This window comes from Phodopus roborovskii, unplaced genomic scaffold, assembly GCF_943737965.1.
Source record: "Phodopus roborovskii unplaced genomic scaffold, PHOROB, whole genome shotgun sequence".
NCBI lineage: Eukaryota > Metazoa > Chordata > Mammalia > Rodentia > Cricetidae > Phodopus > Phodopus roborovskii.
This window is the reverse complement of record NW_026126636.1, coordinates 14,393,941-14,452,130: the sequence shown is the minus strand read 5'-3', so window position 1 is coordinate 14,452,130 and position 58,190 is coordinate 14,393,941. Positions and strand designations below refer to the sequence as shown.

Below are 58,190 nucleotides of genomic sequence, written 5' to 3'. Positions count from 1 at the left end.
TCACCTGAGCTCTGGGGGACTTGTCCCTTCCCCCTTCTGTGAGGGACTTTATATGAATCTCTTAGAATACACCTTGTGTCCTAGTTCCTCTGGTGGTGTGAATTATAGGCTGGTGATCCTTTGCTCTGTGTCTAAAATCCATATATGAGCAAGTATGTACCATATTCCTTTTTTTGTGAATGGTTTCTTCAAGTTCCATCCACTTTCCTGCGAATTTCAAGATTTCATTGTTTTTTTCCCACATAGTATTCCATTGTGTGGATGGGTTACATCTTCTTTATCTATTTTCAGTTGAGGGGCTTCCAGGTTCTTGCTATTACACATAATGCTGCTATGAACATAGTTGAGCACATGTCTTTGTTGCATGGATGTGGATCATTTGGGTATATGCCTAAGAGGGGGATTGCCGGGTCCTGTGGTAAACTAATTCCCATTTTCCTGAGGAACCACCATACTGATCTCCAAAATGGCTGTATGAGTTTGCACTCCCACCAGCAGTGGAGGAGCGTTCCCCTTTCTCCACATCCTCTCCAGCATAAGTTGTCATTGGTGTTTCTAATTTTAGCCATTCTGGCAGGAGTAAGATGCTATCTCAAAGTTTTTTTTTGATTTGCATTTCCCTGATAGCTAAGGATGTTGAGCACTTTCTTAAGTGTCTTTCAGCCTTTTTGATTTCCTCTATTGAGAATTCTTTCTTCAGTTCTGTACCCCATTTTTAAATAGGGTTATTTGGTGTTTTGTTGACTAGTTTCTTGAGTTCTTTGTATATTTTGGAGATCAGCCCTCTGTCAGATGTAGGATTGGTGAAGATCTTTTTCCAGTCTGTGGGCTGCCATTTGGTCTTGTCAACTGCGTCCTTTGCCTTACAGAAACTTCTAAGTTTAAGGAGGCCCCATTTATTAATTGTTAATCTTTGTGTCTGTGCTACTGGAGTTATGTTCAGGAAATAATCTCTTGTACCAATTAGTTCAAGGGTACCTCCCACTTTCTCTTCTAAGAGGTTCAGTGTGGCTGGATTTATGTCCAGGTCTTTGATCCACTTGGACTTGAGTTTTGTTCGTGCCACAGTAATTCTTATAAAGGAAAACTAATTGAGGCTGGCGTACAGTTTCAGAGGTTTAGTTTATTATCGTCGTGGAGGGATACAGCAGTGTGCAAGCAGACATGGTGCTGCAGAAAGATCTGAGTGTTTTACATCTCGATCCCTAGCTAGCAGGAGGAGGGTATGTACTGGTCTGAACACAGAAGAGACCTCAGAGCCTGCCCCCACAGTGACTAAGTTTCCCACACTGGCCTTGAATTCACTCTGAAGCACAGTCTGATCCCGTTAGAACTTGTCCTCCTGGCTAATCTTTCCAAATGCTGGAGTTAGAGACAAGAGCCACTGTTTTTGGCCATTTTGTGTTTTTCTTACTCATGCTAACCCTCTGTTACTTATTTAGCTTATTTAACTTGACATTTTTTATTGTTTCTCTGTGTAGCCTGGCTGTCCTTGCTCTGTAGATCAGGCTGGCCTCAAACTCAGAGATCCTCCTGCCTCTGCTTCCCAAGTGCTGGGTTTAAAGGCATGTGCCACCACTGCTTGGAAAGATTGATGTTATTTTTATGGGTATATGTGGTATGTCTGTGTAAGCATGTGCACATGTGTGCAAATGTTTACGGAGGCCAGTAAAGGGCACTGGACCCCCTGGAGCTGGAGCTACAGGCAATTGTGAGATGCCTGATGTGGGTGCTGGAAACTGAACTTTATTGTGGTTAAATAAGGATCAGGATAAACAAATAGGCCGAATAGATATTTATTCAGGGAGAAATAACTTACAACCTAGACAGATGAACACCAGGAAATTCAACCCGATCCTCTCCTGTCCAAGTCATGTCAGCAAGAGAGCTTTTCCTGGCTACCCCCCCCCCCACTTCCTTCCACAGGTCACTTCTGCCCATCGCTCCACCCCCCAATGGGCGTGGTCAGTGCCACAGAAGGACTATCTCACTACAGAACTTGAGTTCTCTGGAAGAACAGCAGTGCTCTTAACCACTGACCCGTCGTCTCTCCCACCCTCTCTTTTATGAGAGCTCTGGGAATTTAACTCTCATGCTTGGCAAGCATACAATCTACTGAGGTATCTCTCCAGTCCTGAGGGCAAATAATTTAACTTTAAAATTAGCATTTTTAATAACTACCCGTAGTGAATATTAAATGTGTATGTGAGATGAATTTGTGATGTTAAAAGTTATTGGGTGAGGCAGCATATATAAACATTGTTCTTTTTTAATACACACACACACACACACACACACACATATATATATATATATATGTATAAGTCTTATTTCCTTGTCATTTAGAAAACCAATCAGCCTGCTTGGTCAAATCTAAAATTTTAATTTAGTTTATTTATTCCACAACACAATTTATTATTATAAAAGATAAAAAGGAAAACATTCAAAGTTCATCTAAAAGTTCACAATACAAGAATGGGAACAGAAATTTAAACAAATTCCAAGCAAAACAATCATGATGATACTTCATATTAAAAATGAAAAATTTCCTAACTAATTAGAATACGTGATGCCCTCAAAATATTTCTGCAATGCTTCTGTGCCCTGTGTGTACCAAACACAAAAATTCTTAGACATGCTTACGAGTAGACAGCAATTTTCCACAGGAGCTTTCATATTCGAGGATCAGTAGGGGTTAACTGGACGACGCCTGAAAATGCCTGGATTCAACACAGGACAGATAGTGAGGACTTGGTCTTGATCATCTGGATACGAATTTGATGGAGCAAAGAATGGGCGAAATGGATCCATGTCAGGAATTTTGAAGAATGTAAAGATGTGGGAGTCATCGCTAAGGTCCCAGAAGGAAACGTTCTTCGTTACTAGGTCAAGGAAAATCCCCACCCTGTGCAACCGAGGGTTCACGATGAGCTTGGTCAAGGGTTCAGTGCAAGCCTCATAGACCTCTCCATTTCTCACACCCACAGTCCAGAATCCATGCCCTTCCGTCAGATTAATTGGCTTTTCTCGGTTAACCGATTCTTTGCAAATGCCTATATCCCATTCTTTGCTGGTTCCCACCACTACCTCCCAGTAATGGCGTCCGGAAGTGAACCGTGAAGAGCCCAGGACGCACGTGGAGATTTGGAATCTATCTGCACATTCTTTGCGGTCCTGCTGCTTAGACCCACAGTAGACACTCCTCAGGTCTTCAGAGATGATGAGGCGGTTATGGGCTGAGTCCAGATCCAAGGTCAAATTCACTGCATAGAGAGAATCCAGGAGTTTAGCAAACACAAGCAACATGGACCCTGTCTTTCATATTTATTGTTGAGGCTCATATACCTCACTTTTATTTAAGTCTACTCTTAAAAAAATCACATCTTGTGGAAAATTTTCAAGACCTTCCTAATTAGGTGACATTTTATATGTAGAATGAAAGCAGTTGTCACAAAATGTTTCTCTAAATCACAGCAGGAAATTTCTACACTGTTGAGTACTGGACTCGTATAATATTCAATTTGTTTAATTTAATTTTATTTAATTTTTTTTCATGATAGGACTTGTTTGTGTAGCTTTGGAGACTGTTCTGGAACTCACTCTGTAGACCAAGCTGGCCTCAATCACAGAGATCCTCCTGCCTCTGCCTCCCGAGTGCTGGGATCAAAGGTGTGCACCACTACTGTTCGGCTTGTTAAATTAATACTTGAAGGGTAGAAGACACAATACTTATTGTAGAATAGGAGAATATTAATCTTTTCTTTGCAGTCACCTATTTAACCGAATTCTTTAAATTTTGTTTTACATTATTTATGTGTAAAATTATGTATGTGGAGGTCAGAGGACAACTCGAAGGAGTTGGTTCTCTCCTACCAGGTTATCAGGCTTGAAACAAGAGCTTCTATCTGCTGAGTCACCTCACCAGGCCTTGTATTAGTTGCATTCTAGACATGTGTTTTTCTTAGAGCTACATTAAAAAAAAAATAATAAAGATGGCTGGGCAGATAGGTCCGTTGATAAAGTCCCTACCTTGCAAGCCCGAGGACTTGAATTCAAGTCCCAGAACTTGTATAAAAATGCCAGGTGTGGTAGTTGGTGCTAGATAGGTGGAGACAGCTAGATTTTGGGACTTGCTGGCCAGTTAACCAGCTTTGATCCAGCCCATGGGAGGCCTGCCCCTTTCTGAAAGGAAGGAAGGGGAGGGGTAGATGGGAAGGGGAGCAAGGGAGGAAGGGGGGAGGGGAAACTGCATGCAGTCTGTATGTAAAATAAATGAAAAAATAAGACAAAAACAAAACAAAACAAAACAAAACAACAACAACAAAAAAACCACAAACACAAAACAAAACAAAAACTGGTAACACCAATAATGAAGAGCTAACTTATGATGTGCATCCAGGTATTATTTCTTGTAGCACTAGAGGAGAAAGCACATGGTGTAGCCATTGGGTCTAGACCTGTAACTCTGTAACTAGACCTAAATCTACTAGAACTATTATCAGATGGCTTTCGACACTCACCTGGGGGCCCTGCGTGCCAGGATGATCTATCCATCAGTGGTTGCCTACAGTTCTCTGCAGATCAGATTCACCTGCAGACTCTCCAACACTTCCCATTCTGGGTCTCCATGTTAGACAGGGGCCTTATTTTCTGACACAGGCTTTTGCCAATCTGGGTTGTGTCAGAATTGACAACCTCAGGAAAATGTACTGTTCCAGAATCAAAATCTGCCTCGAATCAGATGGTCAGGTAGCTTATATGTTATCAGATTTGAAAAGTTATCTTCCAGGCTAGTGTCAAAATAAACTCAAGTTGACCAGGCAGGCTGTGGTGGCATATACCTTTAATCCCAGCACTTGGGAGGCAGAAGAGGAGGAGGTGGATGTCTGTGAGTTCAAGGCCGGCCTGGACTATAGAGAGAGGTCCAAAATAGCCATTGATGTTACACAGAGAAACCCCTGAATCAAAAAACAAAAAAATCCAGAAGCATGGGCTGGGAAGATGGCTCAGTGGTAAAGAGCAGCTGTTGCTTTCAGAGGGCCCAGATTCAGTTTCAAGCACTCAGATGTCAGCTCACAACCACCTGTAACTCCAGTTTCAGGGCATTCAGTGTTCTCTTCCTGTGTCCATGAACACTGCATGAATGTGTTGAACAGACATACATATATGCAGGCAAGCACTCAAATGTATATATTTGTATATACATACACATGTAGACACACACACACACATATAAAAGTCTTAGGAGCATAGTATTTAATCTTAGCACTTGGGAGGCAGAGGCAGACATTCCCCCCCCCCCCACTTAGTTCTAATCTCTACTCAGAGAAATGAGAGCCTGCTGTGTTTTGGGAAGAAAAAGATTTGAAGTTCCTGGCTTTAGCTAATGTTCAAAATTTAACGGGGAGATGTTGGAAAGTTGATTCTCCCAGAGTGCGGTATGGGTCTGGAGTTGTTTGTTAAGACTTCTTACCTTGAAATATCTTTATCCTGGGATTCAATTTTAGACTACAGTTCATCTGTGGCTCGAGTCTTTTGATTTTGGTAATCAGGTGCTCTAACTGGACTGCAGGTAGGATATCTTCCTTCAAGGAGATGACTGTGCAGCTGGGGCACAGTATACCCTTCCCCTGGGGGTTTTTCTCTAGAAACTCAGTGCATCGGAGGCAGCAGATATACCCACATTTCAGGTACACAGGGCTTTCCAGATAATGAGCACAGAAACGACAGGAAATTTTGTCTTTAAAGAAACGAGCCATGGCCAACACCTGAAGGGAAAAACATACATGGGTCTGGAAGTTTCATGATTGAATAACCGTTAGATCTGGGACAGTTGTCATCTTTGCACGCGATGACACAGGGTCATCACAGTCATTAGAATTAGGTTACAGAGACAAAAACAAAACAAAAACCTTCACAGAAATAACAGACTTATAACTTTGAATTTAGGAGAACAGAAAATGGAAAAGACAGGATTCCTCCCTGAGCTTCTGGTTAAAAGGGTGTGAGAGCCCGTGTCTAGATGGTCCCGTGTGGCAGTCACTAGGCCACATGTGGCTATGGGGTACCTGAAAGGGAGTGTATCTGTCTTTATTTAATATTTAATGTTTATTTTTGTATGGGGAGATTGTGTGTGTGTGTGTGTGTGTGTGTGTGTCATGGTACACGTGTGAAGGCCAAATGACAACTTGTATGGTCAGCTTTCTCCCTCTACCGTGTGGGGCCTGGGGATTGAATTCAGGTTGTTAGACTTGGTGGCAAGCATCTTTACCCACCGACCCACCTCACTGGTCCAATGTTGATGGGAGATAGATGTCATTCTGTAAATATGTTTCTATTATTGGTTAATGAATAAAGCACTGTTGGCCAATAGGAAAGCAAGATAGGCGGGACTAGAAGACTAGGAGGAAAGAGGAAGTAGTAGACAGGAGATCAAGATGGAGGACCTACAGGGTCGTATGCTGGGCTCTCTCTCCAGTAAGATGAGACCACGTGGAAATACTTAGATTAAGAGAAATGGGTTAATATTTAAGACAGAGCTAGCCAGTAAGAAACTAGTAACTGGCCAACAGAATTATATTTAATACAGTGTCTCTGTGTGTTAATTGGGGCTGGCAAGGCAGTGGGACCAGACCCGCCGGTGAAAAACCTACTCCTAACACAGTGTAGCTTAACTGAATTGCAATGTGCCATGAGTATAAAAAACATACCCAGTTAGAAAGATATGAGAAAAAGAGCACAAACTATTTCATTCACATTTTAAGATTAATCACGTGTGTTATATATACATAGCAATATTTTTTTTACATATGTATAGTTGTATGTATCTACATGTGGATATGTTTACATGAGTACTGGTACTCATGGAGGCCAGAGGTGTTGGATCCCCTGGAGCTTGAGTTACAGACAGTTGTGAGCTGCCAAGTGGGTGCTAGAAATCGAACCTAGTGCCTCTGTGAGAGTAGCCAACTTACTCTCCAAGGTATCTCTCCAACTTCTTTATTTTTGATATCGAAATAGATTGAGATAAATTTTACTTTCTCTACTTTAATAATTAGAAAGTTTGTCATTACCCATGTGGGTCGTGTTCTGTTTCTATTGCACAGAGTGATAGCCTTGGCCTTGACCCAGGAACTTTCCAACTGTCCCACCCAGATATTGAATGAGCCAATGGGAATGATACATCTCCCACCTTGTACAGTTAGTTAGTCACCTGCTGGTCTGGCTCAAGAGAATGAAGACCACCACTTCTCCAGGCTGTGTGTTGAAGGTGCCTGTCTCACCTTCTGCTCGCGTGGGGAGCTCTGTGTCCCTACACTGTGTGGCCTCAGACGCCACCACACTTGCCGGGTGGTAAATCACCTCACTGAGAAGTTTTTCCTTTGCCCTTGGCAGAGAGCTGAGAACCGAGGAAGAAATTGCCTAGCTGGACTCACCTCTTCTCTGCTTGTCTCTCTCCCGGCCATCAGCCGAATTCTCGAGTGGTAGCCACCTCCGATGGCTATTTATAGGGGATGCTGCCTCCTAGCTTACTCTCCACTCCATCAGGTTTCAATCAATTTAAAATTTGGCTCAAGTGAGACTTTTTTTTTAATACAATGAGATGCATTTTACTCAAAAATAATGTTCAGTTATGTTCTCTCAGTATTGGATGACTGAGAATTGGAGGATGAGAATAAGAAACTGGGAGATGGAGGAAACTAAAGAGATGGGTGGAAGAGGCTTAGATTATATTTATTGATTTCCTCAATCACTTGCTGGTGAGTGCTGAGCACTAAAAAAAAAAAAAAAAAAAAAAAAAAAAAAAAAAACCAAAACCAAATACAGCTGGTGGTGGTGGTCCACGCCTTTAATCACTAGCACTTGTTAGGCAAAGGCAGGTGGATCTCTGTGAGTTCAAGGCAAGTCTGGTCTACATAGTGAGTTCCAGGACAGCCAGGGATATATACACAGAGAATTTCTGTCTGGAAAAAATCAAAACCAAACAAAGAAATGACCAAAACCACAACAACTCCCAAAATCCCCACCAAATACCATTACACCTATTTGGAATAATATTTTTACATTTATTTACTGATTTACTGTGTATGAATGTAGCTACTGCATGGATGTGGAGGCCAGAGGACAACTTTTGGGAATTGCTTCTCTCTTTCTTGCCCTGTGGGTCCTGGGATGGAACTCAGCCTGTCAGGGTTGATGGCAGTTTTGTCTGCATAGCTCAGTCTGGCTCCCAACTGAAAGCCTCCTGCACTAGACTTCCCAATGTTCAAGCCCAGCCTGCAGTACAATTTCTAAACATCCTTGGAATCTCTCAAGTGATAATATCTTTTCTTAGTGCTGGGAAAAAGCCCCAGACCTTGTGCATGTCAGGCAAATGTTCTATTGCTGTGCTACGCCTTTGATCACATTTTTTTTTTTTTTTAAAGACAGGGTTTCTGTAGCTTTGGAGCCTGTCCTGGAAATCGCTCTGCAGATCAGGCTGGCTCACATAGATCTGCTTGCCTCTGTCTCCTGAGTGCTGGGATCAAAGGCATGCATCACCAACACCCAGGTCACCTTTTGTTTTTAAATTGAAAATTGATTCCTCTCTCCAAGATTGGGGAGCTTTGCAGAACAGGGGGAGGAAAGATTGTAGAAGTCAGATGGGAGAACATGACTGACCAAATCAACTAAGCAGGATTCATACAGGGCTCACAGAGACTGACCACAGTTCCCACTACCTCCATTACTTCCAGCTTCCCCAGATCCATTCCCACTTCATTTACTCTTCAGAAAAGAGGAGGCCTCCAAGAGACTACCGCCAAATAGGGCAACATAAGATACAATAAGACAAGGAGAAAGACCTAATATCAAGGTTGGACAAGCCAATCCAATAAGAGGAAGAGAGTCTTAAGAGCAGGCAAAAAAAGTCAGAGACGCACTGGCCCCCACTGTCAAGAGTTCCACAAACACACCACGCTATTGGCAATAACATATACATAGAGGACGTGGTGGGGACCCATGCTGGCTGCTTCAGTCTCTGTGAGCCCAGGGAGGGAAGAGAAAGAAGAGGGAAGAAGAGGAGGGGGAGGAGAACATGAGGGATCAGGAAGATTGAGTGGGGAGATGAATAGAGGAGAGCAAGAAAAGAAACACACCACTAGAGGGAGCCATTACAGGTTTGAAGAGAAATCTGGCACTAGGGAAATGTCCAGCGATCCACAAGGATGACCCCAACTAAGAACCTAAGCAACCTAAGAACCCCTATAATGAGATCGAAGACTACCTTAAATCCCATCCTAGAGCCTTCACCCAGTAGCTGATGGAAGCAGAAGCAGAGATTCACAGCTAAGCACTGAGCTGAACTCCTGGAATCCAGTTGTAGAGAGGAAGGAGTGATGAACAAAGGGGTCAAGACCATATTTGGGAAACCCACAGAAACAGCTGCCCTGAGCAAATGGGACCTGTGGACCCCAGTCTGACAGTCGGAGAGCCAGCATAGGACTGAACCAGGCCTCCTGAATGTGTGTGTCAGTTAGAAGGCCTGAACATTCTATGGGGCCCCATGGCAAGGGAACCAGTAATTTATCCCTAGTGTAGGAATGGACTTTGGGAGCCCATTTCCCCATGGAGAGATACTCTCTCAGCCTAGACACATGGGGGAGCGTTAGGCCCTAGGCCCTGTCCCAAATGATGTGACAGACTTTGATGATCCCCTCACCCTCCCTGGGGAGTGGATGGGGGTGATGTGGGGGGATCAGTGAGGGGCATGGGAGGATGGGATGGAGAGGGAACTGGGATTGGTATGTAAACTAAGATTGTTTCTAATTGAAATAAAAGTCTATTAAAAACATGTAACAACAAATATGGTAAAGCAACGCTGACGCAGTAGAGACTAGGATAGCATCGTGGCAGCAAAGAATCTCATCTGTGTCACTTTTTCCTTTCTTTTTTTTAAAATTGACTCTGTTTTACATTCATTGGTGTAATGGCGTTGGTTGCCTGGATCTGGAGGTAAAGGCAGTTCTTGAGTTCTTGGCTGCCATGTAGGTGCTGAGAATTGACCTCAGGACCTCTGGAAGAATAGTGAATGCTCATAACTACTGATCCATCTTTCCAGCCCCTTGAGTCACTTTTTCCATATGTGAATGTGCTTATGTGTCTTCATTTTATTCAAGCTCAATTCATTCATCTGTAAAATAACAGCCATGGAATCACAGGATATTTTATTATGAATGGTCATTTTCAAATGAGTAGGATTTCCTTCAAGATAAGGAAAAAATGCTGTATTTGTTGGTTTTCAAAAAAATTTCCTCATAACTAAATATTCAGCTGTGAGTCTCATATACTGATGGGAGATGTCATTCTGTAGATATGTTTCTCATACCGGTTTAATGAATAAAGCACTGTTGGCCAATAAGAAAGCTAGATAGGCGGGACTAGGAGACGAGGAGAAAAGAGAAAGTAGTAAGGAGGAGTCAAGATGGAGAGATGGAGAGAACAGAACTGCCATTCCTCCACTCTCGGTAAGACCACGTGGAAATACATAGAAATGGGTTAATACTTAAGACAGAGCTAGCCGATAAGAAACTAGTACCTGGCCAACAGCTTTATATCAAATACAGAGTCTCTGTGCGTTATTTGGGGCTGGTGGAGTGGTGGCGGGGCAAGACCGGCGGCGGGCAGAAAAACCATACTCCTTACAATATACCATGTATAATTGTCAATTGGCCAACATAAACTTTACAATTGAAAATAGAGCTGTGTGCTCATCCTAGATTGTCATAAGGTACCAGGGCAATACATTATATGTTATCTTCATTTTATGTCTTGTTTCCACATATACTCATCCCAAATGCTGGCATGTTCACTAGGAAACCTATTAGACAATGAGAGCTTGCATCTCACACATCCAAGTGAATGTTCTTTGACTGTGTCTAAGGCAATCTGGTTACAGATAGGAATATTAATAGAGGTTTAGAAGATTCAATTATTGGATTTATCACGTGGGTTTTTACTTTTCATCTTTGAAAATAATCAAAACTAAGTCTAGTTTTCTATTAAACCTAGAGAAGTAAAGAGTGTGGTTGGAGCTATTTGTGTCTTAGTGGTTACTCAATCCATATCTTTGCCTGTATGTCCAGGATTGCTTCCTTACACAGCAGATTCTCTAAATACTGTCACAGTCTACCATGCCTGTGACAAGCATTGGTGAGTGTTTCAGAAAACAAGTCATGATCTAACTAAAAACAAATGGAGTAATCCCAGGACTGAGGAGGGGAACACTGGCTTCAGTTAGTAGAGTTGTCAGACATAAATGTCCTGGGACACACCTGGGAACATATGGAATAAACAACTTCTTGGAGAATAACAGACACTGAATGACATGTGGATGAATTCCTGGAAAGACTTGGTGTCAGCAAGACCTTGCAAGAGTGAAGAGTATAGAGAAAGGTACTCCCTTGATCTGCCCTTGAGTGCACCAATCCACACCTGACTACAAGATGAATGCAGAACTTAGATTCTCCCAAAGGAATCATGGAAAACTTTTCCTAATTCTGCCCAGCTACTCACCAACATCTAAAAACCTCCTGCACATCATCATTAATCACAAGAAGCTAAAAATGAAGCTTTGCTCTCAGGACAAATTAGTCTTTCCTCATTAAAGATATCCCAAAGTTTCCATGACTGACACCTCAGATGGCATCGTAATGAGCTCTCTGAGGGATGCCATGTCCAGAAATACTGTTGTTTTATGAGCACTGCAAACCTGGACTCTTCTGGGTCACCTCCACAGCATTGCATGGAGAATGAGCAACAGTTGAGTTCCTTGCATTCTTCCTCAGGCCAAGAGCTACACAGAGAAGGTCTACAATGGGTGATGCACTCCAAGAGATGCTTCAACAGGAACTGTGTTCAGGAGCTGGCCTTCATCCTGTGAGCATCCTCATCCTGTGAACCTCAAAGGTGTGATTCTCTCAACCCCAGACTTCTTAAAATTCTCTTCTTCCTTCTTCGCGTCAAATTCTCTTCTGAAGCCAACACATATCATTCTTCTTCTAGACTTCTGCAGCTGAATTCAAATGAGTCAATGTTTTGTTTTAATCTCAAGGAATGTCTCGTTCACAGATTGGCATTCAGCTGAACACAGCATTCGGTGTTACATATGTATGTGGGATAGTGGATTTTAGCTGATGCATGGAGGCTGACTGTTTCTATGGAAAACATATAACCAAGTGAGATGCAGACCCAGCGTTGGCTTGCAAAGGGTGTAATTGTGATTGTGTAATGATTTTAAATGTGGCTGAGGAAAGCTGGAGATAACTCTCTGGGACCTGACTGCTTAGATCAACAATTAAGATAGGCAAAATTGTGAATAAAGGAGACTCAATAGTAAATGGAGATTGTTTTCATAAGGAGGGTACTTATGAAACCCTAGGCCATCACTATGCTCAGAACAATAGTGGCTTTATCAGAAATAATTGGTATTTCGTCATGTGGAAGATTAGTATGAAAATTTTGCAAAAGCCAACAGGTTGCTTTCCTGATATTTAATTCAGATACCCAACTTTATTGGTAGCATGTAGTCATTCTTAACACATTACTAAATTATAATAAAATTACATTGGATAGTGATGATGGAGTTGTGTCTTCATGTCGGTCAGTTTCCTGTTCATATGCAAAGTCTATGGTGTGTTAAAATGTGTGTTTTTTTGTTTCTGACCAGTAAACTTAGAGTTGCAGCATCCATACAACTTTTATCTCGAGGCAGGAGAAATTCAATAAGCACCAAATTTTAACCCGACTTAAGGGTCCTCATCTTGCTTTCTAGGCATAGCTACCATAGTATGATATGGCAGTATTGCCCTGTTCAGGAGAAGAAGCCACTCAAAGTCACTTGTTAAGCTTGGAGAAGAGAACAAAGACTTGAGGACAGCACTGTCCCACATGACTGTCACTGCAGTGTCCAGTGAAGCCCTCTCCATGTCTGCTCGCGATGAAGCCCTGAAAACCATTGGGGAAATGGCTCTTCAGATCATCTTACTTTGTCAGGTTTGGGTAGGGACTGTGGCCAACATCATTTTGTTTGTCCACAATTTCTCTCCTGTCCTGACTGGCATCCAGATGAAACCCACACAGACGATTCTCAGCCACATGGCTGTGGCCAATGCCTTCATCCTCCTCATCACTGTGTCTCCAAACAATATGATGGATTTTGCTTCAAGGACTCCTCTGACTGACCTCAGATGTAAACTTGAGTACTTCCTTCGCCTGGTGGCTCAAAGCCTTAACATGTGCTCCACCTCTGTCCTGAGCTCCTATCAGTTTGTCACTCTTGTTCCTGGTAATAGGGGTAGAGTCATGCTTAGAGGAAGCGTCCCAAATTTGGTGAGTTATTCTTGTTACAGTTGTTGGTTGTTCAGTGTCTTAAATAATGTCTACATTCCCATTAAAGTCACTGGTCCACAGAATACAGGCAATGACACTGTATCTAAAAACAGGTTGGTCTGTTCCACCTCTGGCTTCAGTGTAGGCTTTGTACTAATGCGTCTTGCCCATGATGTTACATTCATCAGCATCATGGCCTGCACCAGCCTCTCCATGGTGTGTCTCTTACATAGGCATCGCCAGCAAATGCATCACATCCTCACTCGGATTCAGGACCACAGAGTCCATGCTGAGACCAGAGCAGCCCATACCATCCTGATGCTGGTGGTCACATTTGTTAGCTTTTACCTCCTACATGTTATCTGTATCATCTTTCACAGTTTGTTAATGGACTCTCGTCTCTGGCTGAGACATGTAAATGAAGTTTTGGCTGTAAGCTTCCCCAGTATCTCTCCCTTTCTGTTGCTCTTGAGAGATCCTAAGGATCCTTGTTCTGTGCTCTTCCACCATTGAAATCCAGAGTCTTTAGACATAGTAAACCCATGCCTGTGCTGTGCAATCAATCTTACTGTCTCCCTTACAAACAGCAGCACTCATGAAAAGTGAGCCCTGTTCCTAGGCTGTGAAGCACAGTAGAGCTTGAGCCTATTGCTGGTGGTGTTGATGAGCCAGTCCTGAGAATGTGTGCTGGGGATACTGGTCCTGCCCCTCATCTGCTTTATGGCAGGGGAGAGATGTCTTTCCCCAACCCCACTCTCCCTGTGACAGGTGGGAGTGCTGGCCTGGAGGTCCAGGAGTAGGAGAGTTTTCACTGCCTCTCACAAGCTGCAGCACTTGTGAGAGTGGACCCTGAGCCTCTCCTGGGTAACACAGTAGAGCTGGCCATAATCATGTAGGTGTGAGAGAGCTTATCCTAAGGGAATGAAAGCAGAAGAAGTAGTCCCACTCCTGACTCACTGCTGCAAGGCATACACATGCTGGGCAATTCTACAGGCTCAGCCTGGTCATGAGAATTGGGGACAGCTTACAGGCTGATGAACCCTGTAGCTACCCAGGCCCAGAAACAGGATTGTGAGTTGGTCTACCCCAACATCCACACCATCTATGAACTGCTGCAACAGGTGAAGATGCTGGTCCTACAGACCCAAGGCAGCAGGATTTCCATGACCCAGGACAAAACAGGATATTCAAGAGGAGTTACAGTGAGACCCCGGTGTTGAAAGTTCAGCAGACTCCAGAGGCCTGGAATCAGACTAAGGACTCTTTGCAAAGAACACTGGCAAGTAAAGAGATATGGACTAAAGCGTAGACTGTGACTCACTGTGTCAAACTACGGGTTCCATGGTTTCTCTTTTTCTCTTACATTTTATTTTATTTTTTGGGGGAGGTTGCAAGGGCAGAAGGTAAATATGAGAGGACAGAGAGATGAATGGTATGGAGATGCATGATATGCAAGTTAAAGAGAATAGATAAAAAGAATGTTAAAGGACAACCAAAGACAGTTTCACTCTTGCCATTAAATACTCTGTCACAAATATGTGTTGAACAACTTTTTCTATGAGTCCCACATGGTGCTCACTGCTTTTAATTTGAAAAGTAAGGTTATAATCATTTTGTTGATGAGACATGATTTCTTATCAAGATGTGATTGACTCAGTGACTGAGTTATACATGACCCTCCATTCTCTTGTGCAATATCTGTGCTCTCCTCCTGGCTGGTCAAAAACAGAGTAAACCCATGTGCCTTCAATCAGCTTAATGGATTATTAGGTCCGCTCCTCCTATCTGAACGCATTAGACTTTGGATAAGTATACAATCCCACTGTATTTACCGCCTGAACAAAATAGGATCTACTGTCATCACTAAAAGTTTTTTTCTTTACACTTTTATTGATTCTGTTTTTGGATTTTACGACATTCATTCTTATCCACACTTTGCCCCATGTCCTTGCATTCACCCCCTTCCCTTGCAAACTGCGGTCAAGGCACAACAAAATTTAAACAAAACAAAGAGACAGAACAAAAACAAAATGGGAAATATGAGAATCTTGTAGTGGAAGTCTGTTGAGACTAACAATTTACCCTTCAGTCTGTTCATCTTTATTTGCAAGTTTTGGCTGCCATGATTCTTTGGGGCCCTGGCTCCTCTGGTTTCTCCTACACCACTGGTAATGGGCTCTCACTGGGTCTCTCCTTTTGGATATCCTGGTGTTGTCCATTGTCAAACACATCCTGCATTCTATATTATCACTTTTCACCACCTAGTAAATGTGTATCTCATTACCATCACTGCATATAAAGATGACTCACTATATAAAGCTTTCCCAGATGTTCCCATTTTCCAGTTGTAACCACACCTCCAAGCCCAAACAGCCTGGTGTCCTCTGGATGCAGGAATCTGTTCTTCCTCTCTCCCAATCTGCCAACTGATCAAATTAAATAAATGGAGCTACACTGTGAATCTATTCCATATTGGTTTGAGGACATAGTGTGGAGCCCTTCAATTCCAACCAGGTTGCTGAACCTGATTAGTCTGCTGTCTTTCTCAAGATTGATTTCTTTGTTTTCCTCCTTTTTATTTATGTATTTATTTATTTACTTTGATAACCAAGTCCATTTAAATGAAAACAAACATTTATAGACAATATTTGGGAATTTGAGCATCGTTCTTTCCAAACTACCCCTGCTGGTAAGGGGCGCTGTCATGGGGGATTCTAAGAAGATGCAGAAATCCTGGCTGTAGTCTGCAAGGCTGCTTTGTCCAGCTGTTTTGAATGTCGGATCACCTGATACTCTTTTTCAGGTGGTCTGTCTTGATCAAACCACATTAGTGTGGAAGGAATCCACAGCTTTTCATTTTCTGTGGAAATGAAAATAGAAATCCTTTTCCCCAGTAACTTGTCCCTCAAGATTGATTTCTATTACAGCATCTGTGACTTGAGAAACACAATGAATGCCAGCAGTCTTTTTAAAATATAATTTTCATTTAAAATTGAAACAAGCTTGTTTTATGTAGCAATTCCAGTTCTGTCACCCTCCACTCCTCCCTGGTTCCCCCCACCATCTCCCAGGGAGGGTGAGGTCTTCCATGGGGAGTCTTCACAGTCTGTCATACCATTTGGAACAGGGCCCAGGCCCTCTCCAAGTGTCTAGGCTTAGACAGTATCCCTCTATGTGGAAAGGGTTCATAAAGTCCATTTGTATACGAGGGACAAATACTGATCCACGACCAGGGGCCTCTGACTTCCCCGTCCTCTCTACAAACACCACATTCAGTGAATCTTGCTCAGTGCTATGTGGATTTCCCAGCTTTCAGACTGGAGTGCTTGAGCTCCCCTTGTTCAGGTCAGCAGTTTCTATTAAAGGTTTTCTTGTTTCCTTGGGTTTTTTTCAAGACGTGGTTTCTCTGTATTGCTTTAGCCTGTCCTAGCACTAGCTCTGCAGAGAAAGTGTCCTTGACCTCACAGTGATTTGCCTGCCTCTGCCTCTCCTTGTCTGGTAGCCTGCCTATCTACCTGCCTGGCTACTGGACAATCAGTGTTTTATTAATCAACCAAAATATATGTTTTTGTTTCCTTCATTTATGTTTGATTCAACTTCCATAGCTAGTTTGGTGTCCAGAGCAGTATGATTTTTTACAATAGAGACTGGATTTTCTGGGGGGGGCGGACCCGCGGGCAACCCTCCTGTGGGAGATTGTCCTCCATAGTGACTGGGAATGTCTGGACCAACTTGAATTAGGGACCTTCAAGAGCCCCCACCCAAGGGAGATTCCTCATCCTAAGGAAGTGAATGAGGCTTTGGGGGAATTGCAACATAATCTTCGACTAGTTGATTTAAGAATAGTCCCAGAAAAGGTGCAACAAGAATTTCCCTATTAATACCTGTGTCATCAATTTTTATATTCTTGTATCCATCCTCAAAACATTACTTTAAGACTGGATAGACTGACCACCGGTAATGATTTTCAAAAATTATTGGGAGATATAAATTGGGTTCGATCTCGTTTGGCCCTAACCACTGGGCAGCTTAGACCATTATTTGATATTTTACAAGGAGATTCTGATCCCACTTCTCTGCGCACCTAATCGCCTGCTGCGCGAGAATGCATACAAACTTGAATTTATTAGTTTTTGGTTCGGCGTATTCCCCTACCACAGTGTTTTGGCAAACTGGTCCTATATTGTGGGTGCATGAACATGCATCCCTAGGAAAGACAGTTCGATCTTATTCCCAGGCAATGATTTGTATTATTCAAAAGGCATACAAAATGAGTCTTCAAGTTTTTGGTAAGATGCTGGATGTAATTGTTACTCCCTATGCTTAACAACAGATACAATGGCCCAACAATTGGGCACCCTTATTTTGTTCTACACCCTGCTGCTTTGATAGTCATTTTCCTTCCAGTAAGTTAGCCCATTTTTAAAAAACTCATCCTGTGTGTTTCCCCAAGTTTATTTCCCAAACTCCTTTGAAGGGGGCCCACAATGTATTTATAGAAGGCTGTTCAAATGGTGTAGAGAGCCACCGGTGCCATTCCCGAAGATGGCACTGGTTTCCTGTCCATAAGCCAGCAAGGCGTGGATGTGCGATCCACGTCCTGGGGTGACCGTTACGACCGTTGCAGGCTGCAACTGTCAGTAACGGACACAGCTCCTCTATATAAGCAGAGCCCTTTTTCCTCCTTGGGGTCTTCCCTCAACTTGCTGTAACGAGCCGAGCAATAAACATAGCTGCAGAAGAATCCTGTTGTTGAGCGTCGTTCTTGCAGGCAAGGCGATAGCGACATCAGCGGCACAAGGGGGACCCTTCAGTCAGCTGGAGAGGATTCAGAACTGTGGCAGACAGGTAACAAAATAAGGTAAGTTCTGATAGACATGCTATCAGGAAAGCATGTCAGAAGCAGAACGTGACTAAAAGTTGGGTGCGCCAAAAAGAAAAAGGCTAGCAAAGAGAAAGTGAAAGAGTCCCAAGAGACTGTTCAAAATAAATAAAAATAAAAAATAAAATAGAAAAGAAACAGAATAATAAAAACGCCACAGATGGAGAGAATCTGGATACTGGACGGTATTATATTGTCTTTGTATTGTTTGACTGCTGAGGAAACAACTGTCAAAGGAAATGTTGCTGGATTAATTCAATTTATATATTTTAAAAATGCTTTGACTCCAAAATTTAAGTTCAAGGACAAGTTACTGGGGAAAAGGATTTCTATTTTTGTTTCCACAGAAAATAAAAAGCTGTGGATTCCTTCCAAACTAATGTGGTTTGAGCAAGCCAGACCCCTCTGAAATAACTACTGCTTTTGCAATAGCGCAGGTGAAAGCTCTTAATCGCCACATGGTGAAACCATTTTGAAGAGTAATGCCACCTGGATTAGAGGTTGATGTCCTAGAGCCCGGAAGAGGGGTAACTCCACTATTCCCCAGCAACCCAGGTGGGCTCCTTATTTGTAGGGAGCCGTCCCTACATTCTCCATTACAAGATGGCACTGGCATCCGGCTGACAGTTGGCATAAATAAGCCTGTGCGCGCGTGCAAGGGGATTTCTCCCACGCCTCTCCCGTGGCGTCATTCGGCCTGATGAGCGAGCAACCAGTCAGGGAGTGACACGTCCTAAGCGAGGCTGAGTTTCTATATAAGGGTGTGGGTTTTTGCTCTCGGGGTCTTCGCTCTACAGTTGGTGTAAGCTTATGCTCTGCCTCTCAAGAAGCATTAAAGCTATTATCGCAGAAGGATCCTATCTGTGTGCCGCGTCGTTCTTGCTGGCGAGACGGTACTGCGGGACAACTGGTGCGGAAACCCGGGAACTCGACCAATCCATCGTCAGCACCATCGAAGACCCCCAACTTTCGAGTTGGGAGGATTCAGAACTGCGAGGAGGTAAGTTCAGTAAGGTATGACTGATCCTCATAACATCTTTGCTTTAGTATCGCTTTCATTCTCTTTCTGTTGATCCTCTTTTGTTACCATCGAGGCAGCTGCTAAGGAGATTTCTGTACTTAAGTCGGACGTAGATAAGTCGCGGGCGTCCGTTGCACAGCCATGGGCTCTTCGCATTCCACTGTTACAGCACTGCAATCAATCCTTACACAGCGGGATCTGAAGCTATCTCACCGACTCCTACAGCGATTTGTCAAGGATGTAGACAGTGTAGCTCCCTGGTTGGCGGTCTCGGGCTCTCTCTCATTGGCCTCATGGAGGAAGTTAGGAAGGAATCTTGAGCGTGCTCGGGCCAATGGAGAACTTGGGCCTAGCGCTATGGCCATCTGGACAATGATAGAAAATTGTTTAGAGGATGAGGATTGTAAGTCTGCTATTGCGGAGGGACAAGGGATTTTAACCGAGTTTCAGGATAGTCTATCAGAAGCTGAACAAAGTGAGAGGATGGGTGCGCGCAAAAAGGAAACTAAAAGTGAAAAAGGACCCTCTGGAAAAGATAGTCAGGAGGAGAAACCAAAGAAATCCCATAGGAGGTCTAAAAAGAAAGACCTAAAGAAAAGGGAGAGCTCAAGCGGCCTCTATCCTAAGTTATATCTGGAGGCCCCAGGTATTGAAGGCCCCTCTGAGTCCGAAGAGTCTGATGTCTTGGACACGGAAGAGGAGGCGGACTTGGAGGAAGAGGCCGCCAGATATGAAGGGGAAAGGTACCACCCCGATAATGATTTTGGCTTTCCTATTACTATTAAGAAAGGGGACGAGAAGCCTTCTGCTTTATTGCCTTCTGCTCCTCCACCTCCATATGAGCTTGATAACCGAGGGACCCGAGGATCCCGTAGAGAAGGCTTCTCCTTAATCCCGTCAGGGGTCAGAAGAAAGCTGGCTTCGTTACACCTCACATTTCCAGTTTTCGAGAATGCGGATGGAGGGAGAGTGGCCGCCCCAGTGGATTATAATCAAATAAAGGAATTGGCAGAGGCAGTCAGAAAATATGGAGTTACAGCAAATTTTACCATAGTTCAACTAGAAAGATTGGCCCTGTATCATTTGACTCCAGCAGATTGGGAGACGATTGCAAAAGCAGCTTTGGTCAGCATGGGCCAATATATGGAATGGAGGGCCCTCTGGCTTGAGGCGGCCCAAACACAGGCAAGAGCTCACGCTGCTGCAATAACTCCGGAGCAGCAAGCCTGGACTTTTGAATTACTCACTGGGCAGGGCCCTCATGTTAATCATCAAATGAATTATCATTGGGGAGCTTATGCACAAATTTCAGCTACAGCCATTAAGGCCTGGAAGTCGCTCTCCCGTAAAGGGGAGGGTAGTGGTCAGCTTACTAAGACCAAGCAGGGCCTCCAGGAACCTTTCTCAGACTTTGTAGCCAGGATGACAGAAGCAGCAGAACGCATTTTCGGGGATACTGAACAAGTCATGCCCCTGCTAGAACAATTGATTTTTGAACAAGCTACCCAAGAATGCCGCACCGCTATAGCACCTCGAAAAAATAAGGGGCTACAGGATTGGCTCAGGGTATGTAGGGAGATAGGGGGGGCCTCTGAGCAATACTGGTTTAGCGGCGGCAATTATCCAGGCGCAAAGGCAGAACAAAAAACCTCCCGGTAAGACATGTTTTGGATATGGAAAACCAGGGCACATAAAAAAGGACTGTAAAATGTCCAACGCCCCTAGGGCGAGCCTCTGCACCCGATGTGGCAAAGGCTACCATCGGGCGGAGCAATGCAGATCTGTTAGAGACATTAAAGGGAGACTCCTCCCTCCGACAGAGGCTCCGACCCTTGAGGTGTCAAAAAACGGGCAGATGGGCCCTTGGTCCCAGGGCCCTTGAAGATATGGGAACCGATTTGTCAAATCTCTAGAAGGGAACCAGGAGAGCGGCCAAGCAGACCCATCAGAATGGACCTGCGTGCCGCCTCCTCAATCTTACTAATGCCCCAAATGGGTATTCAGCCCGTGCCTTTAGAATCAATTATTCTGCCTTCAGGCACTATGGGATTGGTCCTTGGGCGAGGCTCCCTTATAGCACGGGGGCTCATAGTACATCCAGGAATTGTGGATGATGCCCACACCCCCGAGATACAGGCACTATGCTCAAGCCCTACTGGGGTTTTCTCCATCAGTCAGGGAGATAGGATTGCACAATTGCTGCTCCTACCTCATGATAACCAACATGGGCCCATTGATGGTGTCCCAAAACAAATGGGATCCTCAGGAACAGACTCTGCCTATTTGGTCATGTCTTTAAATAGTAGGCCAAAAACTACACTTTGGATAAATGAAAAGAAATTTGAAGGCATTTTGGACACGGGGGCTGATAAGAGCATTATCTCCACCTACTGGTGGCCGAAGACATGGCCAATGGTGGAATCGTCACACTCTTTACAGGGTCTTGGCTATAAGTCCTGCCCCACTATCAGTGCCGCCCCCCTTAGCTGGAGAACCCAGGAGGGTCAAAAAGGGCAATTTACTCCTTATGTATTACCAATGCCTGTGAATCTATGGGGACGAGATGTCATGCAAGACATGGGACTGATGCTGACAAACAAATATTCACCACAGACTCAGGGGATCATGGGCAAGATGGGATATCGGCAGGGCAATGGTTTGGGCCGCTATGAACAGGGGCGCCTTGAGCCCGTTGCTCCTAACCCCAATAGAAATAGACAGGGTCTGGGTTTTTCCTAGGTGCCACTGAGGCAGCACGACCCATACCTTGGAAAACGGAGGATCCGGTATGGGTTCCTCAGTGGCCGCTTACCTCTGAAAAATTACAAGCGGTGAATCAGCTTATAGAGGAGCAATTAAAATTAGGCCATATTGAGGCCTCCACCTCACCATGGAATACTCCAATTTTTGTAATAAAAAAGAAATCTGGAAAATGGCGCTTGCTTCATGATTTACGTGCTATTAATGAGCAAATGTAGCTTTTTGGCCCCATACAATGCTGTCTACCGGTGCTTACCACACTTCCCAAATTTTGGCCGCTATTGATTGTGGATATTAAGGATTGTTTTTTTTCCATATCTTTACATGAGCATGACAGACCCAGATTTGCCTTTACTTTACCATCTATAAATCATGCTGAACCAGACAAGAGGTTTCAGTGGAAGGTCTTACCACAAGGCATGGCAAACAGTCCAACCATCTGTCAGCTGTATGTGTATGAAGCCTTGGCCCCAGTTAAAAGACAATTCCCTTCTCTGATGCTGTTGCATTATATGGATGACATCTTGCTACGTCATAAAGATTTTGATCTTTTAAAACTGGCATATCCTGTATTGTTGCAAGCATTGGAGAAGAGAGGCCTATATATAGCCACAGATAAAGTACAAATCTCGGATACTGGACATTTTTTAGGCTCCAAGATCTTTCCAGATAAGATTGTGCCGCAGAGATTAGAAATCAGAAAGGATTATCTACATACTCTTAATGATTTTCAAAAGTTATTGGGGGGACATAAATTGGCTCAGACCTTTTCTAAAAATTCCCCGAGCTTAAGCCTTTGTTTGATGTGTTGGAGGGAGATAGCCACATTGCATCCCCAAGAGAATTGACTCCCACCGCAAGACAGGCTTTACTAAAGGTGGAAGCAGCCATACAGATGGCTCAATTGTCACGCACAGAGGAAAATAAACCGATTACTCTATGCGTGTTCAGGACAAAAGGGCTTCCGACCGCAGTATTATGGCAACAAGGTCCTTTATTATGGATACACCCTAATGCTTCTCCCATGAAAGTTATTGATTGGTACCCGGACGCGGTGGCCCAACTGGCCATGAGAGGATTAAAGGCCTCCCTCATGCACTTCGGCATTGAACCTAATTTGCTGATTGTACCCTATAATGCTGTACAGGTTGCCACCCTTGCCGCTACTTCAAATGATTGGGCTATTTTGGTCACAACCTTTGTTGGAAAGATAGACAATCATTATCCTAAACATCCACTTTTACAATTTGCCCTTAACCAGCCTATGATTTTTCCAAAAATTACCTCAAGTCATCCTATTAAAAATGGACTGGTGGTGTATACTGATGGGTCTAAGACAGGATTGGGAGCTTTTGTGGTGGAGGGCAAAATATACTCCAAACAATTTCAGGAAACATCGCCTCAAGTGGTGGAATGCATGGTAGTTTTGGAAGTACTACAAAGGTTTCAGGGTCCATTGAACATCGTGTCAGATTCATCTTATGTAGTTAACGCTGTAAAATTGTTAGAAACGGCTGGCATTATAAAAATGACCAGCAAGGTTGCAATCATTTTTCTGGACATCCAAAATTGTCTGCTTGCTAGAGGGCAGCCATTCTTTATTACTCACATAAGGGCACATTCCGGGCTACCAGGACCCATGGCCTTAGGTAATGATTTGGCTGACAAAGCAACTAGATTGGTTGCCATGGTTCTAGCCTCACCACTAGAGGCTGCCAAGGAATTTCACAAGAATTTTCATGTGACTTCTGAAACCCTGCGACGCCATTTTTCCATCACTAGGAAGGAGGCTCGTGAGATTGTTGTCAATTGTCAACATTGTTGTCAGTTTCTGCCTGCACCCCATTTTGGAATTAATCCTCGAGGCATTCAGCCCTTACAGGTTTGGCAGATGGATGTGACCCATGTCTCATCCTTTGGAAAGTTACAATATGTGCATGTATCAATAGACACCTGCTCTGGCGTTCTCCATGCCACACCACTCACTGGGGAGAAAACTTCCCACGTGATTCAACACTGTCTTGAGGCATGGAGTGCCTGGGGTAAGCCTAAATGTTTAAAAACTGACAATGGGCCTGCCTATACTTCTCAAAAATTCAGACAGTTTTGTGCACAAATGCAAGTCACACATGTCACGGGCTTGCCATATAATCCTCAAGGACAAGGCATTATTGAGCGTGCACATCTCACACTCAAATCATATCTCCTTAAGCAAAAAGGGGGAATAATGATGGGTTTGCCCCCTGTGCCACGGGTGGCTATAGCAATGGCACTTTTCACCATGAATTTTTTAAACATGGATGAACATGGTCGGTCTGCGGCAGAGCGACATTGCTCAGACCCATGTTGACCTAAGGAACTGGTAAAATGGAAAGATGTGTTAACCAATGAATGGAAAGGCCCGGATCCTATTCTAATAAGATCCAGGGGAGCTGTTTGTGTTTTCCCACAGGATGAAGAAAATCCTTTCTGGGTCCCAGAAAGACTCACTCGGATGGTCCTGGAGCAGAAAGACGTGGAGACCCGAGGACAAGAAAAGGGGAGCCGACTGCTCCCCCTGATGTCACTGATGATACTCAGCATCCCAGCTGTCCAAGGGGAGCCTCGTTGGGGAATCATGTCAACGTTCCCACTTCCAGTGCTGGTGATGTATAATGCTCAGGTCTTTCCCCGATTCTTTGCCACCAATAGGGAGCTGGGTCTAGCCTTTTTGCCTAAGGACAGTTTCGGAGGCTCTGGATAAACAGACTTCAGCCAATACTCAAATTCAGGGGGGACTTGATGTTGGTGAACCAACGTATAGATTTAGTATTGGGCTGTGAGCAGAAGCTCCCTGGTTTATGTGTCACCTCCATTCAATATGAAAATTTTACCAAAGCAGCTAATTTGTCTAAGAGTCTTTCTCAGTTCATGTTACAGAATTGGACCGCAGAATTTGAACAGACCCTCCGAGAATTGAGGACCGCTATTATCCAGATTAATTCCACCCGCCTCGATCTGTCCCTGATGGAGGGCCTATCATCTTGGATTGCCTCGGCTGTTTCCTATTTTAAGAAATGGGTGGGGGTGGGGTTATTCTTTGCAGCCATCTGCTGTGGTCTGCTGTTGCTTCTTTGGCTGGTTTGCAAAACTCAGGAATCAGGCAAAAAGAGATAAGGTGGTTATCGCCCAGGCACTTGCCGCACTTGATAGTGGAACGTCAGCTGATGTTTGGCTGTCTATGCTTAAGCAATAGGCCACTGGCCGGATAGCTCTTGCACACCCGGAGCCTAGGCTCATTGCACAGTGTAGAGTGTCTGGCTTGAGCAGCCCATGAGGGATGTTGAACAAGGCATCGCACAGAGAGTTGCTCAATAGGCAGGCCTCTCTGGGAGGCACGTTGTCCTGCATAAGGGTTGCCTGCCCTAGTTCCCCTTTCCCAGAAAAACGGCAGAGGACAGGTCGAGAGCGCCTCGGGTCAAGCTAACAGCCTGATGGCGACTCTCGTACACAGTCTTAATGTTTATTTGGGAAGGTACGACCTCTGCCTCTATCCCTCAACATATGGGTGACCTATTTGCTTGCGAAAATATAAAGCCTTATCATTAAATAAGAAAAAAGGGGGAGATGTAGGGAGCCGTCCCTACATTCTCCATTACAAGATGGCACTGGCATCCGGCTGACAGTTGGCATAAATAAGCCTGTGCCCGCGTGCAAGGGGATTTCTCCCGCGCCACTCCCGTGGGGCGTCATTCGGCCTGATGAGCGAGCAACCAGTCAGGGAGTGACACGTCCTAAGCGAGGCTGAGTTTCTATATAAGGGTGTGGGTTTTTGCTCTCGGGGTCTTCGCTCTACAGTTGGTGTAAGCTTATGCTCTGCCTCTCAAGAAGCATTAAAGCTATTATCGCAGAAGGATCCTATCTGTGTGCTGCGTCGTTCTTGCTGGCGAGACGGTAGCGCGGGACACTTATTGTAATCAAAACCCAGCTCAACGTGGAGCCTCTAATCCTTTTGTGTTTGTGATTAAGCAATAGCACCTTTGCAAACTCTAGTGAGAGAATGCTATATTGTACACCTCAAGTATGCTTCTATTCTTTATGTTGGGATGGAGGAAAATTTCCTTTGGCCCTTGTGACCAGAATGCCCAGGTACGTTCCCGTTCCGGTAGAGAGCCAAGCACCATGACCCTCTTTAGACAGAGGAGAGATTTTGGAATCACTGCTGCTATCGTGGTTGCCATTACAGCTGGAGTAGTGGGAGCCACTAAGGATGCCATTGCCATGCATTCCACTGTTGACTGTAGCTGCCTTAAATAACCTGTCAGCGAAAGTAGTCACCGCTTAATTAAAAGGTGGTATTATGATCTTAAATCAGTGAATTGATCTAGTTCAGGAACAGATTGACACTTTGTGGCAGCACAAATCGGATGGGAATGGAAGATGACAGGGCTATGTGTGACCTCTGTGCCATATCAAAAGTCAAAAGCATGCCTCAATATGGGGCAATATTTGGAATGGAAAGCCATATGGCATGATCTTAGCCAATCACAGGCCTCCATTGATTCACGATTAGAAGGAGGATTGATGGTAGTCAATCAGAGAATTGATTTGATGCAGGAACAAATTGACACACTCTGGTAGCTAGCCCAACTGGGCTGTCAATGGAAATATTCCAATTTATGTGTCACCAGTGTACAATATGAAAAAAAATTATACAAGAGCTGCAAACCTTTCTAAACAACTTTTTCAGTATCTTTTAGGTGAATGGACAGGAGAATTTGATAGCCTGATGGGCCAACTCCAAATGTCCATCGTCCATGTGAATTCCACCCGTGTGGATGGCTCTCTATCAGAAGGATCGTTCTCCTGGATCTCCACCGCTTTTTCCCACTTTAAGGAGTGGGCAGGTGTAATGGGGTTTGGCCTGCTGTTATATGATGGGGTGGTGCTCCTGCTGTGGTTGGTGTGTAAGCTACGTGCTCAACAGACACATGACAAAGTGGTTATCGCTCAAGCCCTAGCTGCTATGGAGATAGGCTCCTCTCCCACTATGTGGCTAAGCATGTTTAAAAATGGACATTAATTGTCCAATAGGACAGCCCTTGCACCCTGAGTCTTCTATGACATTGCACCAGGTTAGGGTGTCCATTTTTTTTTTTTTTTTTTTTTTTTTTTTTTACCAGAAACAGCCCTAATGCTCTGCGGGGTTTTTTCCCATTGCACGCAGACAGGTGCTTCTTTAGTTTAGCCTACTGTAATAAATTCTTCACGCTCAGGTTGTTTGGCTTAGTACTGCACTCCGGGTTGACTCTGGCCATGAGCAGCTCCGAGAAGGGCAAGTCTGGTTGCATGTGGGTTGGTGTCCAAGGCCCCACCTCCAGGGAAAAGATGCTGGACGGGTATGGCACAGACTTGGCTGACTACCAGGATTCAGGGTCATTACAATGTCCATCTCATTACTGGAGATCAGACCACTACCCTTGCCTGTTGCGTTTAAAAACAAAAAAGGGGGAGATGTAGAGAGCCACCGGTGCCATTCCCGAAGATGGCACCGGTTTCCTGTCCATAAGCCAGCAAGGCGTGGATGTGCGATCCACGTCCTGGGGTGACCGTTACGACCGTTGCAGGCTGCAACTGTCAGTAACGGACACAGCTCCTCTATATAAGCAGAGCCCTTTTTCCTCCTCGGGGTCTTCCCTCAACTTGCTGTAACGAGCCGCGCAATAAACATAGCTGCAGAAGAATCCTGTTGTTGAGCGTCGTTCTTGCAGGCAAGGCGATAGCGCTCGACAAAATGGTTGTGCAGTCATTGTTTTATTTTCAACTATTGAACGCTCTACACTTAAAGTGAAGTCTGCACAGTTTGCGGAATGAGCTGCAGTACAATTAGCCCTTCAACAGTTTTCTGATGAGCCATTTAACTTATACATGACAGTAAATACGTGTATCATATATTGGTTCCCTTAGAGACTGCTCCTTATATACATCCAGTCTCTCATGTACAGGAACACTTACTAGCCATACAAAGCCTAGTATGGAGGAGCTCTCATCCAATTTTTGTAGGACATTTCTGAGTGCATTCTGATTTGCCCGGCCCTTTAAGTGAAGGAAATACCATTGCTGATTTTAATACTAAAACAGATAGTGCCATTATGATGATGAGAGAATCTGGTTATGAAGCAGCCTGCAAAGCTCATACAACCTTCCCCTTAATGCAGGAACACTTAAATTCCATTTTAAAATTACTAGAGACCAAGCTATCAATATAGTTAAGAATTGTCCCCTATATGCAGAGTTCTTACCTGTTCCACACCTTGGAGTTAACCACTGGGGTGTCACGCCTAATGATATGTGGCAGATGGATGTTACTCATGTTCCTTCCTTTGGTCGACTACAATTTGTTCATGTATCTGTGGATACCCATTCTCATCTCATATTTGCCTCTGTTGGTATCGGAGAAAGACTTAATGATGATAAGAGGTATTGTTTGCAAGCCTTTGCTTATATGGGAATTCCCAGACAAATAAAAACTGATGATGGTCCTGCTTACACTAGTCACGGTTTCAACTCTTTTTGCAAAAATTTTTTTATCTCACATAAGACGGGCATCCCTTATAATCCACAGGGTCAGGCCATGGTGAACCATGCATATCACACACATAATAAAAGCAATATACAGTAAAGCAACAGCCAACATCAAACTGAATGGAGAGAAGTTTAAGGCGATTCTTCTAAAATCAGGAACAAGACAAAGCTGCCCTCTCTCTCCATATCTCATCAATATCGTACTGGAAGTTCTAGCTAAAGCTATAAGACAACAAAAGGAGATCAAGAAAATCCAACTTGGAAAGGAAGAAGTCAAACTTTCTCTATTTGCAGATGGTATGATAAGCGATCCCAGGAAACTCTCCCAGGAAACTCCCACAGCTGATAAACACCAATCCACACCTGACTACAAGATCAATTCAGAACTTAGATTTCCCCCAAAGGAAACACGGAAAACTTTTCCTAATTCTGCCCAGCGACTCACTAATGTCTGAAAAACCTCCTGCACATCATCATTAATCACAAGAAGCTAAATATGAAGATTTGCTCTGGGGACAAATTAGTTTTTCCTCGTTGGAGGCATCCCAAAGTTCCCATGCAGACAATCAGACTGACACCACAGATGACATCATAATGAACTCTCTAAGAGATGTCATGTCCAGGTACGCTGTTGTTTTATGAGCACTGCAAACCCGGACTCTTCTGGGTCACCTCCACAGCATTGCATGGAGAATGAACAACAGTTGAGTTCCTTGCATTCTTCCTCAGGCCAAGAGCTACACAGAGAAGGTCACTCAAGAGATTCTTCAACAGGAACTGTGTTCATAAGCTTCATCCTGTGAGCATCCTCATCCTGTGAGCTCAAAGGTGGGATTCTCTTTACCACAGGCTTCATAAAATTCTCTCCTCCCTTGTTCGCATTGCATTCTCTTCTGAAGCTAACACAGATCATACTTTCTTCTGGAATTCTGCAGTTGAATCAAACTGAGTCAATGTTTTGTTTTAACATCAAATAAATTAATCTATCACGGATGGACATTCAGCTGAAAACAGCATTAGGTGTAACATCTGTATGTGGGATGGTGGATTTTAGCTGATGCGTGGAGGCTGAGTGTTTCTTTGGATGCAGATGTAAGATGCAGAAATAGCATTGGCTTGCAATGGATGTAATTGTCATTGTGTAATGACTTGAAATGTGTTTGAGGAAAGGTGGAGATGGTGCAGGGAACACTCTAGGATCTGACTGCTTAGAACAACAATTAAAATAGTTAAAATTGAGAATAAAGGATAATCAATAGCAAATGGGGTTAGTTTTCATAGAGAGGATACACATGTGTAAACCTAGGTTCAGCAGTGTGATCAAATCTAGTTGGTTTATCAAAAATAATTGGTATTGTGTTTTGTGGAGAGTAGTATAAAATTTTCTCAAAAGCCAATAAGTTACTTTCCTTCTATTTAATTCAGATACATGACTTTATTGGTAGCATGTAAGCATTCTTAACACATTACTAAATTATAATGATTGGATAGTGATGATGGAGTTGTGTCTTCATGTCAGTCACTTTCCTGTGTTCATATGCAAAGTCTATGGTGTGATAAAATGTGTGTTATTTTGTTTCTGACCAGTAAACTTAGAGTTGCAGCATCTATACAACTTTTATTTCGAGGCAGTAGAAATTCAATAAGCACCACATTTTATCCTGACTTAATGCCCACACCTTATTTTCCAGCCATGGCTCCTGTAGTATCATAGGGTAGTATCTCCCTTATTGGGAGAAGAAGCCAGTCCAAATTGTTAAGCTTGGAGAAGAGAATAAAGACTTGAGGACAGCGCTGTCCCACATGACTGTCACTGCAGTGTCCAGTGAAGCCCTCTCCATGTCTGCTCGCGATGAAGCCCTTAAAACCACTGAGGAAGTGGCTCTTCAGATCATCTTACTTTGTCAGGTTTGGGTAGGGACTGTGGCCAACATCATTCTGTTCGTCCACAATTTCTCTCCAGTTCTGACTGGCATTCAGATGAAACCCACACAGACGATTCTCAGCCACATGGCTGTGGCCAATGCCTTCATCCTCCTCATCACTGTGTCTCAAAAGAATATGATGGATTTTGCTTCAAGGACTCCTCTGACTGACCTCAGATGTAAACTTGAGTACTTCCTCCGCCTGGTGGCTCAAAGCCTTAACATGTGCTCCACCTCAGTCCTGAGCTCCTATCAGTTTGTCACTCTTGTTCCTGGTAATAGGGGTAGAGTCATGCTTAGAGGAAGCTTCCCAAATTTGGTGAGTTATTCTTGTTACAGTTGTTGGTTGTTCAGTGTCTTAAATAATGTCTACATTCCCATTAAAGTCACTGGTCCACAGAATACAGGCAATGACACTGTGTTTAAAAACAGGTTGGTCTGTTCCACCTCTGGCTTCAGTGTAGGCTTTGTATTAATGCGTTTTGCCCATGATGTTACATTCATCAGCATCATGGCCTGCACCAGCCTCTTCATGGTGTGTCTCTTACATAGGCATCGCCAGCAAATGCATCACATCCTCACTCCGATTCAGGACCACAGAGTCCATGCTGAGACCAGAGCAGCCCATACCATCCTGATGCTGGTGGTCACATTTGTTAGCTTTTACCTCCTAAATGTTTTCTGTATCATCTTTCACAGTTTGTTAATGGACTCTCGTCTCTGGCTGAGACATGTGAATGAAGTTTTGGCTGTAAGCTTCCCCACTATCTCTCCCTTTCTGTTGATGTTGAGAGATCCTAAGGATCCTTGTTCTGTGCTCTTCCACCATTGAAATCCAGAGTCACTAAACATAGCAAACGAGTGCCTGTGCTGTGCAAGTGATATGACTGCCTCTCTTACAAGCTGCAGCATTCAGGAAAAGTGAGCCCTGTTCCTAGGCTGTGAAGCACAGTAGAGCTTGACCCTATTGCTGGTGGTGTTGATGAGCCAGTCCTGAGAATGTGTGCTGGGGATATCTGGTCCTGTCCCTCATCTGCTTTATGGCAGGGGAGAGATGTCTTTCCCCAACCCCACTCTCCCTGTGACAGGTGGGAGTGCTGGCCTGGAGGTCCAGGAGTAGGAGAGTTTTCACTGCCTCTCACAAGCTGCAGCACTTGTGAGAGTGGACCCTGAGCCTCTCCTGGGTAACACAGTAGAGCTGTCCCTAATCATGTAGGTGTGAGAGAGCTTATCCTAAGGGAATGAAAGCAGAAGAAGTAGTCCCACTCCTGACTCACTGCTGCAAGGCATACACATGCTGGGCAATTCTACAGGCTCAGCCTGGTCATGAGAATTAGGGACAGCTTACAGCCTGATGAACCCTGTAGCTACCCAGGCCCAGAAACAGGATTGTGAGTTGGTCTACCCCAACATCCACACCATCTATGAACTGCTGCAGCAGCTGAAGATGCTGTCCCTGCAGACCCAAGGCAGCAGGATTTCCATGACCCAGGACAACAACAGGATATTCAAGAGGAGTTACAGTGAGACCCCGGTGTTGAAAGTTCAGCAGACACCAGAGGCCTGGAATCAGACTAAGGACTCTTTGCAAAGAACACTGGCAAGTGAAGAGATATGGACTAAAGCATAGACTGTGACTCACTGTGTCAAACTACGGGTTCCATGGTTTCTCTTTTTCTCTTACATTTTATTTTATTTTGGGGGGAGGTTGCAAGGGCAGAAGGTAAATATGAGAGGACAGAGAGATGAATGGTATGGAGATGCATGATATGCAAGTTAAAGAGAATATATAAAAAGAATGTTAAAGAACAACCAAAGACAGTTTCACTCTTGCCATTAAATACTCTGTCACAAATATGTGTTGAACAACTTTTTCTATGAGTCCCACATGGTGCTCACTGTTTTTAATTTGAAAAGTAAGGTTATAACCATTTTGTTGATGAGACATGATTTCTTATCAAGATGTGATTGACTCAGTGACTGAGTTATACATGACCCTCCATTCTCTTGTGCAATATCTGTGCTCTCCTCCTGGCTGGTCAAAAACAGATTAAACCCATGTGCCTTCAATCAGCTTAATGGATTATTAGGTCCGCTCCTCCTATCTGAACGCATTAGACTTTGGATAAGTATACAATCCCACTGTATTTACCGCCTGAACAAAATAGGATCTACTGTCATCACTAAAATTTTTTTTCTTTACACTTTTATTGACTGTTTTTGGATTTTACGACATTCATTCTTATCCACACTTTGCCCCATGTCCTTGCATTCACCCCCTTCCCTTGCAAACTGCGGTCAAGGCACAACAAAATTTAAACAAAACAAAGAGACAGAACAAAAACAAAATGGGACCTATGAGAATCTTGTAGTGGAAGTCTGTTGAGAATAACAATTTACCCTTCAGTCTGTTCATCTTTATTTGCAAGTTTTGGCTGCCATGATTCTTTGGGGCCCTGGCTCCTCTGGTTTCTCCTACACCACTGGTAATGGGCTCTCACTGGGTCTCTCCTTTTGGATATCCTGGTGTTGTCCGTTGTCAAACACATCCTGCATTCTATATTATCACTTTTCACCACCTAGTAAATGTGTATCTCATTACCATCACTGCATATAAGATTACTCACTATATGAAGCTTTCCCAGATGTTCCCATTTTCCAGTTGTAACCACACCTCCAAGCCCAAACAGCCTGGTGTCCTCTGGATGCAGGAATCTGTTCTTCCTCTCTCCCAATCTGCCAACTGATCAAATTAAATAAATGGAGCTACACTGTGAATCTATTCCATATTGGTTTGAGGACATAGTGTGGAGCCCTTCAATTCCAACCAGGTTGTTGAACCTGATTAGTCTGCTGTCTTTTTTTTTCCTCCTTTTTATTTATGTATTTATTTATTTACTTTGATAACCAAGTCCATTTGAATGAAAAGAAACATTTATAGACAATATTTGGGAATTTGAGCATCGTTCTTTCCAAACTACTTCCTGCTGGTAAGGGGCGCTCTCATGGGGGATTCTAAGAAGATGCAGAAATCCTGGCTGTAGTCTGCAAGGCTGCTTTGTCCAGCTGTTTTGAATGTCGGATCACCTGATACTCTTTTTCAGGTGGTCTGGCTTGATCAAACCACATTAGTGTGGAAGGAATCCACAGCTTTTCATTTTCTGTGGAAATGAAAATAGAAATCCTTTTCCCCAGTAACTTGTCCCTCAAGATTGATTTCTATTACAGCATCTGTGACTTGAGAAACACAATGAATACCAGCAGTCTTTTTTAAATATAATTTTCATTTAAATTTGAAACAAGCTTGTTTTATGTAGCAATTCCAGTTCTGTCACCCTCCACTCCTCCCTGGTTCCCCCCACCATCACCCAGGGAGGGTGAGGTCTTCCATGGGGAGTCTTCACAGTCTGTCATACCATTTGGAACAGGGCCCAGGCCCTCTCCAAGTGTCTAGGCTTAGACAGTATCCCTCTATGTGGAAAGGGTTCATAAAGTCCATTTGCATACGAGGGACAAATACTGATCCACGACCAGGGGCCTCTGACTGCCCAGTCCTCTCTACAAACACCACATTCAGTGAATCTTGCTCAGTGCTATGTGGATTTCCCAGCTTTCAGACTGGAGTGCTTGAGCTCCCCTTGTTCAGGTCAGCAGTTTCTATTAAAGTTTTTCTTGTTTCCTTGGGTTTTTTTTCAAGACGTGGTTTCTCTGTATTGCTTTAGCCTGTCCTAGCACTAGCTCTGCAGAGAAAGTGGCCTTGACCTCACAGCGATTTGCCTGCCTCTGCCTCTCCTTGTCTGGTAGCCTGCCTATCTACCTGCCTGGCTACTGGACAATCAGTGTTTTATTAATCAACCAAAATATATGTTTTTGTTTCCTTCATTCATGTTTGATTCAACTTCCATAGCTAGTTTGGTGTCCAGAGCAGTATGATTTTTTTTACAATAGAGACTGTATTTTCTAACCCTCCTGTGGGAGATTGTCCTCCATAGTGACTGGGAATGTCTGGACCAACTTGAATTAGGGACCTTCAAGAGCCCCCACCCAAGGGAGATTCCTCATCCTAAGGAAGTGAATGAGGCTTTGGGGGAATTCCAACATAATCTTCGAGTAGTTGATTTAAGAATAGTCCCAGAAAAGGTGCAACAAGAATTTCCCTATTAGTCCCTGTGTAATCAGTTTTTATATTCTTGTATCCATCCTCAAAACATTACTTTAAGACTGGATAGACTGACCACCGGTAATGATTTTCAAAAATTATTGGGAGATATAAATTGGGTTCGATCTCGTTTGGCCCTAACCACTGGGCAGCTTAGACCATTATTTGATATTTTACAAGGAGATTCTGATCCCACTTCTCCGCGCACCTTATCGCCTGCTGCACGAGAATGCATACAACTTGTACAAAAATCCCTCCAATCTGCACATTTAATTATATTGACTGTTCTAAAAACTTGATGTTATTAGTTTTTGGTTCGGCGTATTCCCCTACCACAGTGTTTTGGCAAACTGGTCCTATATTGTGGGTGCATGAACATGCATCCCTAGGAAAGACAGTTCGATCTTATTCCCAGGCAATGATTTGTATTATTCAAAAGGCATACAAAATGAGTCTTCAAGTTTTTGGCAAGATGCTGGATGTAATTGTTACTCCCTATGCTTAACAACAGATACAATGGCCCAACAATTGGGCACCCTTATTTTGTTCTACACCCTGCTGCTTTGATAGTCATTTTCCTTCCAATAAGTTAGCCCATTTTAAAAAAATTCATCCTGTGTGTTTCCCCAAGTTTATTTCCCAAACTCCTTTGAAGGGGGCCCACAATGTATTTATAGAAGGCTCTTCAAATGGTTGTGCAGTCATTGTTTTATTTTCAACTATTGAACGCTCTACACTTAAAGTGAAGTCTGCACAGTTTGCGGAACGAGCTGCAGTACAATTAGCCCTTCAACAGTTTTCTGATGAGCCATTTAACTTATACATGACAGTAAATACGTGTATCATATATTGGTTCCCTTAGAGACTGCTCCTTATATACATCCAGTCTCTCATGTACAGGAACACTTACTAGCCATACAAAGCCTAGTATGGAGGAGCTCTCATCCAATTTTTGTAGGACATTTCTGAGTGCATTCTGATTTGCCCGGCCCTTTAAGTGAAGGAAATACCATTGCTGATTTTAATACTAAAACAGATAGTGCCATTATGATGATGAGAGAATCTGGTTATGAATCAGCCTGCAAAGCTCATACAACCTTCCCCTTAATGCAGGAACACTTAAATTCCATTTTAAAATTACTAGAGACCAAGCTATCAATATAGTTAAGAATTGTCCCCTATATGCAGAATTCTTACCTGTTCCACACCTTGGAGTTAACCACTGGGGTGTCACACCTAATGATATGTGGCAGATGGTTGTTACTCATATTCCTTCCTTTGGTCGACTACAATTTGTTCATGTATCTGTGGATACCCATTCTCATCTCATATTTGCCTCTGTTGGTATCGGAGAAAGACTTAATGATGTTAAGAGGTATTGTTTGCAAGCCTTTGCTTATATGGGAATTCCCAGACAAATAAAAACTGATGATGGTCCTGCTTACACTAGTCACGGTTTCAACTCTTTTTGCAAAAATTTTTTTATCTCACATAAGACGGGCATCCCTTATAATCCCCAGGGTCAGGCCATGGTGAACCATGCATATCACACACATAATAAAAGCAATATACAGTAAAGCAACAGCCAACATCAAACTGAATGGAGAGAAGTTTAAGGCGATTCTTCTAAAATCAGGAACAAGACAAAGCTGCCCTCTCTCTCCATATCTCTTCAATATCGTACTGGAAGTTCTAGCTAAAGCTATAAGACAACAAAAGGAGATCAAGAAAATCCAACTTGGAAAGGAAGAAGTCAAACTTTCTCTATTTGCAGATGGTATGATAAGCGATCCCAGGAAACTCTCCCAGGAAACTCCCACAGCTGATAAACACCAATCCACACCTGACTACAAGATCAATTCAGAACTTAGATTTCCCCCAAAGGAAAAACGGAAAACTTTTACTAATTCTGCCCAGCGACTCACTAATGTCTGAAAAACCTCCTGCACATCATCATTAATCACAAGAAGCTAAATATGAAGATTTGCTCTGGGGACAAATTAGTTTTTCCTCGTTGGAGGCATCCCAAAGTTCCCATGCAGACAATCAGACTGACACCACAGATGACATCATAATGAACTCTCTAAGGGATGTCATGTCCAGGTACGCTGTTGTTTTATGAGCACTGCAAACCCGGACTCTTCTGGGTCACCTCCACAGCATTGCATGGAGAATGAACAACAGTTGAGTTCCTTGCATTCTTCCTCAGGCCAAGAGCTACACAGAGAAGGTCTTCCATGGGTGGGGCACTCAAGAGATTCTTCAACAGGAAATGTGTTCATAAGCTTCATCCTGTGAGCATCCTCATCCTGTGAGCTCAAAGGTGGGATTCTCTTTACCACAGGCTTCATAAAATTCTCTTCTCCCTTGTTCGCATTGCATTCTCTTCTGAAGCTAACACAGATCATACTTTCTTCTGGAATTCTGCAGTTGAATCAAACTGAGTCAATGTTTTGTTTTAACAACAAATAAATTAATCTATCACAGATGGACATTCAGCTGAAAACAGCATTAGGTGTAACATCTGTATGTGGGATGGTGGATTTTAGCTGATGCGTGGAGGCTGAGTGTTTTTTGGAATACATATAAGCAAGTAAGATGCAGAAATAGCATTGGCTTGCAATGGATGTAATTGTCATTGTGTAATGACTTGAAATGTGTTTGAGGAAAGGTGGAGATGGTGCAGGGAACACTCTAGGATCTGACTGCTTAGAACAACAATTAAAATAGTTAAAATTGAGAATAAAGGATAATCAATAGCAAATGGGGTTAGTTTTCATAGAGAGGATACACATGTGTAAACCTAGGTTCAGCAGTGTGATCAAATCTAGTTGGTTTATCAAAAATAATTGGTATTGTGTTTTGTGGAGAGTAGTATAAAATTTTCTCAAAAGCCAACAAGTTACTTTCCTTCTATTTAATTCAGATACATGACTTTATTGGTAGCATGTAATCATTCTTAACACATTACTGAATTATAATGATTGGATAATGAGATGGAGTTGTGTCTTCATGTCGGTCACTTTCCTGTGTTCATATGCAAAGTCTATGGTGTGATAAAATGTGTGTTATTTTGTTTCTGACCAGTAAACTTAGAGTTGCAGCATCTATACAACTTTTATTTCGAGGCAGTAGAAATTCAATAAGCACCATATTTTATCCTGACTTAATGCCCACACCTTATTTTCCAGGCATGGCTCCTGTAGTATCATAGGGTAGTATCTCCCTTATTGGGAGTAGCCAGTCCAAATTGTTAAGCTTGGAGCAGAGAACAAAGACTTGAGGACAGCACTGTCCCACATGACTGTCACTGCAGTGTCCTGTGAAGCCCTCTCCATGTCTGCTCATGATGAAGCCCTTAAAACCACTGAGGAAGTGGCTCTTCAGATCATCTTACTTTGTCAGGTTTGGGTAGGGACTGTGGCCAACATCATGTTGTTTGTCCACAATTTCTCTCCTGTCCTGATTGGCATTCAGATGAAACCCACACAGACGATTCTCAGCCACATGGCTGTGGCCAATGCCTTCATCCTCCTCATCACTGTGTCTCCAAACAATATGATGGATTTTGCTTCAAGGCCTCCTCTGACTGACCTCAGATGTAAACTTGAGTACTTCATTCGCCTGGTGGCTCGAAGCCTTAACATGTGCTCCACCTCAGTCCTGAGCTCCTATCAGTTTGTCACTCTTGTTCCTGGTAATAGGGGTAGAGTCATGCTCAGAGGAAGGGTCCCAAATTTGGTGAGTTATTCTTGTTACAGTTGTTGGTTGTTCAGTGTCTTAAATAATGTCTACATTCCCATGAAAGTCACTGGTCCACAGAAAACAGGCAATGACACTGTTTCTAGTAGCAAGTTGTTCTGTTCCACCTCTGGTTTCAGTGTAGGCATTGTCTTCTTGCGGTTTTCCCATGATGCCACATTCCTCAGCATCATGGCCTGCACCAGCCTCTCCATGGTGTGTCTCCTACATAGTCATCACCAGCGAATGCATCACATCCTCACTCCAATTCAGGACCACAGAGTCCATGCTGAGACCAGAGCAGCCCATACCATCCTCATGCTGGTCATCACATTTGTTAGCTTTTACCTCCTAAATTTTATTTGTATCATCTTACAGACTTTGTTAATGAACTCTAGACTCTGGATGAGACATGTAGGTGAAGTTTTAGCTATAAGCTTTCCCACTATCTCTCCCTTTTTGTTGATGTTGAGAGATCCTAAGCATCCTTGTTCTGTGCTCTTCCACCATTGAAAACCAGAGTCTTTAAAAATAGCAAATCCAAGCAGGTAGAGACATGGGTCAGAGGTTAAGAGCAGTTGTTGCTTTCCAGAGGTCCTGAATTAAATTTCCAGCAAGCACATGATGGCTCACAGCCATCTATAATGGGATCTGATGCCGTCTTCTGGCACAGAATACCATATACATAAAATGAATAAATCTTAAGAAATCAGAAATACCAAACCCAGAAGATAGCTTGACTAAAATATTCTGTTTCACAAACATGATTTGAGCATCTTTTTTTTATGAGCTAGGCATGGTGTTCACTGTTTTTTTATTTTAAGAGTAAGATTGTAATCATTTTGTAGATGGGAAATGGTTTCTTGTCAGAATGTGATTGACTCAGTGGTTGAGGTGTCTATGACCCTCTGTTCTCTTGTATCTAACTGTTCTCTCCTGTAGCCCGGTCTAAAACAGACTAACCCAACACATCTTTAACATCATCTTGATGGGTTGTAAGGTTTGCTCATCTTTTATTATTTTGTATTTCAATTAAGTTCAATCTTATTTACATACCAATCCCAGTTCCCTCTTCCCCCCCAACCATCTCCCCTTCCTACCCTCAGTCCTCTCCTTACGAGAGTGTGAGGTTGATCATCAAAGTCTGTCACATCATTTGAAGCAGAATCCATGCCCTCTCTGTTGTAACCCTCCATAGGGAATAGGCTCCAAAAGGCCAGTTCATGTAATATGGATAAATACTGGTTCTACTGTCAATGGTCCCAGAGACTGCCCATGTTCAGGGGGCTGAGTATGGACTTATGCAGGTTTCCCAGCTGTAAGTCAGGAGTCTGTGAACTCCCACTTGATCAGGTCAGCTGTCTCTGTGGGTTTCTGTAGCCTGGTCTTGACCTTTTTGCTCATTACTCCTCCATTTCTACAGCTGAACTCCAGGAATTAGGCTCAGTGCTTAACTGTAAATCTTTGCTTCTGCCTCTGTTAGTTACTGGATGAAGGCTCTAGGATGGCATTTAAAGTAGTCATCAGTCTCATTATAGGGGAAGGGCGTTTAAGATGGCATCTCCACTATTGCTTAGATTCTTAGTTGAGGTCATCCTTGTGGATCTCTGGACATTTCCTAGTGTCAGATTCCTTATTAACCCCGTAACAGCTCCCTATATCAAGGTATCTCTTTCCTTGCTCTCCTTCTCTGTCCTTTCCCCAACTCAACCTTCCTGGTCCCTCATGTTCTTTCCCCCTCCCCTTCTCTCTCTCCTCTACATCTTCCCCTGATAGACCTTGTCACTCTGGGCCACAGTGAAAGGGGCTTCCCAGTCATCAGAAACACCTCCAAACATGAGAAGAAAGAAGGTAGCAAGGAGTGAAGAGGTGAAGCTGTCACTTTGTGTAAGTCAGTTTGTCAGTCAGGTTATTTACTCAGAATATAAAAATCAAGCATCTAGCTAAAATTTTCCACTACCTGTGAATGACCAAAGTCAACAGAGCCCGTGAAGTTTATTGACCTGGGTTGGCTATAGCCATCAGTATGATGAATTTCAAAATCTTACTTGTAATAATAAAAGCTGTAAACAAACATAAAATATTAATTGTTTTTTTAAATTTGTGTATGTATTTGTAGCTGTGCCCACAAAAAGCAGAAGAGAATGTCAGACCCCTAGGGTTGTAAGTTACAAGCAGATATAAGCCCCTGTATATCTGCCCTTTAAAAGCAGATATACAGGTCCTTGGCATCAATCTCTGGTTCCATGCAATACTGCCCAGGATTCTTAAGTGCTGAGCCATCTCTCCAGCCCTGAACTGAGGAATTCATTTCAACCATTTGACCCTCATTTCCAAATTTGGGGGAAAATATCCCCAATAACAGCTGTAGAGTAAAAGAGTATGGAATAATAGAGTAGGAAGCAACAGCTGGTATAAATGTAGAAGCTTTGTGTACCTTCCCACTGTCCTGTACTAATATTAAAATTGACAAAACTGCAGCACCATGTCTTGACCATGACAGTGGGTGCAATAAAAGCCAAAAAGGCAGCTCAGTTAGTTAAGGCGTGTGCCATCAAGACTGACAACCTGAGTTCAAGCTCAGGACCTGCATAGTGGAAGGGGAAAACCAACTCCTGAAAGCTATATTCTGGTCTCCATACATGTCTATACGCACATGCTCACACACCATAAATAAAAGAAGTGTGATTTGTTTAATTTACCTTAATCAAATAGGTGCATTCCATATCACTTTCCACAGCCTGTTAACTTGAATATCCCATTGCCATCACTGTAAAATAAAGGTAACCCACTACATAATTCTCTCCTCAATGCTCCCATACGCCAATTTTAACAATGCCTGCAAGCCAAGACAGCCTATCCCCTGGATGCAAGAGTCTGTTGTTTATCTCTCCCAATTTGCCACCTAATCATATTAAATAAACAGAGCTACACTGTGAATCTATTTGACATCGGTTTGACTGGCACAGTGTGGAGACCTTCAATTCCAGCCAGGTTGATGTATGCTATTAGTAGGCTGTTTTTCTCAGGACAGATTTTTATCACTGTATCTGTGACATGGGAAACACAATGAATACTGGGGGTCTTGAGCTGCCAGGGTTACTTCTTTTGATCCCCCGACTCTCTAAGACGGAAACTGTTGATGCTGTCACCATTTAACCACAATTTTGAAAGACAAGGAAAGGGCAATTGGACAATATGAAGATAACACAAAGGAGGGACAGTGTCTCTGATATCTCATCTATTGGCCTTGACCATAGATATGTATGGAGCAGATAGCTATGTGAGAGACCCTAGCAAAGAATGTGTTACATCTCATATACAACTGTTTTCATGCCCTGTGCTGAAATTAACATTGAAAAACCCAACTGATTCTACCAACTTGATACCTCTACATTTTACTCAACAATGGTTTATTCACATTTTCTCAGCAGTGGTATAGTGATAGTTGTGTAATTACTATGTTCTCTCTCTCTGTAAAATGGTTGAATATTCTGTTGTTCTTCATGACTGAAAAAGAACCGTTTCACTATGAAATCAAATCTTCTCTGGCTCCAAATGTTTGCCAAGAAACTGACACATCCTTTGAATGCAGCACCTTGAATTGGGGGTGAGGATAAAAGAGTATCAAAACTGAGTGATTATAATATTTATTATGGGATATAAATGCTCCCATGCTAATCAGGTTCTAATACTTCTTGACTTTATGACCATTGCCAGTCTCCAAAGATTATAATCAACCTCCAGTGTTAACAGATGAAAGGGATGTGAAGTAGTACCTAGTTTATAAGTCTGTTTTGTCTTATGATTTTTTTTAAGTGTATGTCTGAGAGTGGATGAGTGCAGTGTCCACAAAGGCCGTAAGAGTGAGTTAAGTGAGTCCCTTGCAGCTAGACTTACAGATAGCTGTGAACCACCTGACCCTGGGTCTGGAAACTGAACTTAGGTCATCTAGAAGAGTAATAAATGTTCTTGGCTGCTGAGCTACCTCGATAGCCCTGTAGAATTTGTTTTAAAGGATTTTCTAGAGAAACTATTCTTATAGAAAAAGAAGCCTTCCTTAAATTCCTATTTACACCCTACCTCCCTGACCTCCACTACAGGTTGGTGTGGTTGTCATGTACACTTCACTAACTTCTGCCCTTTTGTGGCTGTATCATCAATCATGTGTGCTGACTTCTCCCTCTTCCGTTGTGTACAAAGAAAAATAAAGAAGATAAACCCCCTTCTTCCTGTGTCAGTTCTTCATTTTAGCGATGCCAACTTTACTTGGTAATTTTATATGACAAAGCCAAGACATGATAGAAAAAGTGGCTGGTAAACAGAGATCATATATAGTCAAGTGCTTTCTAAAATCAACTCTATGCTACAAAAAGAAGTTAAGGGCTAGTGAGATGGCGCAGTGGATAAAGGTGGCTACCGCTGAGCCTCACAATCTGAAGTTTGGTGGATCTTCATGACGGAAGGAAAGAAGTGACATCCACAAGTTGTTCTCAGATCTTCACACTCATGCTGTGGTACACATGTTTGACAGGTAAATAAATGTAAAACTTTTTCGAAGTCTAAGATCAGTTGGCCAACACTGTAACAGAGTTAAGCACAATAGAATACAGGAATGGAAAAAGGAAGATAAAAATTGGCTACTCTGACTGAACCCGGGATAGTTTCATATAACACCAATTCTATATTGGAGTCCTCTTAAAGCTCTACCTTTGATGATTCTGCCATTAAGGTCATAGCCTAGAACAGTGACTGACAGGTTATGTACAATGTTTTATGCCTACCTTGTAATGCCTGAAATTGAGATGGCTGAATGAGTAAAAGGTCTTGAAGAGGTCAGTAATTGTCAGGCTGGAGCTGATGGAATAGCTCAGAGTGCAAAGGTTACACCACCATAGAACCAATTTGATGGTGGAAGGAAAGAACCAACTCCACAAAGTTATCCAGTGACCTGTACATGTACACTATGTCATGTGTTTCCATACAGGTTCATCATACACATACACAAAATAATATTTTTTTTTTAAAAAATTACAAGGTCTGGAGGGATGACTCAGCAGTTTAGAACACTTATTGATCTATTTATTTATTTAACATTTTTCTTCTTTTACATATCGATCCAAGTCCCCTTTCTCTGCCTCCTTCCTCCCTCTTTCTCTCCCTCCCTCCCATGCCCCATGACAATTCCTATCCCATCCCTCCCCAAAATCCACAGGGAGGGTGATGCCTTCCAGGAGGGATCAACAAAATCTGTCAAGTCATTTGGAGTATGGTCTAGGCCCTCCCTCTTGCCTCTAGGTTAAGGAAGTATCCCACCATGGGGAATGTGCTCCTAAAGTCCATTTGTGCACCAAGGATACATCCTGCTTCCATTGTCAGAGGTTCCTTAGACTGCCCAGGCCTTTTAACTGATACCTATGTTCTGGGGGGGTCTGAATTGGTCCAATTCTGGTTTTCCAGCTATCAGTCTTGGGGGGGTCCATGAGCTCCCCCTTGTCCAGGTCAGCTGTCTGTGGATTTCTGTAGCCTGGTCTTGTCCCCATTTTCTTATCACTCCTCCCTCTCTGCATCTGGATTCCAGTTGGGCTTAGTGATTACCTGTGAGTTTCTGCTTCTGTTTCCATCAGTTACTAGATGAGGGCTCCATGATGGTGGATAAGTTAGTCATCGATCTCATTATCAGGGAAGAGCATTTAAGGTAGCTCTTCCACTGTTGCTCAAATTGTTAGTTGGGGTCATCCTTGTAGGTCTCTGGACATTTCTTTAGAGTAAGTTTTCTTTTTAAACCTATAAAGGCTCCCTCTTTTAAGGCATCTCAATGCTGCTATGAACATAGTTTTACAGATGTCCATGTTGCATGAATATGGATCATTTGGGTATATGCCTAAGAGCAGTATTGCTGGGTCCTGTGGTAGACTGATTCCCATTTTCCCGATCTCCAAAATGGCTGTATGAATTTGCACTCCCACCAGCAGTAGAGGAGTGTTCCCCTTTCTCTACATCATCTCCAGCACAAGTTGTCATTGGTATTTCTAATTTTAGCCATTCTGGCAGGAGTTAGATGGTATCTCAAAGCTGTTTTGATTTGCATTTCCCTGATAGCTAAGGATGTTGAGCACTTTCTTAAGCATCTTTCAGCCTTTCTTATTTCCTCTATAGAGAATTTTCTCTTCAGTTCTGTACTCCATATTTAAATAGGGTTATTTGGTGTTTTGTTGACTAGTTTCTTGAATTCTTTGTATATTTTGACAATCAGCCCTCTGTGCGATTTGGATTGGTGAAGACCTTTTCCCAGTCTATGGGCTGCCGTTTGGTCTTATCAACTGTCCTTTGCCTTACAGAAGCTTCTCAGTTTGAGGAGGTCCCATTTATTAAGTGTTGATCTCAGTGTCTGTGCTACTGGTGTTATTTTCAGGAAGTGATCTCGTGTACCAATTTGTTCAAGGACACCTTCCACTTTCTCTTCTCAGATGTTCAGTGTGGCTGGATATATGTTGAGGTCTTTGATCCATTTGGATTTGACTTTTGTGCATGGTGATAGACATGGGTCTATCTACAGTCTTGTACATACCATCATCTGATTTCTTTCTCAGCCCCTTTGTCGTCTGTATAAAGTAGGGCTACTGATTTTTTTGAGTTTATCTTGTATCCTGCTAGTTTCCTTAAGGTGTTTATCAGCTGTAGGAGTTCCTTGGTAGAGTTTTTTTTTTTGTTTTGTTTTTTGTTTTTTTCCCCTGTCATGATCTATTTTCTTTTTTTTAATTTATTTTTTTTAAATTTAATTTATTATTTTACATGTCGATCCCAGTTCCCTCTCCCTTCCTCCCTCCCTTTTAACTTCTCTGCCCCCTTGCATGCACCTTGACCACCCTCCCCTCCCATCCCCCACCCCAATTCCACATGTAGGGCAATGCCATCCAGGTGGGGTCATCTAATTCTGTCAAGTCTTTTGGAGTAGGGACTAGGCCTTCTCTCCTGTCTCTAGATTAAGGCAGTTATCCCTCCATGGGGGATGTGTTCGCGAAGTCCTTTTGTGCACCAGGGATACATCCTGCCACTGTCTGAAGTCCCTTAGACTGCTCAGTCCTTCTGCCTGAGACCCATATTCAGGAGGGCCTGAGTCAGTCTCATGCTGGATTCCCAGCTATCAGTCTGGGGGATAATTCACAACATCAGAGAAACTAGGATACAAGGTGTATTCTAAGAGATTCATATAAAGTCCATCACAGAAGGGGGAAGGGACAAGTCCCCCAGGGGAAGTGGGGGAGGAGGGCAGTGGATGGAGAGAGAAGTAGGAGAAAGAGAGGGGGAGGAGAGGAAAGCAGGTGTGACTAGGAAGATTTAGTCAGGGTAGGAATAAAAGACAGGAGGGAGGGAGGGAGAGAGAGAAAGAGAGAGAGAGAGAGAGAGAGAGAGAGAGAGAGAGAGAGAACATAATAGAGGGAGCCATTATTGGTTTGAAGAGAAAACTGAACCTAAAGAAAGGTCTAGAGACCTACAAGACTGCCGCCAACTAACAATTTGAGCAACCCTGGTAGAGTTTTTTAGGTCGCTTATATAAACTATCATATCATCTGCAAATATTAATACTTTGACTTCTTCCTTTCCAATTTGGATCCCCTTGATCTCCTTTTGTTGTCTTATAGCTTTAGCTAGAACTTCAAGTACAATATTGAAGAGATATGGAGAGAGAGGGCAGCCTTGTCCTGTTCCTGAATTTAGAAAAATTGCCTTAAGCTTCTCTCCATTCAGTTTGATGTTGCCTGTTGGTTTATGTACATTGCTCTTATTATGTTTAGGTATTTTTCCTGTTATCCCTGATCTATCCAATACCATTATCATGAAAGGGTGTTAAATTTTGTCGAAGGCTTTTTCAGCATCTAGGGAGATGATCATATGGTTTTTCTGTTAGAGTTTGTTTATACAGTGGATCACGTTGAGAGTTTTTCATATGTTAAACCATCTCTGCAACCCAGATGAAGCCTACTTGGTCTTGGTGGATGATTTCTCTGATGTATTCTTGCATTCGGTTTGCCAGTATTTTATTGAGTATTTTTGCATCAGTGTTCATCGGGGATATTGGTCTATAGTTTTCTTTCATAGTTGTGTCTTTGTGTAGCTTGGGTACCAAGGTGATTATGTCCTCATGAAAAGAGTTTGGTAATGAAATTTCTATTTCTAGTGTGTGGAACAATTTGAGGAGTTTTGGTATTAGCTCTTCCTTGAATTTCTGGTAGAATTCTGCACTGAAGCCATCTGGCCCTGGTGGTTTTTTTGTTGGAAGGATTTCAATGACTGCTTCTATTTCGTTGGGGCTTATATGTCTATTTAAGTTGTTTGTCTGTTCTTGATTTAATTTTGGTAAGTGATAGTTATCCAGAAATTTGTCCATTTCCTTTGAATTTTCAAATTTTGTGGAGTACAGGTTTTCAAAGTATGACCTGAAAATTGTCTGGATTTCCTCTGTGTCCAATGTTATGTTCCCCTTTTTGTTTCTGATTTTGTTAATTTGCATGTTCTCTCTCTGCTTTTTCATTAGTTTGGATAAAGGCTTGTCTATCTTGTTGATTTTCTCAAAAAACCAACTCTTTGTTGAATTGATTTTTTGTATTGTTTTCCTGGTTTCTATTTTATTGATTTCAGCCCTAAAACTGATTATTTCCTGGCATCCACTCCTCCAGGGTGAGTTTGCTTCTTTTTGTTCTAAGGCTTTCAATTGTGCTGTTAATTCTCTAATGTAACTATCCTCTGTTTTCTTCATATGGGCACTTAGTGCAGTGAACTTTCCTTGTAACACTGCTTTCAAGGTGTCCCATAAGTTCAGGTATGTTGTGTCCTCATTCTCATTGAATTTTAGGAAGACCTTAATTTCTTTCTTTATTTCTTCTTTGACCCAGGTATGGTGCAATTGTGTATTGTTCAGTTTCCATGAGTTTGTAGGGTTTCTGCGATTTGTGTTGTTGAATTCCAATTTTAAAGCATGGCAGTCTGATACGATGTATGGGACTATTCCAATTTTTTTTTTTTTTTTTTGTATCTGTTGAGGTTTGTTATGTCGCCTAGTATGTGGTCAGTTTTAGAGAATGTTCCATGTGGAACAGAGAAGAAGGTATATTCTTTTGTGTTTGGATGGAATGTTCTATAGATGTCTGTTAAACCCAATTGAGACATAACTTATGTTAGTTCTTTTATTTCTTTGTTGAGTTTCAGATAGGTCATCCTGTATAGTGGTGAATGTGGCATGTTGAAGTCTCCCACTATAAGCGTGTGAGGTCTTATGTGATCTTTGAGTTTTAGTAGCATTTCTTTTATGAATGTGGATGTCTTTGTGTTTGAGGCATAGATGTTCAGAATTGAGACTTTGTGATGATGGATTTCTCCTGCGATGAAAACGAGAGGACTGTCTTCATCTCTTTTGATTAATTTTGGTTTGAAGTCTAACTTTTTAGATATTAGGATAGCCACACCTGCTTGCTTCTTGGATCCATTTGATTGGAAGGTCTTTTCCCAGCCCTTTACCCTGAGATAAAGTCTATCTTTGAAGCTTTGTGTTTCTTGTATGCAGCAGAAGGATGGAGTCTGTCTTCATATCCATTCTGTTAGCCTGTGTCTTTTTATAGGTGAGTTAAGACCATTAATGTTGAGGGATAGTAAGGACCATTGATTGTTAATGCTTTTTTGTTTTAGATTTGTTGTTGGCAGTGGTATTGTGAACATATTTGTTCTGCTTTACCCTTGGGTTCTGGTGAAGTGGGATTATCTATTTCCTATGTCTTTGTGAGTATAGTTAAGTTCCTTGGGTTGGAGTTCTCTTTCCAGAATTTTCTGTTTGGCTGGATTCTTAGATAAATATTATGAAAATCTGGCTTTGTCATTAAATATCTTGTTTTCTCCATCTATAGTGATTGAGAGTTTTTCTGGGTATAGTAGCCTGTGCTGGCATCCTTGGGCTCATAGTAATTGTAGAACATGTATTCAGGACCTTCTGGCCTTTAGAATGTCCATGGAGAAGTCAGGTGTAATTTTCATAGGTCTGCCTTCATATGTTACCTGTCCTTTTTCCTTCGCTGCTCTTAATATTCTTTCTTTATTCTGTATGTTAGGTGTTTTGATTATTATGTGTTGAGGGGTCTTTTTTCTTTGGTTCATTCTATTTGGTGTTTGGTATGCTTCTTGTACTTTCATGGGCATGTTCTTCAGATTAGGAAAGTTTTCCTCAATGATTTCGTTGAATATGTTTTCTGTACATTTGAGCTGGGCTTCTTCGCCTTCCTCTATGCCAATTATTCTTAGGTTTGGCCTTTTCACAGTGTCCCACATTTCCTGGATGTTTTGTGTTAAGGATTTATTGGATTTACAATTTTCTTTGGTTGATTAATCTATTTCCTCTAGTTTATTTTCAATGCCTGATATTCTCTCTTCCATCTCTTGAATTCTGTTGGTTATGCTTGTGTCTGTGGTTCCCAATCTTTTGCCCACTCTTTCTATTTCTAGCATTCCTTCAGTTTGTGTTTTCTTTATTGTTTCTATTTCAGTTTTCAAGTCTTGAACCATTTCCTTCACCTGTTTAAATGTTTTTTCTTGGCTTTATGTACTTTACTTAAGAAATTTGTTCATTTCTTCCAAATTTTTGTTTTTTTTTCTTTTATTTCTTTAAGGGATGTTCTCACATCGTCTTTGAGGGCCTCACTTTTATGACAATAATTTTTAAGTCGTTCTCTTCTGCTTCATCTGCTTTGTGGTGTTCAGATCTAGTTGGTGTAGATTCCCTAGATTCTGGTGGTGTTATGCTTGTCTTTCTATTCTTAGGTGTTTTCTTGTATTGCCATTTCCCCATCGCTTCTTCCAATAGGTGGGGTCTCTCTCTCTATGGTACTCCCCAGGTGGGCTTAGGTGGGTCAGAGTTTTGATGTCTGTAGCTCTGGGTGGTTCAAGCTCTCTAGGAGGTCTCTCCACAGGCAGGGGCCTGGCGATGAGGATCAAAGATCAGACTCCAGCAAAAGACAGACCGGTGATGGGGATCAAAGAACCTGAAGGCTTTGACTCAGGATGTTTCACGTGCTGATAGGTGGATCTAGCTCAGACCTGGCACTCTCCAGCTGAGGCCTCTTTAGCAGAAGCCCAGTGATTGGGGTTCAAAGATCCAGTCTGCAGGGGCTCAGGATGGCCCCGAGGAGATAGGTGGATCTCGGGGACAGCTTGGAACTCCGGTAGGGGACAGGTGGTGGGGGTCAGAGACCAGGCAGGTGTGGATTCCGGGTGGTCCCACGTGCATAGGCAGGTCTAGTGTTCTTAGAACGGCTTCAGGAAGTTCTGCAAAGGTGGCAGGATTGCTGGTTCCATGCTCTGTCCCAGTACTCATCCAGAGAGGTGGGAAGTGCGCAGGGTAGGGCACAGGGTAGGGGGAGGGCAGGCTCTTGGTGGGGGTGGATGTGTATCAGAGCACCAGGTGCATTCTGGATGGGGACAGGACACAGTGGGAGCGAGATCTGGGGCCAACCCAGGGAGTTCCCACGGAAAGGTGTAGGGGCATTCCACCTGAATTGGTCCCAGACTCATCTCAAGCAGAGGCCTGGCTATGGGGGTCAAAGGCGATGAGGTTCAAAGACTAGGCTGAGATTTAGGATGTTTCTGTGCTGATAGGTGGTTATAGCTGGGGCCTGGCACTCTCCAGCTGAGGCCTCTTAAGGGGAGGCCAGGTGATGGGGGTCAAGGATCTAACCTCAGGGACTGAGAGTGGCCCTGGGGGATAGGCGGATCTCTGGGAGGGGCCCAGAACTCAGGTAGAGGATGGTCGTGGGGGCAGAGACAAGGCAGGTGTGGATTCCGGGTGGTCCTGTGTGGATACACAGGTCTAGTGTGCTCAGAACAGTTCCAGGAAGTTCCACAAAGGTGGCAGGATTGTTGGCTCTGCTCTCTGTCCCAGTGCTAAACCAGAGCAATGGGACAGTACAAAAAATTGGAATAGTTCCCTGTATTTTATCAGACCACCATGCTTTAAATTTGGAATTCAACACCACCACAAATCACAGAAACCCTACAGACTCATGGAAACTGAACAGTGCACAATTGCACCATACCTGGGTCAAAGAAGAAATAAAGAGATTAAGGACTTCCTAAAATTCAAGAGAATGAGGACACAACATACCTGAACTTATGGGATCCCTTGAAAGCAGTGTTATGAGGGAAATTCATTGCACTAAGTGCCCATATGAAGAAAACGGAGCATAATCACCTTAGAGAATTAACAACACAACTGAAAGCCTTAGAACAAAAAGAAGTAAACTCACCTCGGAGGAGTAGACACCAAGAAATAATCAATTATTCCTAAAATCAATAAAGTTGAAACCAGGAAAACAATACAAAAAAAAAAAATCAATGCAACAAAGAGTTGGTGTTTAGAGAAAATCAACAAGATGAACAAACCTTTATCCAAACTAATGAAAAAGCAGAGAGAGAACATGCCAATTAACAAAATCAGAAACAAAAAGGGGACATAACAATGGACACAGAGGAAATCCAGACAATTTTCAGGTTTTGAAAATCTGTACTCCATAAAATTTGAATATTCAAAGGAAATGGACAAATTTCTGGATAACTATCACTTACCAAAATTAAATCAAGAACAGACAAACAGCTTAAACAAAGAATTAGAAGCAGTCATCAAAACCTTTCCAACCAAAAAAATCCCAGGGCCAGATAGCTTCAGTGCTAGAAATTCAAGGAAGAGCTAATACCAAAACTCCTCAAATTGTTCCACACAATAGAAACAGAGGGTTCATTGCCAAACTCTTTATATGAGGCCACAATCACCTTGGTATCTAAGCCTCACAAAATCACAACTAAGAAAGAAAACTACAGACCAATATCCCTGATGAACATCCATGCAAAAGTACTCAATAAAATACTGGCAAACCGAATCCAAGAATACATCAAAGAAATCATCCACCATGACCAAGTAGGCTTTATCCCTGGATTACAGGGATGGTTTAACATACGAAAATCTATGATCCACCATATAAACAAACTGAAAAAGAAAAGCCTTGCTGTTTTTTGCCGCTTATGCTGAGTCAGGAAACCTCCCTTAAAGGAGCCACATAAATCTCTGCTTTTCTCTAGCAAAACAAGAGTCCAACAGAAGAAAACGTTGCTACCAAGAAGCCTTGATTATCTCTGTTCTTTGCTTTCTAAAACCATTTTTTAAGCTTTTCTTAAGTTTTTAATGGAAGTTCTTTGGTCTGCGTTGGATGCCATTATGTTATGAGTGGTTTTATTCCACTGCCCTGGTCCCAGCACTGCACCAGCCCCAAATAACACACAGAGACTCAGTATTTGATATAATTCTGTTAGCAAGTTACTATTTTCTTATCAGCTAGCTCTGTCTTAATTAATAACCCATTTCCATTAATCTAAGGACTTCCATGTTGTCTTATCTTACCAGAGAGAGGGGCTGGTGTTCTCTCTCTGTCCTCCATCTTGAATAGCCCCCCCAACTACTTCCTCTTTCCTCCTAGTCTCCTAGTCCCACCTGTCTCTCTTTCCTATTGGCCAACAGTGCTTTATTCATTAACCAATATGAGAATCATATTTACAGAATGGCATATCCCATCAAGTGGTCACAACAGATCTGCTTTTGTTCAGGGGGTAAATACAGAGGGATTCTTTACGAATGTATAATGGTTCAGTTAGAGGGATCTGACATTATAACCCATTAAGCTTATGGTTAACGCACATGGGTAGTGGGTTTTAGACCAGCATATAGCAGAGCACACTTATACACAAGAGAGTGGAGGGTCATAGATAACTCTGCCAATGAGTCAATCACATCCTGACCAGAAATTATTTCTCATCAATAAAATTATTATAACCTCACTTTTCAAAATTAAAAGCCTAGAGCAACATGTGGGACCCATAGAAAAAGTTGTTCAACTCATATTTGTGACATAGAATATTTAATGGCATTAGTGAAGCTGTCTTTGTTTTTTTAACATTCTTTTTATCTATTATTTTTGACTTTCATATCATGCATCTCCATACCATTCATCTCTCTGTCCTTTCACATCTACCTTCTTGCAACCTCTCCCCCAAAATAAAATGAAATTTAAGTGAAAAAGAGAAAGAAAACCTCACTATGGAATCCGTAGTTTGACACAGTGAGTCACAGTCTACGCTTTAGTCCATATCTCTTTACTTGCCAGTGTTCTTTGCAAAGAGTCCTTAGTCTGATTCCAGGCCTCTGGTGTCTGCTGAACTTTCAACACCGGGGTCTCACTGTAACTCCTCTTGAATATCCTGTTTTGTCCTGGGTCATGGAAATCCTGCTGCCTTGGGTCTGCAGGGACAGCATCTTCATGTGCTCCAGCAGGTCATAGATGGTGTGGATGTTGGGGTAGACCAACTCACAATCCTGTTTCTGGGCCTGGGTAGCTACAGGGTTCATCAGCCTGTAAGCTGTCCCCAATTCTCATGACCAGGCTGAGCCTGTAGAATTGCCCAGCATGTGTATGCCTTGCAGCAGTGAGTCAGGAGTGGGACTACTTCTTCTGCTTTCATTCCCTTAGGATAAGCTCTCTCACACCTACATGATTATGGCCAGCTCTACTGTGTTACCCAGGAGAGGCTCAGGGTCCACTCTCACAAGTGCTGCAGCTTGTGAGAGGCAGTGAAAACTCTCCTACTCCTGGACCTCCAGGCCAGCACTCCCACCTGTCACAGGGAGAGTGGGGTTGGGGAAAGACATCTCTCCCCTGCCATAAAGCAGATGAGGGGCAGGACCAGTATCCCCAGCACACATTCTCAGGACTGGCTCATCAACACCACCAGCAATAGGGTCAAGCTCTACTGTGCTTCACAGCCTAGGAACAGGGCTCACTTTTCCTGAGTGCTGCAGCTCCTAAGGGAGGCAGTCAGATCACTTGCACAGAACAGGCATGGATTTGCTATGTTTAGTGACTCTGGATTTCAATGATGGAAGAGCACAGAACAAGGATCCTTAGGATCTCTCAACATCAACAAAAAGGGAGAGATAGTGGGGAAGCTTACAGCCAAAACTTCACTTACATGTCTCAGCCAGAGACGAGAGTCCATTAACAAACTGTGAAAGATGATGCAGAAAAAATTTAGGAGGTAAAAGCTAACAAATGTGACGACCAGCATCAGGATGGTATGGGCTGCTCTGGTCTCAGCATGGACTCTGTGGTCCTGAATGGGAGTGAGGATGTGATGCATTCGCCTGTAATGCCTATGTAAGAGACACACCATGGAGATGCTAGCACAGGACATGATGCTGATGAATACGGCATCATGGATGAAACACAAGAAGACAATACCTATACTGAAATCAGAGGTAGAACATGCAAAGTTGTTTCTAGAATCAGTGTCATTGCCTGTTTTCTGTGAACTAGTGACTTTCATCGGAATGTAGACATTATTTAAGACACTGAACAACCAACAACTGTAACAAGAATGACTCACCAAATTTGGAACCTGTCCTCTGAGCATGACTCTACCCCTATTACCAGGAACAAGAGTGACAAACTGATAGGAGCTCAAGACAGAGGTGGAGCACATGTTAAGGCTTCGAGCCACCAGGCGAAGGAAGTACTCAAGTTTACATCTGAGGTCAGTCAGAGGAGGCCTTGAAGGAAAATACATCACATTCCTTGGAGACACAGTGATGAGGAGGATGAAGGCATTGGCCACAGCCATGTGGCTGAGAATCGTCTGTGTGGGTTTCATCTGGATGCCAATCAGGACAGGAGAGAAATTGTGGACAAACAGAATGATGTTGGCCACAGTCCCTACCCAAACCTGACAAAGGAAGACTATCTGAAGAGCCACTTCCTCAGTGGTTTTCAGGGCTTCATTGCGAGCAGACATGGAGAGGGCTTCACTGGACACTGCAGTGACAGTCATGTGGGACAGTGCTGTCCTCAAGTCTTTGTTCTCTTCTCCAAGCTTAACAAGTGACTTTGAGTGGCTTCTTCTCTCGATAAAGGAGAGAGACTGCCATATCATACTATGGGAGCTATGTGTGGAATACAAGGTGAGGACCCTTAAGTCAGGTTAAAATTTGGTGCTTATTGAATTTCTCCTGCCTTGAGATAAAAGTTGTATGGATGCTGCAACTCTAAGTTTACTGGTCAGAAACAAAATAACACACATTTTAACACACCATAGACTTTCCACTCGCATACAGGTAAAGTGAGCAACATGAAGACACAACTCCATCATCACTATCCAAAGTAATTTGATTATAATTTAGTAATGTGATAAGAATGACTACATGCTACCAATAAAGTTGGGTATCTGAATTAAATATCAGGAAAGCAACCTGTTGGCTTTTGCAAAATTTTCATACTAATCTTCCACATGATGCAATACCAATTATTTCTGATAAAGCCACTAGTGTTCTGATCATAATGATGGCTTAGGGTTTCATAAGTACCCTCCTTATGAAAACAATCTCCATTTGCTATTGAGTCTCCTTTATTCACAATTTTGCCTATCTTAATTGTTGATCTAAGCAGTCAGGTCCCAGAGAGTTATCTCCAGCTTTCCTCAGCCACATTTAAAATCATTACACAATCACAATTACACCCTTTGCAAGCCAACGCTGGGTCTGCATCTCACTTGGTTATATGTTTTCCATAGAAACAGTCAGCCTCCATGCATCAGCTAAAATCCACTATCCCACATACATATGTAACACCGAATGCTGTGTTCAGCTGAATGCCAATCTGTGAACGAGACATTCCTTGAGATTAAAACAAAACATTGACTCATTTGAATTCAGCTGCAGAAGTCTAGAAGAAGAATGATATGTGTTGGCTTCAGAAGAGAATTTGACGCGAAGAAGGAAGAAGAGAATTTTAAGAAGTCCGGGGTTGAGAGAATCCCACCTTTGAGGTTCACAGGATGAGGATGCTCACAGGATGAAGGCCAGCTCCTGAACACAGTTCCTGTTGAAGCATCTCTTGGAGTGCATCACCCATTGTAGACCTTCTCTGTGTAGCTCTTGGCCTGAGGAAGAATGCAAGGAACTCAACTGTTGCTCATTCTCCTTGCAATGCTGTGGAGGTGACCCAGAAGAGTCCAGGTTTGCAGTGCTCATAAAACAACAGTATTTCTGGACATGGCATCCCTCAGAGAGCTCATTACGATGCCATCTGAGGTGTCAGTCATGGAAACTTTGGGATATCTTTAATGAGGAAAGACTAATTTGTCCTGAGAGCAAAGCTTCATTTTTAGCTTCTTGTGATTAATGATGATGTGCAGGAGGTTTTTAGATGTTGGTGAGTAGCTGGGCAGAATTAGGAAAAGTTTTCCATGATTCCTTTGGGAGAATCTAAGTTCTGAATTGATCTTGTAGTCAGGTGTGGATTGGTGCACTCAAGGGAAGATCAAGGGATTCATTATGTGTATTTCCAGGGAGTACCTTTCTCTATACTCTTCACTCTTGCAAGATCATGCTGACACCAAGTCCTTCCAGATATCCATCAGCCCGTCATTCAGAGTCTGTTATTCTCCAGGAAGTTGTTTATTCCATATGTTCCCAGGTGTGTCCCAGGACATTTACCTCTGACAACTCTATTAACTGAAGCCAATGTTCCCCTCCTCAGTCCTGGGATTACTCCATTTGTTTTTAGTTAGATCATGACTTGTTTTCTGAAACACTCACCAATGCTTGTCAGAGGCATGGTAGACTGTGATAGTATTTAGAGAATCTGCTGTGTAAGGAAGCAATCCTGGACATACAGGCAAAGATATGGATTGAGCAACCACTAAGATATAAATAGGTCCAACCACACTGTTACTTCTGTAGGTTTAATAGAAAACTAGATTTAGTTTTGACTATTTTCAAAGATGAAAAGTAAAAATTCATGTGATAAATCCAATAATTGAATCTTCTGAACCTTTACTAATATTTGTTCTTGAAACCAGATTGCTTTAGACAGAGTCAGAGAATATTCACTTGAAAATGTGAGTAGCAAGCCCTCATTGTGCAATATTTTCCCTTGTGAACATGTCAGCCTTTCAGATGAGTATATTTAGAAAGAAGACCCAAAATGAAGAATAATATATCATTTATTAGTCTGGTACCTTATGCTATTTGAGGACAAGCACTTAGCGTTATACTCAACTGTAAAATTTATATTGGCTAATTGACAATTATGCATGGTATATTAGTCTCATGAATGTATATTTAGATATGTGGACTTTTCTTCTGTTTTCTTTTGAAAAAATTTTATTTATATATTTTTTATAATTTCTAAATTTAATTTTAATATTTTTACATGTCAATCCAAATTCCCTCTCCCACCTACCCTCCCATGTCTCCAAATAACCCCCATCCCATCCCTGATTCATTCCTTAGGAAGGGTGAGGCCTTTCTTTTTTTTTTCTTTTTAAAATTTTTAATATGTTTTCTTATTTTACATATCAATTCCAGTACCTCTTCCTCCCATCCTTCCAAGTCCGGCAGCCCCCCAACCCATCCCCTCTCTGCTCCCCAAGGAGAGGAAGGCCTTCAATGAAGGATCATCAAAATCAGTCAAATCATTTCAGGTAGGGGCTAGACCTGCCCCATGTCTCTAGGCTAAGGGGGTATCCCTCCATGGGGAACAGGCTCCTGAGGTCAGTTGCTGAACTAGGGATAGATCCTGGTTCCATTGTATGAGGTACTATACACTTCTCAAGACTACTAAGTGAGAGTACTGTTCAGGTGGTCTTGATCATTTTTATGTTGGACTCCAATCTATCAGTCTGGCATCCCTGAATTCCCAATTGTTCCAGTCAGCTGTCTCTGTGGATTTCTTATTTTTCTTTATTTTTTTATTTAATTTATTATTTTACATGTTGATCCTAGTTCCCTCTCCCTCCCTCCCTCTTAGCCTCTCTCCCCCCTCACATGCACCCTGACCATCCTCCCCTCCCATCCTCCCTTCCCATCCTCCCACCCCCTTTCCACATACAGGGCTATACCATCCAATTGGGGTCATGTAGATCTGTCAAGTCATTTGACGTAGGGACTAGGACTTCTCTCCTGTCTCTAGGTTAAGGGAGTATCCCTCCATGGGGAATGTGTTCGCAAGGTCCATTTGTGCACCAGGAATACATCCTGATATACCACTGTCTGAGGTCCCTTAGACTGCCCAGGCCTTCTAACTGAGACTCATACTCAGGGGGTCTGAGTCAGTCCCATGCTAGATTCCCAGCTATCAGTCTGGTGGCCCATTAACCCCTTCTTGTTCAGGTCAGCTGTCTCTATGTGTTTCTGCAACTTGGTCTTGTCCTCTCCCTCTGCATCTGGGTCCTAGTTCGACTCAGTGTTTAGTTATGGGTGTCTGCTTCTGTATCCAACAGGAACTAGATGAGGGCTCCATGATAGTGGATAAGTTAGTTGTTGATCTCACTATCCAAGAAGGGAATTTATGGTAGCCTTTCCACAGTTGTTCAAATTGTTAGTTGGCGGCAGTCTTGTAGGTCTCTAGACCTTTCTTTAGGTTAAGTTTTCTCTTCAAATCAATAATGCCCCCCTCTTTTATTCTCTCTCTCTCTCTCTTCTGTCTCCTATTCCTAAACTGACTCAATCTTTCTAGTTACACATGCTTTCCTCTCCTCCTTTCTCTTCTAGCTTACTCTCCATTCACTGCCCCCCCCCACTTCCCATGTGCTCTTGGAGACTTGTCCCTTCCTCCTTCTGTAAGGGACCTTATATGAATGTCTTAGAATACACCTTGTATCCTAGTTCCTCTGGTGGTGTGAATT

General features: G+C 42.8%; 5 protein-coding genes across 5 annotated transcripts; 3 read left to right on the top strand and 2 right to left on the bottom strand.

The window, feature by feature from the left end:
- Positions 1-2,685: 2,685 nt before the first annotated feature.
- LOC127238498 (ret finger protein-like 4A) lies at positions 2,686-5,759 on the bottom strand. The gene is made up of 2 exons (XM_051207115.1): positions 5,474-5,759; positions 2,686-3,263 (listed from the first exon to the last, which is right to left on the bottom strand). Exons 1-2 carry the CDS (start codon positions 5,757-5,759, stop codon positions 2,686-2,688), a joined length of 864 nt encoding a protein of 287 aa, XP_051063072.1.
- Positions 5,760-12,927: 7,168 nt separating this feature from the next.
- Positions 12,928-13,881, top strand: LOC127238549 (vomeronasal type-1 receptor 4). Its single transcript, XM_051207162.1, has one exon. It carries the CDS (start codon positions 12,928-12,930, stop codon positions 13,879-13,881), a length of 954 nt encoding a protein of 317 aa, XP_051063119.1.
- A 16,517-nt stretch (positions 13,882-30,398) lies between these two features.
- On the top strand, positions 30,399-31,352 carry LOC127238540 (vomeronasal type-1 receptor 4). Its single transcript, XM_051207151.1, has one exon. The coding sequence runs from the start codon at positions 30,399-30,401 to the stop codon at positions 31,350-31,352; it is 954 nt and encodes a 317-aa protein (XP_051063108.1).
- Positions 31,353-37,979: 6,627 nt separating this feature from the next.
- LOC127238539 (vomeronasal type-1 receptor 4) lies at positions 37,980-38,933 on the top strand. The gene has a single exon (XM_051207150.1). It carries the CDS (start codon positions 37,980-37,982, stop codon positions 38,931-38,933), a length of 954 nt encoding a protein of 317 aa, XP_051063107.1.
- A 14,448-nt stretch (positions 38,934-53,381) lies between these two features.
- LOC127238548 (vomeronasal type-1 receptor 4-like) lies at positions 53,382-54,335 on the bottom strand. The gene has a single exon (XM_051207161.1). The coding sequence runs from the start codon at positions 54,333-54,335 to the stop codon at positions 53,382-53,384; it is 954 nt and encodes a 317-aa protein (XP_051063118.1).
- Positions 54,336-58,190: the final 3,855 nt, after the last annotated feature.

What these genes read in the sequence shown, in the direction of transcription:
- LOC127238498 (XM_051207115.1), bottom strand. Translation starts at nt 5,759, where the DNA reads ATGGCTCGTTTCTTTAAAGACAAAATTTCCTGTCGTTTCTGTGCTCAT. An exon ending in CAGGATAAAGATATTTCAAG is followed by an intron (nt 3,264 to 5,473) that starts GTAAGAAGTCTT and finishes CTCTCTATGCAG; the next exon opens with TGAATTTGACCTTGGATCTG.
- LOC127238548 (XM_051207161.1), bottom strand. Translation starts at nt 54,335, where the DNA reads ATGACTGTCACTGCAGTGTCCAGTGAAGCCCTCTCCATGTCTGCTCGC.
- LOC127238539 (XM_051207150.1), top strand. Translation starts at nt 37,980, where the DNA reads ATGACTGTCACTGCAGTGTCCTGTGAAGCCCTCTCCATGTCTGCTCAT.
- LOC127238540 (XM_051207151.1), top strand. Translation starts at nt 30,399, where the DNA reads ATGACTGTCACTGCAGTGTCCAGTGAAGCCCTCTCCATGTCTGCTCGC.
- LOC127238549 (XM_051207162.1), top strand. Translation starts at nt 12,928, where the DNA reads ATGACTGTCACTGCAGTGTCCAGTGAAGCCCTCTCCATGTCTGCTCGC.